The sequence below is a fragment of the Lytechinus pictus genome, chromosome 1, assembly GCF_037042905.1.
Source record: "Lytechinus pictus isolate F3 Inbred chromosome 1, Lp3.0, whole genome shotgun sequence".
NCBI lineage: Eukaryota > Metazoa > Echinodermata > Echinoidea > Temnopleuroida > Toxopneustidae > Lytechinus > Lytechinus pictus.
The window spans coordinates 476,156-548,244 of NC_087245.1; the positions used below are offsets into that span (position 1 = coordinate 476,156).

General features: G+C 35.7%; 1 protein-coding gene across 1 annotated transcript; it reads right to left on the bottom strand.

The window, feature by feature from the left end:
- Window positions 1-6,811: 6,811 nt before the first annotated feature.
- On the bottom strand, window positions 6,812-39,799 carry LOC129255423 (sodium/potassium-transporting ATPase subunit beta-1-interacting protein 2-like). The gene is made up of 6 exons (XM_064101155.1): window positions 39,662-39,799; window positions 35,988-36,071; window positions 30,061-30,261; window positions 28,936-28,996; window positions 23,885-23,978; window positions 6,812-19,186 (listed from the first exon to the last, which is right to left on the bottom strand). The coding sequence occupies exons 1-6, from the start codon at window positions 39,755-39,757 to the stop codon at window positions 19,168-19,170; spliced, it is 555 nt and encodes a 184-aa protein (XP_063957225.1). The 5' UTR covers window positions 39,758-39,799; the 3' UTR covers window positions 6,812-19,167.
- Window positions 39,800-72,089: the final 32,290 nt, after the last annotated feature.

The window sequence follows — 72,089 nt, forward strand, 5'->3', positions numbered from 1 at the left end:
AGGGATAAAAACATATAAAGTTACAATAATATCATGATGCAAAATACATATAAATATTTAAATTTAGCTACTAAAAATATGATAAAAAATACTGTAAATAATTATGTTAAGACATTGAAACAATAAGATTACATAGCAACTGAAATATGATAAAAAATACTGTAAATAATTATATTATGACATTAAAAAATGGAATTCTGTTCGAACTAGTTAAGTAATCACGGCAAGATAATCTGATAACATGACCCAACCTTTCACAAAGATGCTTCATATGATAAGTATTGGAGAAGAATGAAACCCTTAGAACAAAAATAGCCCGTGTGAAAAATCAAAGAAACAGACCAACGAAAGCCCGAGAAAAATCGGACAAACAATGAGAAGGCCACGAGCGCCCGAACAATGCGATCACCAACGCTAAGGAGACCCCCACACCGGCGACGCAACAAAGATGTGCGATGCCACCTGCGAACAACTCTCCCCTGGGCCGGCATCTCACAGTCCATGGAAAGCTGCTAACATGTGACACCACACACCCTCGCCGCACCGCCAATGGGAGGATCCCCACAGCATCAGCGATCGCAATATTCAAACGCCCACAACCCTCCCACCGCCCGCCCGACCCCTCCCAAACCCTCGCCGACCTGCTTCCTCGACCCCTCCGACACCAGCCTACCCATTCCAAAGATTTCACTCCCCTTTAACATTGGAAGAGCTTTTTATACATTCTCTTAAAGGAGTTAAATGAAGGAAGATTTTGAAGAAAATGTGGTAAATTATTCCAGATTTTTGATCCTGAAAATAAAAAAGACCTCTTAAAACATTCCAAATTCGGTTTGGGTGGTATAACATTGAGTGTATCACAATTTCTAGTTCTTATGTCGTGCCTATCAACTACTAACTCAATATTATTACATAATCTGATAGGAGCCATTCCATGTATACACTTAAACATAATATTAGCTAAAAAATAATCACGTCTTTGCTCAATAGTAGGCCATTTGAGTTCCTTCATGAGATCTTCACCACAGCTGTTAACATAATCAAAATTACCTGTAACGTAGCGTGCTGCTCTTTTTTGCAATCGTGTTAAGTGATCGAGTTCCCTTTTACCAATATAATTTCCCCAAACAGAGATGGCATAATCTAAAGTTGGCAAAACATTTGTCATATAAAGAGTGTTAAGGAGGGATTTATTCAAAAATTGTCTCAGTTTACCGAGTGAAAATATCTTGTAGGCTAATGTTTTGGATATATGATTAACGTGCGAACTCCAATTCAAATTTTCATCAATTTCAACACCGAGGTATCTAATAGATTTCACTTGTTCCACCAAATTATTATCAATAAAAATATTAATCTTATCGCATGAATAAGACCTATTTCTCAACAGCATTACCTTTGTCTTACTGACATTTATACTTAAGTGGTTTTTATCATACCATTTTTTAACATTGTCGATATTCTTTTGCATTTTTAAAGTAACTTCATTAACATCGGAACCATAATCATAAATTACCACGTCATCAGCAAAAATATTACATTCACCACTGTTGAGACAAGTAGAGATATCATTAATTATTAAGAGAAAAAGAGCCGGGCCAAGCCCACTCCCTTGCGGAATTCCGATATCTATATCTTTATATGATGACATTTCACCATGGCAACAGACCATTTGCTTTCTGTTACTTAAATAACATTCAAACCATTTCAATGAAGTACGAGTAATGCCGTATTTTTCTAATTTGAAAAGTAATAGCTTGTGATCGATTGAATCGAAGCATTTAGAAATGTCAAGGAAGCATGCCCCGACAACTTCACGTTCATTGAATGCCCCATACCAATCGTCAATAACTCTATGTAAGGAGGTTACAGTTGAGTGGTTAGGAATGAAAGCAAACTGATCAATGTTGATAAGATCGTACTTTTGTAAATAAGCGAGAAGTTGTTTTTGAACAGTTTTTTCAATTAATTTGGAAATATGACAAACGACTGAAATTGGTCTATAGTTTGACTTATCTGATTTTGATCCTTTACCCTTATATATAGGTGTTGTTCTTGACTTTTTCCAGTCGTCCGGGATTATACCTGACAATAAACTTAAATTGAAAATTTGACTTAGTGAATTATAAATAAGAGGTGCAGCTAAACGTAGAAGTTTAGAGTCAAAATTCATAACATCTAGGTTACTTGTGGATGACAGACTCAAGAGCAGTTTTAATACTTCATCAGGTTTAGCATGCTCAAAATCAAATTCATATATACACTGTGGTTGGTTCCAGTTAATATCCTTTTCTTTGTTATTAAATTTTTTGCCTACATTAATAAAATAATCATTCATTGTGTTACAGTCTAATTCAGCTGGAACATCATTTTTGTTTTTTGTATTTCCAGTCATCAAAGTAAGTTCATTCCATAATTTCTTTGGATCATGTTTATATTTAGTGGAAATCTCGGAAAAGTATTGACGTTTAGATTTTCTTATTAATTTAGTAATTTGATTTCTTACAATACGATATTCTTTAACATGATGAAGATTATCTGCCGCTTTGGATTTACAATATTTTCTTTTTAAGAAATCACGTCGGTACATAAGATCAATAATTTCACCAGTTATCCACGGAGAGTAACGTTCTTTAACTCTGATAACTTTAAGGGGAGCATGTTTATGACATATATCAAGGAAAATATTTTTCCAACTCTTCCATACGGTATTTATGTCATCGTTGCACGAAAAATTATCATTGCATATTGAACTTTTGGATAAATCATCAAGAAATGACTTTTGGTCAAATTTTTTATAATTCCTAAAACGCACTGTTTTATGGCTAGTAGACTCATTTTTAAAATTAAGACATGTATAAGTCAAGTAGTGGTCGCTGAGAGAAATCGGTGCAACATTTGTTATTAAATGATCATTAGGATTAGTTGAAAAAATATGGTCAATACATTTGGATGTTGTCAGAGTTACCCTTGTGGGTTTATTTACCAGTTGAGTTAGAAGAAAAAGGTTCTCCATGTCATCAATATTTTTTTTTCCCACTACATTTGGTATCAAAATAATCAATATTAATATCACCAAGTATACACAATTTCTTATTGTCAATTGATGCTAATTCTAAGACATTAAATAAATGATCAAAGAATTCGGACTGAGAATTTGGAGGTCTATATAAGCAGCTTATAATCAAACTTTCGTGTTTTAATTTTAATTCTATCCATAATGCTTCTAGGGAATCATGCTCTAAATCATGCCGTCGACAGAAAGATAAAGTACTACGAATATACATACATACTCCACCTCCACGTTTACTACTTCTATCTAATCTTAATAAACTGTAATTATCGATATTAATCATATCATCTTTTATTGCATTGCTCAACCACGTTTCGGATATGCATAAGATATCAAGTCCTAGTTTTTTTAATAGAAAGCTAATTTCATCAAGTTTACCAAAAATACTTCGAACATTCATATGGGCAATTTTAAGACTATTATATTTTCGAAGAATATCAGCATGAATTTCATAAGCACAATTATTTGATTGATAACTATCAGTTGAAAAACTATAATCATGATGTGAAACAGAGTCAATTTCAGTTGTTGGAGACGTATAATTACATTTGTTAATTGAAGAGTCATGCGGAGCAAGATATGGGTTACAGTGAAAAGGGTGGAATTCGGCTCTCTCATCTTGGCCGAAGACTTAATATTCTGACAAACAGGACTTTGCTTTATGTCCTAACCTAAAACAACGGCGACATTGGAGCCGAAAACTATAACGGCATCGAGAGCTGTTATGATTGTATTCACCACAGTTATAACAACCTGAGTAATCCTTGTAATAATCAGATTGATCAGGATGAATGGACTCTTTGACTGTATCAGCATAGGAACGGGTCTGTGGATCAGAAGACATGTATGCCTGTTGACGTTGAAATATAGCATCATCATTTCTAAGATCGTTTCTATGGTCATCCTTGAAGTGGTTACGCTGATCGTCTTGGTACGACTGTCGCGATGTAACTGAAGGCATGTAAGCATTATGGTAAGACCTGACATTGCTTCTGTTAGAGATTCTTTGAAGTCCTTGTTGATTTCTTGTCGACGTATAAAATGGCGGGTTAATGGATGTATTTGACCGTATAAGACGAAAACGCTCGTTTCTTAGATTGCTATCATTTCGTAGTTGATCATTGGCTGGTTTCGTCGTTAACTCGAGTGGAAATCCGTGACTTGATCCATCAAAAGGAGTATTGACCATTACTGTCATTAAATATACAGAACTGAAATATTGATAATTACCTATATAAAAACAAATGAAAGGACAAAATACAAAATGCCTTGAAATTTCAAGGCTTAAAATCCTCAAGGCTAAGGCCATCTCGAGACAAAGGCTTTGAAAAAGTAGGCCTTAAAGCACCTTAAGGCCAAGGCCGAGCATCAAGGCACTACAAAACTGAAATATAGAGAACATTTAATCACCCTTTCTTTGTAAACAGTGTCCTGATCATGTTTAAATATATTTGAATAAATTAATAAATCAATAATATAAATTGAATACTGTATTGATACTGTAGTGTAAATCCAATGATAGTAAATCAGGTGTGTGATATCATGTTATATCACACAATATACCAAAAACCTTTTAAAATTGAGTCAATTATTGTGATATATATTTAAATCTCAACATACCATTTTGAATTGTAAGGAGAGTTAGAAGCATAGAAACTGAGAAATGTTTGGAAGCTAGAAACATAACTTTCATTGTAAGAATCAATTTATTATGCAATTCCATTGATAATATAGAACAATATATACATTTGCATTGCACATTTACATTCATCTGTACAGTTTATAAAGAGATCATTAAATTAATTTAGGTCAATGAAAACATGCATACCATGCATAGATATGGTAAAGTCTACAATAAAGAACAATTTTCATTTAAATATACATGTAGTTCATTAATTTACCATATCAGGTATAAAATGAATACAAAATGCACATAGTCATAACATATAATTTAAGTAAATGAATACAAAATTAACAAATTGTATACACACAATGAAAACATCTACCTTCGGAATTGGTAATCTCTTAACCAGAGGCATATGTAGGAAAAGCAGTGCCCAGGGCAAGTATCAAATTTGAACTCCTAAGTGAAATCATGCCCTTCCAACATCAGACACAGGGATTAATGATAAAATGTGAAAATTAATGCTTCATTTATTATCTGTAAGATTGAACTGTCAGTTGTTTTTACTTAAATTTGCTGCCCTTTTTGTTGCACTTCTGTTTTTTTGCATCCCTGAAATTAATGCCCATGCAGGGTATGTGCCTCCTTGTCCTATATATAAATACACCACTGCTATTAACAAGATAAAGATAATAGGCCTATCACATAAAAAGAATACTATAAATGCAGTGGAATTTGCTATTTTTATAAAATGGATTCAGTTAATGTGTACATGAAAGTTGATAAACAAAAATTCTTAATAAGTATGCAAAGAAAATTTAATTTTGAACCCTTTTGAAGTTTGGTACCATTGCTAGTCAATGCAAGCTTTTACTTTAGAAAATACATTTGAATACTATGTTGAGAGTGAAAACAAACATTTGTAAAGACAGTTTGATTCTAAATGTATTTCAGTGCAAACATAAATATGAAAGATAAATTGCCGCATAACAAAGTTATAATGTCAATTAACATGATTAAACAAATAAGTCATCTGTCTACTAAACACTGTATGCCTGCTCTAGAGACAGAAATAGAGAGACAGAAATAGAGAGAAAGAGAAAGAGGGAGAGAGAGAAAGAAGAGGGAGAGAGAGAGGGAGAGAGAGAGAGAGGGAGAGAGAGAGAGAGGGAGAGAGAGGGAGAGAGAGGGAGAGGGGGTATTAATAGTTGCCACTCTCCTATTTGCCTTGGGTAAGCTCTGTGAACACTTAAGTGTATTTGTGAATTCTACCATGATTAGGAAAGATCAATAAAAAATACTTTGACAATGATTCAGATCTCTATAAAAAGAAAAAAAGAAAGAAAAGGGGAAATTTTTAAACTTACATGAAATTTGAAATGAATTAAAATTACGTATATAAAATTCAAACAGCCTGAAATGGAATAAACATTTAAAATCACTGGCGGATCCAGGGGGGGGGGGGGGAGGGGAAAGCTGTCCCATGCCCCCCCCCCTTTTGAGAGGCACAATTAAAATTTGTAAAGTAAAAATGCTGTTAAAACACAAGTGCCCCCCCCCCCCTTTGAACGTGAAGACTTTTTTTGCTTGTCGAAATTTTTTCATGGACGAAATATCCCTCATTTCTGTTTAAAACCCTTTTTTTGCTTGCTGTCCCATTTTTCCTTTGGAAAATGTGCCCCCCTTTTGGAAAATCCTGGATCCACCCCCGTTTCAAAATAAATGTCATATTGACAGTGATCCCAACAAAATATTAAGAAATAGTGCAAAAATAGAATAGAAACAAATACACAGTGAAGCACCATGATTGAGAATAACCAATCCATACTAGCTATACAAACATACAAAGATCATTTAATAAAATTGATACCTTCTCCTAACCACATTGGACAGTATACCACATGGGCATACCATGTTGCAATCAAATTGAATAGTATATGACTACAACATGGGTATTGTATACTAGTATCTCATTGTATACCACATTGTATTAAACACTGGTCTTGCACTCCACTAGATTATAGATGTCCTTTCAAAAGAATATCACTTTGCCACTGTTTTAAGGTGACTCCCCCCCCCCCCCCAAAAAAAAAAGGGGGGGATGTCTATGAACCAAAGATAAAGGTTGGAAATGCAACCTTCCTTCAAAAACAGGGTCCCCGCCTTACAAAGTGTTGAGATGATCCAATCAACTACAACTATGAGAAGCCAGCAACGTCAACATCTAAAATGCATGGTTATTCTAAGTATTTTCTAGATAAGATGCATATTCATACATTAATCATTTTTTTTAAATTCAGTCTGCTTCCTTATGTTCACAAAGTACATTGATTTCCATATAGTTGAGATTGATTTGGTCAATTGTAACTCCTTACAAGACGGGCCTAGGAGTGAACTAATAAAATCATACAACTCTGCAACTCTGAATGTTTGTGGTATACAGTTCTATAGAATTGTCAAAAGTCAACTTAACTCTGCAATGAATGAGTGCTAAATAATGTAATAACAGATTGGTATTAAATGATTAAAGAAAACAACAAAGTGTTGCTTCTTGGTTCTCTGCAGTGATTATCAACCTTACAATATCTGCAATAATCAATCACACTATTTTAGTGTATCACAACACAAATGTTTGGGTGTGATAATTGACGATACTTTGACATTCAAATATCATGTCATTTGATTGAATTGTAAAAGGAATGAAACAAAAGCTTTGATTAATCAATATGGACCGTCTTAAAAGGTTTTATTTAGGATTTGTTCTCCGTCATGCATTGTATCAATGCAATGTCTGGTCATATAGATCTGGGCTGTATTCTGAGGCCATTTTATCTTTAAAATATTTCATTTTACCCATAAATATTTAATTGATATTCAGAGATCACTTTTTATTACTCACATAAAATAAAAAAAATTATCTTGCATATCTAAATGGTTAGATACCCATTGTGTATCTCAGAATACCACCCCTGTATCTATGATACAGTACATAATCTTAGCTTAGTCTTCTATGAACGAATTGTACAAAAATTCTGTATTATGAATGGTATATAAGTGTATAAGTGAATAAACTCCATTCTTTTTTAATATAGATTTATTTTTAATGATAATGTATCGTTACGTATAACAGGACGTACAAACAGATTTTTATTACGAGCCCATCAATGTAAAACTTAGTATAACAAAACCTCAGGTAGGTGTAACAAATGGAATTCATCATCTGAAGAAATTTGATCTTCCCAATCATTGGTAACCTTTACACGTCTAATAAATTCTTGAAATCAATTATTATTCTAACCATAATTATAAAAATGATCATTGCTCAAGCTAATTTGTTAATACAGTATGTGATCTTAATACTAAATTTGACTTATTATATGATACAAGTAAATGGTAGGTAAGTAATTTGTGTATGTGAGTGTAAGAGGGAATAACAGTAAATACATGGTTGCATCCGTATGTGTGTGTCTAATTAATGAGAGGAAGGCAGAGAGGGTTGGGGTTTAGGCTTATCTTCTGTCTATTTTGCATGTAAATATTATATAATGTAATCAATGATTATAATTTGTATTTTAGTTGAAAGGACCCAATTGTAAACCAGCTTTATAAATTTTTGATCACTGTTTATCATATACAGCTTATTTGATTACCCTGTATAAAGATGTGAAATAAATATCTAAATAAGCTATAAACCTACAGCCTGTCATTTGGTTTGTATGCAATTTCAATATATGTATCACAGAAACCTGATATTGCCTGTCATCTGTGTGTACAGGAAATTACACATAATGGTAATGGCCCCCAGAATGAGATGACACTTTTCTTTATTCATGAAATTTATGCAAAGTTAGAAATTCAAATCGTACAGGAGTGAAGGTGATTATTTTTTTGTTTTTGTAAAACTGGTCAAATAAAAATAATAAGACCAAAAAGAAATGCCACAAATTTTGGCAGAGATTAATTCAACAGAGATACCAGTGGTAGTATGGTCAGTTCCCCCATGTCTGCGCGGTCTCCCAAGTCTGTGCACCCGCGTATCTGCGCGATTCTAGTAAAAGAAGATACGCAACGAGCATGAACTTTACACATTCATTAAAAAATCCGACTCAAAATGGTGGAAAAATAATGAATTCAGGGCATTTCATGTGACGGCCTCAAAATGCAGCCTTTGTCATCAAAATCCCCGAATCGTGTGCAAAGTGAATGAGTGCGCAGACATGGGGTACCATTTTTTTTTCAATCTGAAAATGACTGCCAAAAAGGTTTTTCAAGAAAATCTTATATTTTCTTTCATTTTTTAATGAGAAATTTGGTACACTTACTCTTAATAATATAAGGAACACTATTAACCAAAAGATTTTGTGAAATAAGAAGAAATTCATGTTAAATCTTAACTCAAATTGTTAGGTGCTCAGACTTGGGGCCCACCATCATACAGCCAATGGTATAAAAAATATCATCCAAATACCATAATTATCATACTGTCATAGGTGAGGTCAGTAGCAATGCTAAGTATTTCAATTTTTTTAATGCATTACATGTTCTCAGTGTCATCAAAGATGTTTTCCAGTGATGAGTACAAAATATATTTGAAGAAGAATTCCATGACATTTTTCAGTATTGCAGACCTTAGACTTCATATGGAATATCATACTTTTTGTTCGCTTTTTTTTACTTTAACTTGTTAACTTCTAGTATTTCACCTGCTATAAGTGTGCAGTTGAGTTTAACCCTAATTCTCCCGGGGGGGGGGGGGGGGCCATAATGGCCCCCCCCCCTCGACAATTTTTGCGATATATCCGCTGCGCAAAATTTTTTGACCTTGCCGCTCACTGACTTTTTACTTTCAAGTCTCGCGCAAATTTTGAGACCAAATTTGTGACGCCCGGGTACGCGGTTACGACATTACGCAACATTATGTAAGTGCATGTCAGACCCAAAATTGCTCATAAACATGATTTCATGTACAAATCCAATGCAAATTGTGTATTTAGCAAAAATTCATAAATGTATCATTATTTCTACTTTTACTGATAAAACTAAATTAATTTTGCCTTGTTTATGATCAGAATTAAGTCTGGAACGATTTCCATTGAAAAAACAATAAAAAACAAAAAGTAAAAAAATAGAGAAATACATAAGAAATTTAAAAAACAATAAAATACATAAGAAATCGGTCTTGGTACCAGAATTTTTTTCATTCACAATTGTTAGGAATGCTATAAAGAATATTTTCACCAAAAATTAGCATTCTAGGAATTACAAGAATCAAAATACCCCGGGAGATTTAGGGTTAAACAGACAGGGAAAAAATTGTACAAAATTATCATTTGGGCAAGGGGGCTTTGTTAATAAATGAATTATATAAAGCTTACAAATGTGAAGATTTCTTCTTTATTCCTGTTCCATTCTGAACTATATATTTCTTGTTTGTCTTTCTAAAACTTGATTCAAGAGAATCTAGAATTTAAGTGAAATCCCTGATTCCTAAAATACATAAATATGCAATATTTGGTTTGTGTTTGTTTAGTTTTATCTATGAATAGGCTTATGAGCTGATGTTCCCTAATAGTGCTGATGTTTAGTGAATAACAATACAATAATACTACTTTGAAAACAAAGCATTTCAATGCTAACAATTATCTCATGCCTAAAATATATATAGTAATGAACACAGATACTGTTTAAGATACAAACAGAACTTAATTCAAAAGTACACTTGATGGGATAACATCCGCACCTTATTACATTGAATAAAAAGAAAACAAAACCAATTTTCCATCAAAATTCAAGGTTTCACATTTCATAGCAATATACCATTAACAATTGCATTTGAGTAGCAGCCAAGTAACATGAATACAAATAAATATATTAAAAAATGAATAATCTGTAAAAACTTAGAGCCATGATACTAATAAGAAAAAGATGCGAGATGCAGTTAAATCCATGTGCATACAAAGATATACATATATATATACTTCCAACTTATATAAATAAAATTCATCTAACAATGAAAAAGAAAACTTTCCTTTTCACTGAAATTTAAAAAGTGAGGGATATCCTTTTTTGAGTAAAATTAAATTTAATAAAACTTCTCAATAAGTTCAACAAAATGGCAATATATTCCATGTAGGAGGCAAAACATTTTACTAAACCTAATTTACATAAAGAGAAGTGACAAAGCTTTGGGGGTATTATGACAAGTATGAAAAACAAAATATAAAGGACTTACTCATTTTACATGTATTGTTACAAATGTTTCAAAGTTATAACCTTTAGTGCATATTTCATCATGTCCTAGATCATTTTAAAGGAGCCTGATCCTAGGAAGTCTACTCCCTCATGTTGACAATAATTAGGTTCACAGTGTTTTTTTTTTTTTTTCATTGGAAGATTTAAACATTGATGATTAGATTGTACACATGTAGAGTAGCCCCATGTCAATACAATGAAGAGTTAGCCAACTTAAGTTTAGATTCTTATAAATGGTTTACGATCCGTCCCCAAGTTGTGGGGGTTCTCACTCGTAGTTTTGAGTCATATGAACATGATAATAACTAGAAATTGGACATGTCCAAAGGACACAGATGCCCCCGCTTAACACGATCAGAAATTAATTCAATATGATTGAACTTAGTATTGTGCAGAAACCAATATGCATATATATAATGAACAAATTTAGACCTTTGAACAAACTCACATATATAATGAGCTGTGACCTTTGACCTACGGACTCCAAATTCGAATTGAGCCTGTATTTTTATGTCATCTACCTACACACCAAAATTTTTTAAAATCTGATGAACATTTCATAAGTTAAAGCGACTTTACATTGACAAATCATGGGGAAATCAAGGCTAATCTAAAACAAGTGGAACGCCTCTGGCAGTCTCGCCTGCATTACGCAATTTAATATAGCAGCAGTGCTAACTTTGAAAACTACTATAAAATAATCATTCACAAAAACATCATTCATATAATGACATAATACCACGTTCATTGACCATAAATTACATTTGAACGGAGACTTAAGACTGTCAACTACACCTATGTCCACATTTCATTCACTCTATCCATAAACCTTCAAAGTTATGATGGCACTTCAACAATTACCCCAACATGGCCTAAGTTTATTGACCTTAACTGACCTTTGACTTGGTTTTGTGACCTGAAACTCACAGGGGATGTTCAGTGATGCTTGATTACTCTTATATCCCAAGTTTTATGAACTAGATCCATAAACTTCAGAGTTAGGATGGTAATTCAACAAATACCCCCAACACGGCCAAAGTTCATTGACCTTTAATGACCTTTGACCATGGTCATGTGACCTGAAACTCGTAAAAGGATGTTCAGTGATACTTGATTACTCTTATGTCCAAGTTTTATAAACTAGATCCATAAACTTTCAGAGTTAGGATGGTAATTTAACATATACCCCCAACACGGCCAAAGTTCATTGACCTTAAATGACCATTGACCATGGTCATGTGACCTGAAACTCGCACAGGATATTCAGTGGTACTTGATTAACCTAATGTCCAAGTTTCATTAACTAAATCCATACATTTTCAAAGTTATGATGGTAATTCAACAAATACCCCCAACTTGACCAAAGTTCATTGACCCTAAATGACCTTTGACCTTGGTCACGTGACCTGAAACTCGAGCAGGATGTTCACTTATACTTGATTAACCTTATGCCCAAGTTTCATGAACTAGGTCCATATACTTTCTAAGTTATGATGTCATTTCAAAAACTTAACCTTCGGTTAAGATTTTGAAAATAATTTTCCCAACATGGTCTAAGTTCATTGACCCTAAATGACCTTTGACCTTGGTCATGTGACCTGAAACTCAGGCAGGATGTTCAGTAATACTTGATTAACCTTATGTCCAAGTTTCATGAACTAGGTCCATATACTTTCTAAGTTATGATGTCATTTCAAAACCTTAAAGGAGAATGAAACCCTTGAAACCAGCTGAATCCATATCAAAGAGAAAAATCAAAGAAACATATTGTTGAAAGTTTGAGGAAGATTGAATGAATAATAAGAAAGTTATGAGCATTCGAATATTGAGATCACTAGTGCCATGTAGATCCTCCCAACGGCAATGCGACCAAGATCTGTGATATCACACACGTACAACTCCCTCATTACTTTAGTACTTATTTCACTTATATTCTCACTTTTATAGAGTCTATCACAAGGTGAGGTGTTCTCTTTATGAGATGACAAGTACAGAGGTTTCACAACATTATATCATTGATGAATCGTTTGTCATATGATTAGAATGAGCAAAAAGAGATGTTTTGGGGTATATTTTCAGTGTCCAAATGGGAGAGTTGTACGTGTGTGACATCACAGATCTTGGTCGCATTGCCAATGGGAGGATCTCCATAGCATTAGTGATCTCGACATTCAAATGCTCATAACTCTTTTATTGCTAGTCCTATTTTACTCAAAGTTTTGTTGATCTTATTCTTTGATTTTTCTGCTTTCACAAAAGCTAACTTGCTCCAAGAGTTTCATTCTCCTTTAACCTTAGGTTAAGATTTGATGTTGACGCCGCCGCCGCCGTCGGAAAAGCGGCGCCTATAGTCTCGCTCTGCTATGCAGGCGAGACAAAAACAGAGAAGGGATTCAAGTCTTTCACTCGGCTGCATGCCTGGGGTGTTACGTAATAGACGCCGGCGTGTCTGGGAGGTCTAATCTTAGGAGAGCAATAGTTAGTAGACTAACCAACGAAGTAAACTGCATGTTTTCACTTTGAAACATGTAACTCCACAGAGGTTATTTATTTTGCTTTAGCAATCAAGAGACCTGCTATGAGTCTAGAAATTGGGATTGTTGGAAGCTAGAACTGCGACGACCCGAAGTAAATAACCATCGGTCAAATTCGTGTGCTGTCCGAATTTTATCGCATTAGTCCGACGGGCGCTCATGACGGACGGATTATATTATGCAAGTCAATTGGCCTTTTGCAAATTTCGTATAGATTCAATTTCCCCATGATTTGTCAGTTGCCAGGCCCTTTAACATGTGGAAACCAACTTTTATATTTAATGAGCTGTGACCTTTGACCTGCGGACTCCAAATTCGAACTTAGCCTGTAATTTGGTGTCATCTACCTACACACCCAAAGATTTAAAAATCTGTTGAATATTTCATAAGTTATCATGCGGAAACCAACTCATATATTTAATGAGCTGTGACACTTGCATATTTAATGAGCTGAGACCTTTGACCTGTGGACTCCGAATTAAAACTTAGCCTGTAGTTTGGTGTCATCTACCTTGACACCAATAAATTCTAAAATCTATTAAATATATTTCGAGTTATTGCGCAGAAACCAACTCGCATATTTAATGAGCTGTGACCTGCGGACTCCGAATTAGAACTTATCCTGTATTTTCGTGTCATCTACCTACACACCAACATTTTTTTAAATCCATTAAATATTTTTCAAGTTATTGCGCGGAAACCAAGTGGTGGACGGACGGACGGGGGCAACGCTTAATGCCCCCTCTGGACTTCGTCTCTGGGGGCATAAAAAAACTCAAAAAGTTAACATGACCTCTAGTTTGACGTATTACTGGGGTCATTGAAATACTTCCAGATCAGTGATTTGATCATTGAGAGGGACTCTCACTCAAAAGATAAATCTAAAACATTAGTTATAATGATGATCGTCAAGGTTTAAGGGGTGAGCTCTTAGTATTAGTAATTATGAACACAACTTATGTATGTATCATTTTGGGGTAGATGGTAGCTTAAACTCATCAATTATATTTCATAATCTTGTGGTGAATAGTACTTATATGATATTTCAAGCTGGATATCCCACTAGTCATTATCATGTTTGCCAATGCAATTTATCAGTGTTTTGTTGATACAAAACAATATTTCCATTTCCACTCATATTGTATGAATTATATGACCTTAAACTTTGAATCCTTAATCCTATACTTGCACCGAAAAATGCCCTAATTCACGCAGGCCAGTTGGCTGCCTCTGCTGTTATCATATAGTATAATTATTGCAGCAGAGGTGATTGGTTTGCATGAGGTACATGAATTATATGAAAGATGGCATGACATATACATCCCAAAGCAACCGTATTGAATTATATTATAAAATCTTCATTTAGTAAATGAATTTGTTAAATCCTATTACCAATATTCATTGAATCTAGATCAGAGTTTAGTTATTTATGTCTTATTTCAATAACTTATTTTGATCAACTATTGTATGTGTATTGTATGTATCAATCATTTTTGTAAATTGTACGCAATTCAGTCGTAAGTGGAACGCCTCTGGCAGTCTCGCCTGCGTTACACGATTTGATATACCAGCAGTGCTGACTTTGAAATAGCCTATTAAATAATTATTCATAAAAGAAAACATTCATATGATAATAAAATACTATGTCCATTTACCCAACATGACCTTTGACCATGATCAAGTGACCTCAGACATGTGCAAAATAACTCGATTACCCTTATGTCTATTTCATGAACTACATGTGTAAATCCTTAAACTTTTTAAGTTATGATACCAATTCCACAAATACCCCCAACATTATCAAAGTTCGTTGACCCTAAATGACCTTTGATTTCGGTCATGTGACCTGAAACACACACAAAATATTCAGGGATACATGGTTACTCTTATGTCCCAAGATCGCTAAACTGTTAAAGTAATGATGACAATTCCACAAATACCCCCAACGTTATCAAAGTTCATTGACCCTAAATGACCTTTGACCTTGGTCATGTGACCTGAAAATCGCAGAGGATGTTCAGGGATACATAATTGCTCTTTATGTCTAAGTTTCATCAACTAGATCCAGAAAATTTCAAAGTTATGATGGCGATTCCACAACTACCCCCACCATGGTCAAAGTTCGTTGACCCTAAGTGACCTTTGAATTTGGTCATGTGACCTGAAACTTAGGCAGGATCTTCAATGATACACTATCACCCTTACGTCCAGGTTTCATGAACTATGTCCATACACTTTCGAAGTTATGACAACAATTCAAAAAATTAACCTTGGTTAAGATTTCGATATTGATTCCCCCAACATGGTCTAAGTTCATTGACCCTAAATGACCTTTGAACTTGGTCATGTGACCTAAAACTCAGGCAGGATGTTCAGTAATACTTGATTACCCTCATGTCCAAGTCCATATACATTCTAAGTTATAATGACATTTCAAAAACTTAACCTTGGTGAAGATTTCAATGTTGACGACGCCGCCGTAGGAAAAGCGGCGCCTATAGTCTCGCTCTGCTATGCAGGCGAGACAAAAATTCAGATTTTCAAATACATGTATGCATTACAGAGACATTTTTGTCTTTGCTTTCTGTGACTCACAAATTAAAAGATTCATAAATGTAACACTCCAGTTTTAAACTATCAGAAATATACAAGGAATCATGAGAGTACTGTATAATGCTTTTTTCAGAAGGGAGGGGGGAGGGGTGATTCTCAAAGCTTTCATAGGATAATACAGGCCTGGATAATAGCACGAGGTAGTAACACCTTCATATTATCCTGTAGGAACCTGAGTAAATGCAATTATCTGTATTGAATGTAAATGTAAATGAATTTATCTCTTGAACGTTCATACTATACAATGGCAATATATCTCAAACACATTGAAAGAATTACTATTGAGAAAGCATGTTTGCCACATCAAAATGTATATAACTCTTTACACAGAGTACCCCTCTTTAAACATAATTTAGAAAGTGTCAACTGTAGAAAAATGATGCAATGTACAAAAACTTGAGTTTTAACAATCTTTGACATACCTGTAGTAGTTTTCTGACAATGTATATTTGCTTTTGATTGAGAAAGGTCACACCAATATTGTAGAAAAATATGTTCATACAACACAAAATGTTGAAGGAATAGATTACTTTAACATTCATTTTAATAATCTAAGGCACATACATGTAGTGCTCAAGGAACCTTTCTGAAATTGCTCTAACCCCGAAAGGATCAACATTTCTTTAGTAAATAATAAATTTATAATAAATTAATAAATTTCATTCAATTCTATTTTTAATAAAAACCATTTCAGTATATTAATAAGCACTGTGACCTTTAAACAAGCATAGTGTAACATCCATAGGGTTTATATATTATTATTTGATCAGGAGCCAGTAGCATAAAGCAATTGATCATAAGGCTGATTTATATGACTGATCATACACGATAATCAATGTAATCAATTATTGAATTCAGCCCAACAATCAATCGCTAAATCTTTATGTTACCTGGCATGCTCACGATTATGCATTTTCTTTATTCCCTGCAGAGTGTCATATGAAAATCCAGAATTACATGTGGGTTTTAAAGTTTGTTTGCCAATGTTTGTATTTTCTTTGGATTTCTTTTATTGGGAGCCTTAATAGGGAGGCTGTAAAGATGAGGAAAGAAAATAAACTCTCTTGAGCCAAAATCTAATTTCTAGCTGGCCATGGTCATTTTTCTTTTGACAGGAAGCATCCAACAAGAGTTCCAAGCAGGGGCGGAGATCCGGGGGGGGGGGGGGGGGGGCACAGTTTTTGAAGCACTGTAAAAGTGCCCTTTTTTACGGTTTAAAAATATCAAAATTATTGCTCCAGCTTCTCATAAATTTTACGAGATACAACATATCTAGCCCCCTCAAAATTTTTGGCTCATTACACCACTGTAGATAGGTCACTTGTTTTAAGTTAGTGCCCTTTTCGAAAGAAAAGGTGCCCTTTTCCCCTGTGCCCTCCCCCCCCCCCCACTTTCCACTTCGCCCCACCGCCCCTGGTTCCAAGACTGAGTTGCTAGGCATACTACATTACGCTTTTACATCCTACCGGGAACCACCTGGGTGCCAAAAGACGCTAGGCCCAGTGCGATTCGAACACACGACCCTTTGATTGCACGGCAAGAGTCAGAACCACTACACCACAACGCATCTATGACTGGGTTAGGGGAGCTCGGAGAGTGACTCTTGCTTGAGAATCAAAAGGTGCATCGTGTTTAACGTTTAAAACTTTCAGTGTTTTCATTAGAACCAACACACTTTAATTGCATGTAGAGCGAATGAAGCTCTAATTTTCATACTCATTGATTTCCTTAGAACAGATGCTCTGTTCTCACTCCAAACAGATATCAAAATATAGTTTTATACAATTTACCATCATTTTTTTTGTATTGAACACTTACCAAAATTGAAACCAGAAGAAATACAAGGACAGAAAAAAGATAAAATAAAGGATGCCTCAAGATCAAGGTATATGTGTACTATGATGTCACTCCTTCAGATTACTAGTAGCCTGTAATATCTGATTGCAACAATTCCATGTCTTCCATAACATCAAGATTGGTGATAAATCGCTATACAGCAACTATCAATCAGGATCAATGTTATACTTAATACTTAAAACACTGACCAAGATACAATCAGAAGTGTTCTTTCATATTTGCTATTTATAGCAAACATTTCTGTTACGGAGCCCTGATAAATCTACCCAGGTGAAGAATGACCTCCGAGTCAGTTCATAATCTCAGAAATTATTTCAATGTACTCCCTGAAACACAAATACCCTTTTTACACACGCTAAAATTTCCTTAACCCCGTACTATAGGTGGGGCTAAATTGCCATTTAGCCCCACCTATAGTACGGGGTTAAGCTTAGCCCACTTTCTTTTTACACAGCATTTTTGCAAAGTGGGCTAACCCCACCTTTAGTACGGGATTATTTGGCCCTGCAAAAAAGCAGGGTTATCCCAGCAATTGCGGTGCTAAGAGCGATAGTACGGGGTTAAGATCGCTAGTGTAAAACGAAAGTGGGCTAAGCTTAACCCCGTACTATAGGTGGGGCTAAATGGCAATTTAGCCCCACCTATAGTACGGGGTTAAGGAAATTTTAGCGTGTGTAAAAAGGTACGAGTTAATGAGCTACCACTAGTCCGGGGTTAGCGAGTTTCGTGTGTGAAAAGCAAGCATTCCTTATCCGGGGTTAGCAATAACAATTTGGCATGTGTGAAAAGGAAAAAAAATAGTACGGGGTTAAGGATAGTACGGGGTTAGCGATAGTCCGGGGCTAAGAAAATCCTGTGTAAAAAGGGTATTAATAGGTTGGACATTATACCAGATGTACAAGAAGGGCGTAACTAGGGCTGCTGAATGATATCAGGAGTGTTCACATTTACACTATGGCATGTTCACACTTCAGGGGCTTGGGAAACTTCAAATGTTGTCGTATCAAAACCAATCATTTATGATTGTCATCAACATCACATCCATGAATTACACATCAATGCAGAAAAGTCTGTCGTGGCATCCGGAAGATTCATCTTTGAATTTATGTCGTTGACAAGGTCTTGGATATGGCAAGCAGGTTGACATCATGTGATATTCTTTATCTGTCCTTTCTCTCTAGATACCATACTTCAAGCCTCACTTTTTCTTGATGTCAACGAAGCCCCCTATGCCTGTTAAACAAAGAGTAGGAATGAAAGAGATAACACATATTATCGGTTTAATACTGGATATTCAAAATACAATTTTTTTTAAAGGCAGCGCAGAACTTTATCTGGCAACATATGTGTGAACTTCCATGAGTGGTGATGATAAAGTATCGACTTAAATATAATCTTTTGTCAAGGTGAACATTAATTTCAAATTCAAATTCTTGAATAATGTACATCATGTATGGTCACATGTAGTATGATGTATTATACAGATTGTATAAGTACATGTGTAGATTGTAATCAAACATTCAATAGCATTTCACCTAGTCAACACATTTTTTTTAAATATCCAGCAGATCTATCATATTACCTGCCTAATTCACCTCTTTCTTTTCTTAAAACCAAGTACAATTATTGGCCAATCATTAATTAGTTACCTACATTGTAATCCACTATCAGACATCAGGCATCTTTCAAAAGATCATAGTCCAGTAAAAACTATAAAACCTGATCGTCCAATACCCCTTTCATTGTAGCTATGAATCTAATATAGGCCTACCACTCTTTTATCTTTATTTTTGTCAGAAATGGTAAAACATGATTCCAAAGTATGAGTTTCACAACTTAGATCTTCCTTGTCACAATTATTAACATCAATTCCACATGTATTTTCTTCTGGATTATTCACCTCCCACCCCCCAAAAAAATAAGTTGATTTGAACAGACTATTAGAAGTTTATGTTACTTCAAAGTCCTGCTTATTTTTCACAATAGTTACACACAAATACAGGGATATAACAATCCTCGTAATAAATCAAATGGCAATTCCAATTCTTCAATGAAAAGTCAAACAATATCGGGATAAGAAATGAAACACTCCAGTCAATTTTTAATGGAAAAAAATTGCTGATTTTTTTTGGTCTAGTTTCTTATAATCTTTTTTGGGTTGGGCTGGGCTGGGAAGGTTTGTCCTTCTTATGGTCATTAAATTTTGCTGTGTTTTTCTCCCCCCCCCCCCCCACTTTACATCTAACTTCACTGATTTTTCACAACCCTGAATATATCTTTGTAGATGAATTGTACTAGTTATTTTAATCCTTCAAATTCATCTTACAAAATGAATGATATTGAAAATCCTCTTCACCCTACTTACTGTATTCCATCAATATCAAAACCACCACAATCACTACTTCTAGTAACTACTACTACTACTACTGCTGCTGCTGCTGCTGCTGCTGCTACTACTACTACTACTACTACTACTACTACTGCTACTGCTACTGCTACTACTACTACTTCTAAAATTTCTACTAACTTAGTAATACTTTATCTCAATACTTCTGCAAGATTCCAATGATAAGATGGGCAATTTTTTTCAACAACAACAAATTTACTGCGTATAGGTGTATTTCCTACAGTATGTTTATTGTGTCATCCTCAACAGTTATCCTTTTTTTATAAGAAAACACAAGCAATGGAGGAGAGTAACACCAGAGACACATTAAAACTAGAAGTTTTTTTCAGTCTAAATACTTACCTTGCATCTCTGTGGAGATATATTGAGAAAGATCACATCAGCAAGGCAGCAGATAGAGACATGCAGTCATCATGCATACATGTAGAAACACAGCAAATATATGTATAGATACAAAATAAGGATAGAGAAAGAGGGATGCCAATGGGGAGAAAGAGATAAGAGAAAGGTAGAAAGGTAAAGACAAAGAGACAAGGAAGATTTGGGAGAGACAGAGGATTGAATACAAAAGAGGGAATAGTCAGGCCAAGAGGTAAAATAGAATGAAAGGATAATTCAGATGAAAATGTGGAGGAAAAGAAGAAGGTGAAGGGGGTCAAAAGAATAAAGTCAAGTAACCATGCAATAATCCATGCTAGCATTCCATAGTTGTAATGACATCAGTAAAATCTGATAATAATCTATGCTAGCATTCCATAGTTGTAATGACATCAGTAAAATTTGATGTTAATGCATAAACAAAAAGCACTACTAAAAGTTGAATATAAAAGGCCCTGAATGCTCCCCAAAAGGATTAATACAAAATATAATAAATTTACTATGCAACTGAATAACATGAATACTGGGGAAAATGAACAGGAAGAAAAATAAAAAGAACTTCGAGGATTTAAAAAGAGTGGATGCGACTAATATCAAAGCTAAAACAAAGGTCAACTCTTTGCTTATTCATTAGAGATTGAATAAATTTCATTTCTATTTCTTGTGCTACTCTTGTTATTCACATGAAAAATCATTTTTTTTACACTAAAATCATAAAATTCTGCATCAGTACTAGGAAATAATTGATGCATTGATAATAGTAATAATAATAATAGTAATAATAATAATAATAAAAAGAAAAAAATTCCCCATATACTTCCAGAAAGAGGCTAAATAAATTTGTTTTCCTTGTTAGCACATTATTTACTTACACAAGCATACATATAAAGACCACAAAAAGCAACCAATACAAATGTACATGTACATGTATGTACATGTACAGTGTCCATTATATAAAAGGAAACTGGTTTCACATTTAACACAAACACATTTATGAACACGCATGAGTAGTACATACATGTAGTTTTATCAAATGAAAATGAAAATTAGTGTAAGTTAGAATATGAAATATAAAGTTATTCAACATTAATCAAAATATGAAGCAGAAGTTAACACTTAAGGACGTTCCACAGTTATGTTTGTGCGCACTATGATCTGTGCATATTTAACACTCCGCGCGCTGACGTCACAATGGATGAACAGGTGATTAATTAGCTGTGGGTATGAGCTGATTTTTCTCATCATCTGCATCCTAACTGCAGATCCGATGCGTTATTTTATGAAGCTAAAAGAATGGAATTATTCCATGGACCATTAAAAAAAATATCTCTAAAATTTCAAAATACTTTACTCTGCAGTACTGCCAAGAATCACGAATATGATCCCCGAGTTTGAATAAATGGTAGAGTGGTTTTGATTTTTCTTCACATAGATACAAAGCATTTGGCGCATTTTTGGTGTTTTAAAAAGCACGTTTGCTCTAATAAAAATGCTGATAGTTTGAAAACAAGCACATGAACCCCTATTTTTTAATGCTTGTACCTCTTAAGTATAGCTTCCTCTACAACTTTGCAAATTTTGGTGAAAATGACATGGATTTTTAATAAAGTGCAGCATTTATTGTACTTTTGTAGTCTGTTATTGAAATTTCACATTTTTGAGATTGAGTTTTTGTTATCTTTTACGCCATTTTTAAGAACTGACTGTGTTGTTAGACTTAAAGTTGCAAACAAATAGCACAATAATTAGATTCTCTATTCTAACGATACAATTATTAACTCTCTTGCGAAATTTGAAGACTTTTTCATGTATTTTGACTGAGTAATAGAGGTTTAAACTCATTGTAGTATTCTTGCGAGGTCTAAAAATGCCAAATTCTTTTGAATGCGCAATTCTTAAGAACATCAATTTGGGTGAACTTTGAAGCTCTATAGCAAAAAATCAAGCACATGGACCTATGTTAATACTTGCATATTTCGAATATTAAGGTTCTAAAGTATCTATGTGCAAAGTTTGGTGAAAATGACATGGATTTCACTTTAACTGTGGAACGTCCTTAAAGTAAGTTAGTACAGTGTACATGTATAATAATTGATGGATATAGAATAATATGGGGGAATATGTTGTTAAATATATAATTCCTATTTGGACTCATGCACTAATTAGAGCTTTTAAATCTAAACCTATTTCATGATAAGTTCTATAATTTGTCTAATAATCACTTTACTGTGATTATTACAATGTGACCTATACAAGAAAACTCAATTTTGCAGACAGTATTCTACACCCTACTGGTTTGCCCAATTCATATCATACCTATAATTCTAGCTAACACTTCTTAGTCTACAAAAATATACACCTTTCTAATACATTGTATATAAACAACCAAAAAGGGGAGAGGGGATCATACAATATTGTTGGTACAGTGGCAGATACAAGAGTTCATGTATGTGACATTGCTATAATGCATAAAAATGCATATTGATCAATATGTTTATTTGTCGATAGTTATCAATATCGGTAAGATATTTTAGCGATATATCGACAGAGAATTTTCTTAACGATAACAGCACCAGTTTCTTTATAAGCCATAGCGGTATTATGTAGATCATCTGGCTGGCTACCTGGGGCTCTTTACAATTTACATATGACTGAAGAATGGTGACCATTTCTTGTACTATATGATATCCCATTGATGTACAGTAACTGACTTGCTCTTAAAAACATGTTATATTAATAGTGCATAAGGTCACATGTAACTTTCAAATGAGCAGGTTTATTATAAAACAACCATTCTTGTACATAGTATTATATAAAGGAAACCTTTAATAATTCATTAATGTACTTGAAATAAAGTACTTTCAGTATACTTTCAAAAACTCCTAAGAATTTTGGCTGATTACAAAAGAGAGACAAAAAGGGATAATATGCAAGAAACACATAAAAAAAAAAATAAAAAAAAAAAATGGGGCATGGGGCCATACATAAAACAAACAAAATATAACTGAAAAATGCAAACTAAACAAACCAAACAAAAAATTCAATGTATCTTTTGTCCGAGTGAACCCTCACAATTTTAAAACACAGAAATACAAAGAAAGACACAACTCTGTTCACACTGACATTCTAAAACCCTTACTACTTACACATAGATTGGTTCCAATTGCATTGTTGCAGGTGGCTTTTGTGCATGTGAGTTGTAGGCAGTGTATGAAGAATCAAAACCACCGATAAAATCAACTACAAAACAAGAAAACAAAAAATGAAAAGAAAGGAACAAAAATAAAAATAGGCAAAGAAGAATGCTATAAAATGTATAATAACAAATGATGAAAATCATAAAACATAATTTGAAGATAAAAGAAATAATAAAAATCATATTTATAATGGAGGATATATGAAAGTGAGAAAATGAAATGGTCCAGAAAGAAAAGTGATGATAAATTACAAACTATCTGAGTAATCTAGGGTCTGTGTGTAAAATGACTCACAATAAACTTACAAATTGATTTAAATTAAGAAAGTTACAAAGATGTACAGTATCAGAGAAGACAACAGACAATGCCCAAAGTACATGTATTCCATGTATAGAATAACATCTTTTTTTAATCTACACCCCCCCCCCTCATTCACAGCACATACATGTACATCTATGAACACATACATACATGTACAGTATCTATCCAAACACAGTTTTACTATCAAAAGCTTGTAATGTCAAATTGGAAATGTGAAAAATTAACATGGTTTTATTTTAGGAGCTCTTGGTTGCTACAATAATGTAATGCCTGTATCTACAGTATTGTACATCTACTGTAGAATGCTAACATACATGTAGGGTGTGTTCAATGTTGATTTTCCAATTTAAACAACGCATGAATAAACACAAAATGCAATTACAAACACAGAACACAAAAACAATCAATGGTGCACCATTCACATTCAAATATTTAAAGGTGATGATATGTACATGTACGTTAATCATCTGTTCCCTCTCAAAAACTACACATACTGTAACATCAGTGGAGCTTAGTGTGAAGTTTGATCCATCAAAAGAAAAGTCAACTCTAGCGCGAGCTTTTTGAAGTCATGTAAAAACTTCCACTGTGAGAGCACATTTTAAGAAGAGTGAAAAGAGAACAGGCAAAATTTTTTAACTTTGTGGTCAACATCGTAGGCAGCGCACGGTGCTAGTATACTGTAGTGTGACCGTGATGCTTCAAAAATGAAAACCTTATGGTAAGATCTGCACAAAAAAGTCTAAATTTCACAAAGAAATATGCAGGCGAATTTCTCTCCCATCTCCTGGACCCAATTAAACAGCATACCTGGTTGAGCCGAGTCGGCCAGCACTGAATAATCGCATGCATGCAAGCACTTTGTACTAGCACGCTCAACAGATGTCAACTTTTTCCCATGAAGCATTGCAAATTTTGGCCTGTCCACTGCAACCGATAGATGGCGCACCGTATTGTGAATCCACCAAATTGAAGCTGATAGTCATGCAAAACGTACCCATTTAGGCATTTAAATTGTCCTCCAAATCGACATCTAAAAAAAACGTTACATTTTACTTAAACGACTGAGCATGGGGAACAATGAACACACACTGTTCTTTTTATATCTGCATTCTGTAATTGCACTGTGTATCATGATTCATGTTGCTGTTTAAATTCAAAAATCGACATTGAACACACCCTGGTAAACTACATATCCTACGTATCTACTACCAGCCCCAATGGAAGTCAGTCTTTAATGAACCTTAAGGATGGTTGAATATGGCGTGCATGTGCATTTAATTTATGACGGTCTATTCATATCTTTCTCTACTCTTGAAGTGGTACATGAGCAACACAACTCATCATAACCCAAGTTGTCAAGTGGAAATTTTTTATTAGCACAGGCAGAGTTCCTCCATTCAGAATATGCGTAGTATGTCAGATAAGGCTCATGAGTTTAGCAATGTGTATTTGATAACATTTCAACCAACGAACGTAGAGGGCAGCAACACACTTCAGTGTTGCTTTTAGGAAGGTCCACTCCGCTCAGATTTTGTGACCACTTACATGTAAGCTCCGCCCCTCACTCAATGCACTTTTTTGGTAGATTGTAGAGTTGATTTTTTCGGTTGTTCAATTTACTATATTTTATGGATACTGAAAACTCCACGAAATATTTTTTGAAAAAAGTAAGACAAAACGTAATCATGATTCTTGTAGTTTGCACATAAATAAAGATACATAGTCTGATGACATTATATTACTGTTTTTCTGCTTAATTTTGCTGCCCATACCAAGCTACACCAACACCAGAGCCAATACCTTGATCTTCTGGCCTGGCCGCGCCGAAACTTCCCAGGACACATCGGTGCGCGTACTGCGCAAAGCCAGACATGGACCTGAACGATATGGACTTGATCTGTCATTGATGTGGCACTAACTGCCAGTTGCAATGATAAATGTTCAAGGTTAGAATCCTAATTTTCTCTTACAGTGTAGATCGGAGTCTGAAAATATAAAATAATTATGTGATATCCACAAATCCGACCCAACTTTTTTACAACCCATCAGGCAGATATCGAATACAGCCACCAGTCAAGTCCTAGTCCAAAGTTAGACCTAATTAACAGACCAAAATTATCTGGTCCAGTATCGAGCCATGTATGTTTTGATGGGCCTTGACTTGTGAACTATCAAGTGGCAAAGGTATGTGTCACAGCTACTTTTTTCATTCTATAATTTCATCCAAATTTGTGTTAGCATGCACAAATACCAGCCAACCGTATCCTACCTCCGCACCTACCGGCCGGCTGGGGCGCCGGCGCGGTTGGTCAGCTATGACGCTGACACTCAAGCGATATGGCACTGCCGCTGGATTGTGTAGGCGCATTAATGTGGTGCAGCGAAATTTAGATGAATGTTCAACCTCACGTATATTTGTTATCATATTGATATGCGAAAGACATAAAATTGTTATCACCACCACGTAATATTTCAGGAAAATACAGGAATGAATATTGAATATTTTTAAGCGTAAGATTTGCTGTAAAAATCTTTCAAGTACAAATGTTGAAAATGAGGAAATTAAAAAAAATCAATTCTACAATCTACTAAAAAAGTGCGCTGAGTGAGGGGCTGAGCTTAAAAGCGGTCACAAAATGAGCTTGACTAAATCGGAGTGAAATTAGCAGATTGGATCATTTGATGGCAGAATTCAATCCTGTTTACCGAAGAATTAAAAAAATATAAGTCAATAATCTAGTAATATTTTGAATTTCAAAATGTGGTACATGTACATTTGTTTTGATATTTTTGAATTTCTATTATTGGAATTTAGTCTTGTCATATTCTGTTAGTTTACCTCTTTTTTTTTTATTAATCTCTGAATGTATTGCGTCGGTTCATGGTTTCATTGGCATGCCTACCAAATTGTGTGCGCACTTTAATTGCATGCACGTATCAAGTGGACCTTCCTAATAGCAACACTGCCGTGTGTTGCTGCCCTCTACGTTCGTTGATTTCAACTATTCCATGAACATAAACATTATAAGGGTCCTGAATGAGAAAGATAAAATCAAATGAAAGTTTACCCAGGTATGTGTTTCATAAAGCTGTTGTTAGTTAGAAGCTACTTTAACATCAATGAAAATTTTGTTTATTTCCACAAGAAAGGATCACCAGTCATTCGTTAAGTCACTTGTAACTTACAAACAGCTTTTATGAAACACCTTCAGGTGCTAAATTGGGAACGTAGCCGGTAGGATGTGAAAGCCAGTCACTGTAACTTGTCAAGCATTGTGAGCACCTCACATAGCAACAGGCTGGAATACTCCTCATTGAGTGAAGGATGTACATATGTTGTGTCCCGGAATGACTGATTAAATCTGGTAACCGGAGTAATGATAATCTATAAAGCGATCATTCCTAATGACCCAATATCAACTTTCTTCTGTGCTTTTAGTTTGAGGCATTAACAAACAGGTCATCATAAGCAGTAGTGCTTGGAATATTGTAGACCCCCAAACTCCTCAGAATAATTTGTTGGTACCGGGTAAATTATTTCTTTTGATTTATTGGCAGACTAATCACAAGTATATTATGTAAGGAATTTAAGAAAAAGGAAGGAGATAAAGAAAGGTTACCGGTATCTTTACCTGCACACAATACGAGTTGGCCTCCAATAATGTCAAACTTTATACTATGGTATACCATCCTCCTAAACCTATAGTTAAATGCTGCACTATAATGTCCTTGGTTTATCACTGTACAGTGATCTATTAATATAATTATAATAACTCACATGGATTAGGGTTGATTAATAAAGTAGACAAGAACAAATAAGCATGGCATATTACCCAGTCATGTAAACAATTTGTAGGCTTGCAATCTACCGAAAAATTGGGATCTATCATCTTTGCTTATAATCAAGTTCATTAAATTTGTAACCCCCTGAGTTGCCCTAATTTTAATGAGGGCAACTCAAGGGGGTTACAAATTTGCCGCAAATTTCGAAGGAATAATCTTATACATGTAGCCCCCGAACTTCCTTAAATATTAAACCCTTAAAGATCTTCTAGAGACTTTTCATGATAGAAACTCTATAGTATAATACATGTATTGACCTGTCCTAGTTCATAACAGATACACCATCTTAAGAATAGATGTACAAACACATACAGGTACGCTCTCTGAAGTAATCAATAGAGGATTCCCCATACGAGATGTACGAACACATACAGGTACGCTCTCTGAAGTAATCAATAGAGGATTCCCCATACGAGATGTATGAACACATACAGGTACGCTCTCTGAAGTAATCAATAGAGGATTCCCCATACGAGATGTACAAACACATACAGGTACGCTCTCTGAAGTAATCAATAGAGGATTCCCCATACCATGAGTTTATTCAGGAGAATATTTGGCCCTAAAAAAGACCACCAAAACTCAATATTTCAACAGTCTTGTTGTCATCAGGAGAATGAACTACAGAGTATATCTGGCCATTTTCATTGGAAAAGAACAGCTCCTGCCTCTATTATTCTACAACGAAAGCTAATATCTATGAGAAGAAAAGGAGCAAACAGGCACCCGCATTACATGAATTAATGCATAACGGTATCACACGCAAAGTTCATGCAGCTTATAAAAGCTATGCATAGCCAAAAGTGAATATAACAAATTAACAATATACTTACAGCTGTCTTCTTCTTCGTTGAATTTTTTTAACATAACCATTGCCCAAATGATACCCAGGACCTACATGTAGATAAACAAGGCAGATGAGAAGTGAGGACAAGAAAAGAGAAAGAAGAGAAAATACATGTTATGTACATGTAAGTTGTCATGGAAACTGGCTCAGGTACAGTCCAGGTGAAGGAGAATACTGTCATAAAAATGTCAAAATTGAAACAGAATGTGAGAACGACCTATAGGCCTATTGTAGATGGGTCTACAAAGAAATAGATGCTATGCGCCATGTACATGTATATCTGGAATATTAGGAGGAAACTTTAATGAGATTATGAATGATGGACAATAAATTACAATACCAATACTGGACAAGGAAACATCAGCTTTAATTTTATCAACTTTGTTACAATTTAAACAATGAGTTTCATATCTGACAATGACTGAAATCCATGTTGCATATAAAGGCAGGAAATTTTGCTGTAAGGAAACTATGCTATCAAAATTCCATGGAAGTTTTGAAACCGGGATTTTGATTGGTTATTCAGCAATGTTGTCATAGTAATAATACAATCAATGACAGGGATATGATAATTTGTATAAAATGTTTCTCAGGAAGAGGGGTTTATTACAGCTTCTTATTCATTAGATACATTATTTTGTATTTTTCGTTTGATGATTCCATTTATATTTATCTTAGTCCATAATCCAAAGATTTATCTGAATGTTTGTTATTATGAAAATGAAATTAGGTTTGCTATTTGGTAGGTACATGTATGACAGTCTGAAAATGAGGTTTGTATAGCTTTGTACTTTAATACCCTATTTCATTTTGGGACTATCAAACTTTCAGAATAACACTCTTTTCATTTTAAGACAATCAGATCTTTGGAACAGAAAACCTTATTTTAGGGTTGGATTAAAACCTTCCGAAAAACATACCATATTTTCTTTTCAGACCAATGGACATTCAGAATAATGACTGAAATGTCCAAATAAACAAAAACTTGGTCAAATCATCCTAGTATGATTCTATTACCATACAGTTCATACAAATGTGTAATGGACTTTGGAATTGTGGGGGGGGGGAGCTGAGGGAACACATCGCCATTACACTGTACATTAATACTTACACATAAAAAGCATTGAAGAGCAGCATGAATAACCTCTACATATCTGTAGTCTAAGAGGCAACCAGTAACACCTATCCTCTCTGATGTACTCATACCATTAGGCAATGTGGTGATGTTATATGTCACTGAACAATTAAAACCTTGCTCAATCCACCAACTTTCACTGCTGCTAGTGTTAAATGTAAGAATATAATGATGTTGCTGCAAAAAAAAATAAAAGACAGAGAGAAAAAAAATCACTGATAGTCTAAAATCAATTCCTGTTTTAAATTTAATTGCCTGCCTTGAATAATTGTAATGAAGAGCTACATACATGTACGTACGGTACTACACATACATGAAATACAGAATACTGAATTACAGACAACTTTAATAATTCATTACTTCTTTAAGAGCCCGGTTTCATGGACTACAAGTACAGTATTATTGACAAAACATGTACATGTTTGAACTTTGATCTACATGTATAGGCTTTTATTACTCTTTAAAAACAGTTACACATCAACTACAATATAATTTTTTTAAACTGAGATTCACACACAAAAACACAGTACCTGTACATCTCTTACTTACATGTATGTCATAAAAAACATTCTGAGATTCAGGAATCAGAATTGATATTTCCACGGTATGAGCACTCTGGAAAATGACAAGCCATGTGAACTTGTCAAGTTCCAATCATACAAAGTACAGTGTGACTTATCCGCACTTTCAAAATCTTATACAGATTTATGCCCAGTTTCTTGAACACCGTCATTTATCATTGATGTTTGCATTGATATTAGAATGAGTCGAGTGTTGTTTTGAGAGATGGTTTTCGTATTTCTTCCTGTACCATCATATGCATGTATAGAGAGTATGTACATGTATGTTATGAACTTTTTTAGATGCTTTATGATAACTTGGCAAGCATCCCTGCAAATGTTATATGAGGTATTCCAAGCAGCTGACATTAATGGATTTGACAGCTAGAAAGCTTGTCTGGATACCAGGCTTGCTATGATGAGGAATATATCCAATTCCTCTTTCACGATATTTCTGTCTGGTTTTTATAATGTCAATGTGCATGAAAATTCAAATTTATGTTGGACATTCCTTCATTGTAGCTCTCAATCTCATACATGTACAGGTATCCTCCCTGTTCTTTCATTTCCAAATTTCATCTACCCAATTTCATAGAGGAATCTCGCTCGGCCTTCCACGCTCAACATACATGTCCACATCTGTTTTTAAGATAGTGTATAAATCTACTGTACGTCTGGCAGGGAATGGCAATAAAGGCCATCCTGTACTAAAACCAGCTCAGAATGCCCTGAACATTATTACACTTGCCCTGTCTATAATTTTAATAAACCAACTCTGTCCCATCATGGAAATCCAGGGTTACTTAACCCTATAGCACCAACAGATTCCTATGCATAATGGCAATTACTCACTGGAGGAAACGATAAAACTGGTAATAAGTAGGCATTGTTCCAAACAAATTGAAATAGTTTTTTATAAATTTACTTTTGTTCATTACAAGTTATATTTATTTTGTAGCATAGGACTTGTTGAATAGAATGGTACATGGCAAAGTTCAATCAGATGTACGAATATTGACCTTTGACAATCGTTTGCAGAGCGAGAAGAAAAAAAACAAAAGTTCGGGTTTCAGCCGCCCCAGTCCCACGCCTTCAAAAAAATGTAAAGTATCACTGACAGAATACTAAAGTTTTCGCCAAATCTTGGATCAAATATGTCAAAAAATTAATTCCAACTCACATCTAGATGTCACTCTGTGTGATATCCAACGTTTTGATGAACATATAGCAACGCCCGAGCTTCTTCGGCGAAGTAAGTGGTTTTCCGAGACATGGACGCAGCCATCTTTGCTGAGATCGACTGCGCAACAGTCTGGAACTTGCTACACACCGATGCATGTCAATCGGTTTTTCTCTATTATACTCAATAGGAGCATACACTTTTCTATGCAGATCTATGTAGCAGCCAACCTATGCGGTATGCACACGCAATATTACCACGGTAAATCATAGACAAGAGATACTATAGCGCAAAGAAAACGTACGGGCGGTTAAAGGCGGTTCAGTGTGAAATAGGAAGGGCGGTCTCGGGCGGTTCAGGTGCTAAAGGGTTAAAATGTAGGCCTATATCTGTGATTTTCATTAATTTTCTGTTTTCTCCCTGTGCAAGTATGTAGCCTAGACTATCAGTATAGAATATGACATTACTGTGTAAAATAATATTATTATTGAACAACAGTACATGTACATGTATGAAGAGCAACTTTAATGTGGTATATTTTTTGTACGTATAAATCTTTGGGGATGCATATACATACATGTACATGTTGTCTACATCATAGTAAATACTACAACATGACTGCAGAGAAACTATACTGATAGGAATAGCTTTGAGATTGTATACATGTAAAGCCTACATTTGTAGATTGTTATTGAAGAATAAGTCAGGGAAAATGCGGGCAATTTTCTCTTGATTTTGAAATATTTCCAAAAGCAGTAAAGGGCGATTCCATGCTAGAAAAATCAGCCATTTTCACAACATTTTTCAACCTGCTGTCCAAAAGAACTTTAATTTGCTTTGTGGTAATATTAAAGTACTACTGGGTAAACATGCAAAAAACTGACAGCCAATATGTTGTCCATACATGTAGGTGAATTAGAGCTAAAAATGTTGAGTGTTGTACGGGACATTTCTGCGTCCCGTACGACACACAACATTATTACTATAATTACCCATAATCAATTTTTTTTGTGTTGGTTATTAGTTTTTCACATAACTACCCACTATACAATGTAGCTTTATCATTGACAAAAAAGGATATTTTATTGCTCAAGCATTCGGCTGTCAAAATGTCCCGTACAACACCTATGGAATCACCCTATAAAGCCTGATGCTGTGTACGTCTCTGGCAGTCTCGCCTGCATTACGCAATTCGATATAGCAGCAGTGCTGCCTTTGAAAACAGCTAATGAACAATTATCCACAGAAGAAAACAATAAAATATTATGTCCATTGACCCCAAATGACCTTTGATCATGATCATGTGACCTAAGACATGTGCAAATCAATCATTAATACTTGATTACCTTTATGTCGATGATTCATGAGCTGGATAAATAAACTTTCTAAGAAAGAAAAAACTTTATGATGCCAATTCAACACGTACATGTACTCCCAACACAACCAGAGTTCTTTGACCTTTATGCGCACAGGGTATTCAAGGATACATTGCTGCTCTTATGTCCAAGTTTCATAAAACTAGATCCATAAACTTAAAAGTTACATACTGTATGTAAGTTGACAATTCCACAAATACCCCCAACATTACCAAAGATTGTTGACTCTATAGTCTAAATGACCTTTGCTTTGACCTTAGTCATGTGACCTGAAACTCGCACATGATATTCAGGGATACATGGTAGCACTTATGTCTGGACAAGTTTCATGAACTACATGTAGATCCATAAACTTCTAAAGTTATGATGACAATTCCTCAAATAACCCCAACATGGCCAAAGTTTGTTGAACGTAAGTGACCTTTGACCTTAATCATATGACCTGAAACTCAGGCAGGATCTTCAGTGATACCCTTATGTCCAAGTTTCATTAACTACATGTAGGACTACCTGTACATGTACTGTACATGTAGGTCCATATGATTTATATTAAAGATATAACATTTCAAAAACTTAACCTTGATTAAGAATTCAATGTTGACAACAACGCCGCCACCATCAGAAAAGCAACGCCAATAATCTCGCTCTGCTACATGTATGCAGGCAAGACAAAAAACTAACATCGTCAATCAACACATCCTCCTACCCACCCAGTAAAGACATCCCTATGGAATGTACTGTACAGTAGCAGCCTGCTCGCAGGTAAACCTATACCATCTATCAAATGACCTACCCTGCTTCATATGACCTTTCTGTGCTGAAATTTCAGAAAGAGTACCAAGGAGGTCTGAAATGCATACATGTTCATGAACAAATAATGTAGGCCTACACTGTAATATTGGAAACACAATAGTCTGCAAGCATAGGCTCACTATAATCCAGGCTATAATAGTAAAGATGTATTTGTCAGATAAAATCATGCAGTATTCTGCATCTTTTTCTCCTCACTGCTATACTGTATACTCTGCATAAATTTCATTGCTAATTTTATTATCAGTACATGTATGTGGGCCTACAATCATGTACACACTGTAGGCCCACATACATGGTTAACTGACAAGAGCTATTGATATCAAATCATGTCAAGTCCAACCCAATAAACAGTTGATTTGAATAAATAGAAGAAAAAAAAAGAGATTAAAAAAAAACAAGCATACATGTACATGTAGCACCGAAAATTTCATCAAAATCACATGTAAATCAAGAAGGTATGACATTTTTTTACTGTACATGTATGCACTAATAACAAAGTGATATAAAAATAACAGAATCGATAATCCCACTAATCACTATTTCTTTTACATGTATTGCCTACAAGGATTGCAGATCTGACAAGGAGACTCTCTATTCAATCACATGTAAACCAACAGTTGCACATGTTCAGGGACGAATCAAACATTATTATGAGGAAATTTTATATCTCATATAATAAAACTTCAAAAGAACTACATGCACTTTAGTGGGTGACGTCACTGGTTCCCTTATTTGCATTAAGGGGCATACCAACTAGGATGCGTACTTCACCAGGTTTTTTTTATGAAGCAAAACTAATTAAAACTTTCTTAATTTGTATCAGATTTAATGAAATTTTAATTTTCATATAGTTACTCTCTTTTTTTAATTAACTATTTGTGTGGGCCCGTGGGGGACACCATCTACATGTAGATCTACAGATGTAATTATTGTTAATACTGTAGAAACAATCATGTAAATGTATCTATTAAAGTAAAGCAAGTCAGACAGGCCTAAAGACAAACAAGTGGAGCGCCTCTGGCAGTCTCACAGGTCTGCTTCACGCGAGCGGCGATTCAATATAGCAGCAGTGCTGACTTTGAAAACTACTATAAAATAATTATTCACAAAAACCACCATTCATATAATGATACAATACATGTACTACATGTACGTTCATTGACAATAAATGACATTTGACCTTGATCATGCAACCTAAGACTTGTCATTGATACTTGATTAATACCCCTATACATGTATATCCACATTTTATAAACTAATCTATAAACTTTGAAAGTTATGACAGCAAAGTTATGATGGTACTGTAATTCAACAAATACCCCCAACTTGGCCAAAGTTCGTTGAACTTAATAAATGACCATTGATCTTGATCATGTGACCTGAAACTCGCACAGAATGTGTAGTGATACTTGATTGTCCAAGTTTCATGAATCAGATCCATAAACTTTTAAAGTTATGATGGTAATTCAACAAATACCCCCAATTTGGTCAAAGTTATGACATTTCAAAAACTTAACCTTAGGTTAAGATTTTGATGTTAATTCCCCCAACATGGTAAGTTCATTGACCCTAAATGACCTTGGTCATGTGACTCAAAACTCAGGCAGGATGTTCAGTAATACTTGATTAACCTTATGGACAAGTTTCATGAACTAGGTCCTTTTTAAGTTATGCTGTCATTTCAAAAACTTAACCTTTGGTTAAGATTTGGTGTTGACGCCGCCGCCGCCGTTAGAAAAGAGGCACCTATAGTCTCACTCTGCTTCGCAGGTGAGACAAAAAGGGTCCAACGGTGCATGTATGTATAATTATGGTAAAAAATTAAAATATTAACATTTTAACAATAAAAGTAATAATTAATAATAATAATAACAATAATAATGATAACAATGATAATAATAATAATAATGATAATAATAATAATTTCACTGAATACAGAATAAACCAAAGAAATATTGGATAGTGATTTCTTACCTCAAGTGAAAGAATTCCTGCTTCTAAATACAAACATATGACAAAGATATTCCAGCCAAGCCACAGCAATTGCCATAATGAATACTGTGAAAAAAGAGAAGATCAAAAATATGATTTCCCTATGTCTACACCCATGGGATGCAAGCTTTACAAAGTATGTTATATACATGTACAACAGTAAATATGGCAGGTTAATGGGATTACATTGTACACATTGTACAAATGTCATACTATATCTGAGTCTTCTACAACTGCATATATGTACTATGTACTGTTAATATGTAGTATGTATTTAACTTCCTGTTATCCTTTCAGTCATTCACCTTCACTTGTTTACAAACTCCCCCAATGTCATCTAAGAATCCCAAAACCCCCAATAGCATTTAACTCCTAAACCTTGACCATAAAAGACCAACCCTCAGTGACGTCAGCTATAAACTTCAAGGAAGAAGTATGACTCACACTTCCAGCCCCAGTCACTTGCACAGAGCATCACCACACCCCTTATACCAGAGAAAGTTTGATAGACAGTTACCTGTAGACCAATCAGATCAAGTTTAGATCACTCCCACCTTAAATTGTTACACCCCCAAAACTAATGATATACATAAGACTTCTTGATTATTAGAGGATAGAATACAGAAGAATACTTGACCCACACTTAATCAGATAGACTGACTGACTTCAAGACTTAGACGTCCATCGAATATTAATTTAACTTCACAATCTCAATCTTATTCTTCAAATTTATTATATTAATCGTCTCCTGTTTTACCTAAATCTTTGTTGATATCTTCATGTACTTCGAATTGTAAACTTAGTTTTAACTGATGATTAAATACCCAGTGATTTGAACTGTATAACTTTCTCCAAAGTTTCTTCATTACGCTTCCCTTCTTATAATTACCGATCCCAACACGACAGTACATTAGACATGAATAAAGCCTAACTGTATAGTACATATACAATGTATGTACATGTCCATTCAGTATACATAAATAAGTAAAATAACGCACTTTCCAATATTCCCTGGGGGGGGGGGGCACTTCCATTGACGAGTGGATACCATGCGCGACCATGGGCTCTCGAAAAGCACCCTCAACAAGTATTTTCCATATTCTGAAAATGCACCCCTTAACAAGTATTGGCGTGTGAAACCCTACCCTTAACAAGCATTGGAAACAAAACGATACCCTTGGCAGGTATTCCTTGAATTGAACCCCTAAACAAGTACAGCAATATTTTTGTTATGTCACGGACATCAGTTGTTGGTTTTACCTTATTACCTACATCATTGGGTTCAGGACGGCCCCACCTCACGCAAATCGGACTCTAAACACGTAGTGTTGACTGCCGGGGCAAAAAGTAGGGCAGTTCCACGGTTACGGAGTGACATTCAGAAAAAAGTTTTTAGCATTCAAACAAAGATATCACACATATTTAAATAGTTATTTGCAAAGAAATGGTACCTGACAGTAGTTGCTGAAACCCACTTTTCAAAATAATAACATTTGTTATTTTGATCCACTGAATTAATGAGATATGAATATTCATAAACATGGTTACGGAGCGACGTAAAATGGACATGCATATTTGAGGAGAAAACATATTGCTCAAACTCTGTGAACTTTAAATGGCTATCACAATGTTGAGTTATTGATTGGATTCTATGTTGTTCTAGCTTTAATATGCTGCATTGCATTAAAAAATTGGTGTATTTGTTTCATTAATTACAACTTTAAACATAAACCCATACCCGGTTACGGAGTGACGGTTACGGAGTGACATCTGAAATATTCACACACAGGCAACGTAAAATGAACTTATATTCTAAAATTTTCTTTTGATACGATGTAAAATGATGACATTCAGATTATCCAAAAGAAAATTTTACAAAACAAGCAATAATTTTCTGTTAAATTGAAATTAAGTAAAAAACAATATATATGTAGTCCCATGTATAGAATTTTTTGTATGGTTTGGATTCTCCTATAAGATGCGTAAGTAAAAAAAATTGTGGCTAATTATGTTCCCCTTTTGTATTATGAACTCCCATATAAGTTTTGATAGAAAAAATTTATCCAGATTTGAAATAGAGCCAATATAAATTTTTGGAAAATGTCCACTTTTGCTTGGAATTGCCCAGTACAGTATCCTTTATAAAATATTTTAGTCTTTTTTTATACCCTCGCAAATTTGACCCTAAACACATAGCTTTCCTAGCCAAATACACATGTAGATACCCTTTTTTTCATTATTTTAGTGTTTTTGACACCCTCATTACGTTACGTATGTAACGTAATGAGAAAGACATCCTTTTTACATGTTTTTTTTATCGCGCATGGTATCCACTCGTCAATGTAAGTGCCCTAGCCCCCCACCCCCCCCCCCCCCCCCCGGCAATATTCACACACTGGAAAAGATATTATTTTGTAAAGTACATGTCATTAAAAATTATATAATTCTGTCTTCAAGTGTACTGCAGTTACTATGGAACTGTTTTCATCAACAGCCTATTCATCTATAGTGTACATGTACTATATATATAATAAAGCTGAATCACTCTGTGAGTGTGAAAGCTGAAGTACATAGTTTGTGCTATCCTGATGACAGATCCAACCATGCATGTCATTCCAATTCATCTAATGAGTTGGTATGACTGTATCGGTCATGTTAATACCCCCCCCCCCCCAAAAAAATGTGCATAGACCATAGATTACAAATTACTTTGGTTTTTCTCCCCATCTACATGTACACATAGGCTACATGTAAAGTTCATTTTCAAATCTGATGTAAAGCTGGGCCCATATCAAGACTGCCGTACATGTAGTCATGTCCGACAGAATTCTATAGAAACAACTGTTGTCATTATTGTTCCAGAGATAGAGGGCTATTCTATTTTGCATGTACAGAATAAGATATTTAAAAAAAACCTGTAATGATAATTGGGACCCTGCTTACAAGCACTGTGCTTATCAAGGGTATCCCTCCATTTTTAAACAATATGTATTTGTATTTCATGTCAGATTTTTATGTACACTTATTTTTAAGGATGGTAAATAAATTGTATTGAATTGAAATTGAATTAAATTGAATTGATATACTGTATTATAGTGTTCTAATCGTCTCCTCTAATTTGTCTAAGGCAGCAAAAACTGACCATGTCAGTAATAATCAATAGAAATGGAGTCCCCTGACTAAGTTTGAAGTCATATTCCATCAAAAGTTTCAGAAGTGAAAGGAAAATGATGCCCAAAATCTAATAGGCTACAGTACCACATACATGTATATCATGTAATATCACTGATAAATGCAGGATAATCAAAATGAATCCAATAATACTGGGCAAACATATTTTCTGTCTGACATGAAAATTGGCATGTCAGACAGAAGATATGTTAGCCCAATTTTTTTCTACTATGACATCATCATTCATGATAAGACTACATACTGTATGGTGCTACATGTTTGTGCCTATCTGTGTTGGTGATTTTCAGTGTGATCATTAAGTTCATGATTCCACAGCATACATGTAGTAATGTAGGTTCATAAATGCACATGAATCAGATCATGATCAATGATGATGATTGAATTAACTTTGATTTCAAAAACTTTCTCATGAAACCATTATTTGCTACAACAAAATGCATGTAGCTTTAAAATTTAATACTTACTACAATCATAAATTTTGGTCTGTATTGATAAGAGCCAAATAGGCCAAAAAGGACGAAGATGATATTGAGGAATCCTCCCAGCATAGGAACCCACATAAAACCAAGGAAGTCAAAGACAAGTCGCTCTGTTGTAGCAATCTGTATGAAGAGAAGTCAAATTAGATTGTAAACAAGATACATGTACATGTACGGCAGTGCAGTATCTGCACATACATGTATGTTAATACTGTATGTATGTAGATCTAAATAATTTCACAAACAAAATTTACACATTTCCTGCAGGTTGAAGTGAATTTTAAGTTGCTTGCACATGAGTTGAATATACAATGTACAGTACTGTATTTTTGCCAGTACAATGTATAGGCTACATCTGTAGCATGGAGCTACATGTATAAAATACAGTGTGTTTTATACATGATGAGAGCCTACATACGTACAAAGATTTGAAACTGTATTAAAAAAATGATTGAAACCTGACCCTATGAGTAGCATATACATGTAGGGGTTGCATACAAAAGAATTGGTCATTGAGGTGAGTCAGATGTGAAAGAATTCAATGAATTAAACCTTTCGCTATCCTCAGTTCCTTTGTGGGTCCAACCATTGGCCTTTTGTTAAACTGATCTTCCACACAAAAGCTACCTTTACAATAGCAGGTGAGGAATAACAACTTTAAATGTAAGATTCACACGCTCTTCTTGAGAAAAGTTATTCCAAAATGGTGAAAAGGGGAAGTCCACCTTAAAATATGGACACCGTTCTCACTACCTTCCTAAAACTAGTTTAGTGGAAACTAGTTTAACGTGTAGTGAGAACAGTCGAAGTGATCTTCCAAACCGGTTCAGAAAACCACCTCGCGATGTAGTTTTCAAAATCGCTTTGCCTCGTTAAACTGGTTTTAGTGTAAGTGAGGACACAACCGTTCATTGGGAAGCGATCTTCGCACATTTTGAGCACGCTACTCCACACGATAGGTGTAGAATGCCTACGCTGCGGTATCGAATTTCGCGCGAAATGTGTCACCCCACTGAGAGCGTTTCCATAGCAACAAGATCGCTTTACACTGTACGCGAAGTGATTTTGAAAACCACTTTCGTGTGATCAAGTGGGAACACTAGCAAAGCGATCTTCCAAACTGGTTTCCTAAATCGGTTTCCAGTAAACTAATTTTAGAAAGCGTAATGAGAAGTTCGGCCTCTAAGTTTGTTTGAATTAGGAGTGAGTCTTGAAAGTTTTAAACACATTTAAATGTTCAGCAGAGAAATTGTTTACCATTTTAAAGTGTACATGTACATGTAAAACCATTTGAGGGGAAAAGGGCAAGGCCATGTAGTAAAATCACTTTTAAAGCCAGTCTGACAACTTTTGCATGCCTGAAATCTGAACAAGCCACTTCACCCAAGAGTATTGATAACAGAGTTGGCGATTTTGTTTAAAAAATATTAGAAAAACTGATTAATTTGATTTTAAATCAGATTGTTTTTATTTAAATTTGATTTTTTTTTCAAACAATATTTTCTAAAACTAACTGGAAACACCAAAAATAACACCCTTACACTGAAATCATTTTCAAAATCATACATTTCACAAGTATAATTATTATTAACTTCTATTCTATTTCATAATTAAATCCAGTCAAAATAAACCTTATATCAAAATAAAAAAGTATAAATTCATGATGAATATGCTGTTTCTGCATCCTATCATGTAGGGTATACATGTAGCTCCTACTGACTGGTTTGGTCTCCAAGTTGAGGAACTGCTTCATAGGTACAGCTAATACTGCAAAGTTACCTAGTGTTCCTATTCAAACATGAAATGATGATCAGTTTCTTTGGAAGAATTCCATGACTCAGAGACTAACATTCTCGAAAGAGAAACATTCTTTAATAATTTTCAAGCCAAGGACTGAAAATCATGTGTTTAATAAAGAAAACTACATTTATTTTGCTTTGTTTAAACCTCCTTTGGTATTTGAGCCATGGTTGGAGCTTTTTTATTGTTTAAAGCATGATTTGCAAAGCTGTGACTTATTGGGGAAAAGTTGCAAACTTGTTTACCGGGCATTTGAATTATTTCTTTTTGTACAATAAACATGGAGTTGTACATTGTACATGTTTCGATGGAAGTGATTTAAATCAATGATTCTTTTTTTTAATTATAAAGAAAGCGGAGTACATGTAGGGGGCTAGTGTAAACCATTAATGAAGGATTTATTCATGTTTTGATGATATTAAGTTAATAAAATCTTTCGATTTATAGTAAAAAAAAAAAGAAGTGGAGCGCCTCTGGCAGTCTCACCTGCATCGTGCGATTCAATATAGAAGCAGTGCTGACTTTAAAAACTAATATTAAATAATTATTTTAAAAAAACACCATTCATATAATGATACAATACATGTACTACATGTACGTTCATTGACAATAAATGACATTTGACCTTGATCATGCGACCTAAGTCTTGTCTGTGATACTCGATTACCCCTATATCCACATTTTATAAACTAGATCTACATGTATAAACTTTGAAAGTAATGACAGTAATCTAATAATTACCTCCAAAGTGGCCAAATTTCAATGACCTTAAATGACCTTTGACTTTGGTCATGTGACCTGAAACTCGCATGAGATGTTCAGTGATACTTGATTACTCTTCTGTCCAAGTTTTATGAACTACATCCATACACTTTCAGAGTTATGATGGTTATTCAACGAATACCCCCAACATGGCGAAAGTCCATTGACCTTGGTCATGTGACCTGACTCTCGCACAGGATGTTCAGTGATACTTGATTACTCTTATGTCTAAGTTTCATGAATCAGATCCATAAACTTTCAAAGTTATGATGGTAATTCTACAAATACCCCCAACTACATGTAGGCCAAAGTTCGTTGACCTTAAATGACCTTGATCATGTGACCTGAAACTCGCACAGGCTGTTCAGTGATACTTGATTACTCTTATATCTAAATTTTATGAACTAGACCAATAAACATTCAAACTTATGATGGTAATTCAACAAATACCCCCAACTTTGCCAAAGTTCATTGACCTTACATGACCTTTGACCTTGATCATGTGACCTAAAACTCGCACAGGATGTTCAGTGATACTTGATTACTCTTATGTCCAAGTTTCATGAATAAGATCCATAAACTTTCAAAGTTATGATGGTAATTCAACAGATACCCCCAACTTGGCCAAAGTTTAATATTTGACCCTAAATGACCTTTGACCTTGGTCATGTAACTTGAAACTCAGGCAGGATGTTCAGTAATACTTGATTAACCTTGTGTCCAAGTTTCATGAACTAGGTCCATATATTTTTTAAGCTATGATGACATTTCAAAAACTTAACCTTAGGTTTAAGATTTGATGTTTATTCCCCCAACATGGTCTAAGTTCATTGACCCTAAATGACCTATGACCTTGGTCATGTGACCTGAAACTCACGTAGGATCTTCAGTAATACTTGATTAACCTTATAGCCAAGTTTTATGAACTACATGTACGTGTAGGTCCATATACTTTCTAAGTTATGCTGTCATTTTAAAGACTTAACCTTTGATTAAGATTTGGTGTTGACGCCGCCGCCGTCAGAAAAGCGGCGCCTTTAGTCTCACTCTGCTTCGCAAGTGAGACAAAAATGAAAGATGAATAAGACGTAATTATAAACAAAGAAATACATAAGAAAATTAATTAAGAAGATGAAAGAATGAAACAAAGAAATACATGAGAAATTATAGAAAAAGAAAATGGAAGAAGGAGAAAAGAAATAAAAAAGATTCCGTACAAAAAAAGATAAGAGTTTAACATCAGAATACACAGAACTGACAGAAGAAAAATTAAAAAAAAGATCAAAACAAAGAAATACATAAGATTTGAAAGAAAAGAGAATGAAAAGAATTAAAACACATAGAAATACAAGAAAACAGAAGGATAGAACAAAATACATACAAGAACTGATAGAAGATGAAAGAATTAAAACAAGAAAATACCTAAGAATTGATAGAAGAAAAGATGATGATAAAAATAAAACAGGGAAATACATATAAAGAATTGATAGAAGAAAAGATGAAAGAAAAATTAAAACAAAAAAATACACAATAATTGATATAACAACAGATGAAAGAAGAGTTACATGTAAACATAGAAATATCTAAAGACTTGATAGAGAAGAAAAGATGCAAGAAAATTAAAACATAGAAATACATAAGAATTTATAGAAGAAAATATGAAATAAAAATTAAAACAAAGAAATACACAGAACCAACAGGAGAAAAAAATAAAAACAAAGAAATACATAAGATTTAATAGAAAAGAGAGTGAAAGAAGAACTATAACATATTACAGAAATACACATGTGGGCATTTTCACCACAGCTGGACACAGAGGCAAAAAAATCAAGTTGATATTCATGTCAAATGCTTTATGTTTTTTAATAAAACAAGACCTGAAGTTTCTGAGACAAAAATTTTCCCACTCTGGCAGACATTTTTCATTTCAAAATGGCTGCCAAAGTATGGATACAAATTAGTGTTGAAAATAGTATATTGATACATATTTTGTTTTGACAGATTTTTAAAGAACAGGTTTGATCATGTTGTTTTCGCCTGTGATTTAGCTTGTTATTATAACACTTTTTAAAATCCCACAGAAAGAAACACCAGTAATTCATTCATCTGATAAAAAAACATTGATGAAGTACATGTATGTGATATGGTATGTAATGTCAGTTACTGAAAACATGAACTTTTTTTTCTCATTTCCTGGAAAAGAGGATATATTATATGAAACTTGGTAGATTTCCTCTCTAGGTAGCACCACCCCCCCCCCCCCCTTCTACACCAAAATTAAAGATTACCAATTAACAATGAAGCCATAGGGTACCATTAAATATATGTACATGTAATGTCAGTTACCAAATGGAAAATGTAATGTCAGTTACCGAGATGTAATGTCAGTTACCATGATAAAATGTTGGTTACCAATATTGAAATGCAAATATGTGGTCAATTTTATGGTGAAGAAATATTGTATACTTGTTATTAAAGTTGAATTAAGAAGACGATTCCAAATATTGAGATATTTACATTAATAGCAACCTTACAACCCCCCAAACACTAATAGGTGATTCGACCCCCATTTTCTTTTTTCAAAATAGTGAATTTGAACGATTTATCCCTACCCATTTCCCTGAGTTCGCTCCTGCAATGCCTACCGAGACGGGTGTTCTTTGAGCGTGACGTCACCGGGGGGTATTCGGTCCCGGTGTAGTAATCAAGGCAGTGCCGTTTTGTGTACTATGCACGTACTCCTTCATATGGAATAACTGCAGTTGAAGTTGTATCTGCGAGCCATAGAACTTGCAAAGAGGAAATGATTAAAATATTTGTGGCCGTACTATTATTACAAATATGTGAATTCCCTCAGAATGATACCATAGACCCTAAAGGAATAATTTCAAGGTGAATAATATGAAATTTGATCGAGATCTTCTCACCAGTCGATAACGTAGCAGACGTGTTATTATGACATATTTATCCGCGTGTGACGCGGCTCTTGCAAAAAAACACAGTTGGTTGCGGAATTGCTTTGTGCCGACCGGCCGCCCGCTCCGGCGCAGCTAGCTGTCGAGCTACCGTACCGTTCTTGTTGTCTTCAACCATAGAGATGTATACTAATTACTATATATCTTACTGTCTTCATCTCACTTCCGAATTGCGTTTGTATGTGTGACGGTGACCCCTAGCGTAATTAAATATAGAAAACAACTCAGAAGGCCGAGAAAGAATACTACGTTTGGTTCAAGATTGTTCTGTGGAATGAGCTATGAGTGGAAATGATCCAGAGGATATAAAAGTGGAGTCAAAGACAAAAGAAAAGAAGAAAAAACGCCAGGGGATCGCTGCACGGCCATGAACTAAGTCGACATACCAGACCATAACAGTACACTCAATGCCTGGGTGTTGTGTGTACTAGTATTATGCGTTCAGCGCGCGCTGAGCTAGCCGCCGGAATTACTTTCCAGCTACTCACTTGATTGAACATCGTGATAAAATAAATGAGAAATAGTGAAAATATCATTCAATAACTCACTGTTTGCTATCTTACATCATGATTGAAGAGTTCATGGTTGTTATTCATACTGTTTTTTATACAGGGAAAGTAAAGATTTGTACATATCAGTCCTATTTATTTGATTTGAGTTGCTTTGAAAAAAAATTGTAAAATATCTTTCTCTCTCTGCATAGCATTTCTGTATGACATTCAGGCACCTCTTATACTAAATTCCCCCCGGTGACGTCACACTCCGAGTGACTTTTCTGTACACTCGTCTCTCGGGCTCTGACAGGTGGCTAATTTCATAGACTTTCAAAGCAAAATATCGAGAAGGCAGAGGATTATTGTGACATGCTATGTGTTTGAACAACTTATATATACTATATATTGTATGTAGAACCTATATTTATGGAAACTCACCCCCTTCTTAATTCAACTTTAATAAAGTCTTTCACTTTAAAAGTCACACCAGAAGGAGCTTGCTGTTAACTTTTAAAAGGTATACAGTAGTTCACAAGGAATACTATATGAAATTATGAAGGAAGTTGCATTCCCATCGTGCAAAAAAAAATTACTATGAAATTGTTTTGTACATGCACTTACCAATTACCTAATTGTTTGTATTTCGGGGGGGGGGGGTAGGGGGTACTTTTCCCAACCTATTGCCTAAATCTGCAACATTTTTTAAGCTTAACATTGTGATGAAGGAGATTTCCAGGGTCCCTTTTTTAGTTTCTAGGATTCTTTTGAGCATTGCCTCGCTAAAAGTAAATTCCTGGTTTTTATACACGGTCTGTTAGTAGTGCGGATGTGTGATACAATTTTGTTTTTGGTTTACAAGTATAGATGAAAAGTGAAATTTGACAGTTCTGATCAATGTTGCATGGATCTACTAAAACTGTTTTTTTTTTCTTATTTACAAATAGTTCAGTTTCAGTTTGGAAGCTGGAGTTTATTTTTTGTTGACAGCTTAAAAAAGAAATTAGCAAAGAAAATGATTAAACAAATTATGAAGAGAATTGAAATCCGACAGATATGAACAAGCATTGCTTGCACTGAGCAGAATAGAAATCAATAAAACTACATGGCTGCATGAGATTCGGGGGAGGGGTACGTGTAGCCTAGGTAGACCCTTATTCATTTTGCCTTTTTTGAGGGGAGGTTGGAGAAGGAAAAGGTTTAAAAAGTCAATATAAAACTGATGAATATATTATGGGTGTATAGTCAGAAAAATCCATGTGTACAGTCAATGCAATATTAAATTACTATAGGAAAACATGAAGCTGCTATGACGCCACCCCCCCCCCCCCCCCCCGAGTAAGTAAAACATACATTTCTTATCTTTTGATAATTAAAAATGTGAAGTATTATGGAACTTTTATGATTTTAAAAAGCCTTACATATACATGTAAGTACCAAGAAAAATTATGCCTTTGAAAATCATATAGCACTGGTAAATGTTAATGTGTATTGTCAGTTACCGACAAGTAATGATAAAAATGTTCAAATCAAAGAAAGGAAGTAAGAAAAAGAAAAAGTTTTTTCATTGAAATGTTCCTAGAAACTCGGGTATACTTCCACATCAAGCTCACTTTCATGTGAAGCCCTGCACAGAAGATCCCGGAGGGGCCACTTCCATTGACCAGTGGAAACCATGCGCGACCACGGGGTCTTGAAAAGCACCCTAAACACGTATTTTCCATATTCTGAAACTATACCCTTAACAAGTATTGGCATGTGAAACTATACCCTTAACAAGTATTGGAAACAAATACTATTGGCAAGTATTCCCAGAATTGAGCCCCTAAACAAGTACAGCGATGTATTTTCCATATTCTGAAACGAAATGATACTCTTGGCAAGTATTCCCTGAAATGAACCCCTAAACAAGTACAGCGATGTTTTATTGTTGTCACGGGTCCGTCGGTCGTCGGTTTTACCTTTACACACCATTATTATGGTTTAGTACGGCCCCACCATCCACACCACGCGCAAATCGGACTCTAAACACGTAGCGTTGGGGCAAAAAGGACATCCTTTATAAAACATTTTGATATTGTTTCATCATCCCCACATATTTGACCCTAAACACGTATATTTTTCCGAGCGAAATAGATACCCTTTTTTCAATATTTTTGTGTTTTTGACACCCTTATCATGTTACGTACGTAACATGCCCTATCTTAAAAAAGACATCCTTTTTACGTGTTTTTTTGGTCGCGCATGGTATCCACTCGTCAATGTAAGTGGCCCCCCGGGCAGAAGATACAATGCAATGATTCCACACATTTGACTTCCATGTGTTATAAATCTCTATGGCAAATTAAGTGTAATGTCAGTTACCGTAATGTCAGTTACCGTAATGTCAGTTACCAGCATGGTTGTGGAAAAACTATCATAGCCCCCAAAAGACAACAAGTGGAACGCCTCTGGCAGTCTCGCCTGCATTACGCGATTTAATATAGCAGCAGTGCTAACTTTGAAAACTACAATAAAATAATCATTCACAAAAACACCATTCATATAATGACATAATACCACGTTCATTGACCATAAATGACATTTGAACGGTGACTTAAGACTTGTCAACTACACCCATGTCCACATTTCATTCACTCTATCCATAAACTTTCAAAGTTATGATGGCAATTCAACAAATACCCCCAACACGGCCAAAGTTCATTGACCTTAAATGACCATTGACCATGGTCATGTGACCTGAAACTCGCACAGGATATTCAGTGGTACTTGATTAACCTAATGTCCAAGTTTCATGAACTAGATCCATAAATTTTCAAAGTTATGATGGTAATTCAACAAATACCCCCAACTTGGCCAAAGTTCATTGACCCTAAATGACCTTTGACATTGATCATGTGACCTGAAACTCAGGCAGGATGTTCACTCATACTTGATTAACCTTATGTCCAAGTTTCATGAACTAGATCCATAAATTTTCAAAGTTATGATAGTAATTCAACAAATACCCCCAACTTGACCAAAGTTCATTGACCCTAAATGACCTTTGACCTTGGTCACGTGACTTGAAACTCGAGCAGGATGTTCACTAATACTTGATTGACCTTATGCCCAAGTTTCATGAACTAGGTCCATATACTTTCTAAGTTATGATGTCATTTCAAAAACTTAAAGGAGAATGAAACCCTTGAAACCAGCTGAATCCATATCAAAGAGAAAAATCAAAGAAACATATTGTTGAAAGTTTGAGGAAGATTAAATGAATAATAAGAAAGTTATGAGCATTTGAATATTGAGATCACTAGTGCCATGTAGATCCTCCCATCGGCAATGTGACCAAGATCCGTGATATCACACACGTACAACTCCCTCATTACTTTAGTACTTATTTCACTTATATTCTCACTTTTATAGAGTCTATCACAAGGTGAGGTGTTCTCTGTATGAGATGACAAGTACAGAGGTTTCACAACATTATATCATTGATGAATCGTTTGTCATATGATTAGAATGAGCAAAAAGAGATGTTTTGGGGTATATTTTCAGTGTCTAAATGGGAGAGTTGTACGTGTGTGACATCACAGATCTTGGTCGCATTGCCAATGGGAGGATCTCCATAGCATTAGTGATCTCGACATTCAAATGCTCATAACTCTTTTATTGGCAATTGCTAGTCCTATTTTACTCAAAGTTTTGTTGATCTTATTCTTTGATTTTTCTGCTTTCACAAAAGCTAACTTGCTCCAAGAGTTTCATTCTCCTTTAACCTCCGGTTAAGATTTTGAAAATAATTCTCCCAACATGGTCTCAGTTCATTGACCCTAAATGACCTTTGACCTTGGTCATGTGACCTGAAACTCAGGTAGGATGTTCAGTAATACTTGATTATCCTTATGGCCAAGTTTCATGAACTAGGTCCATATAATCGCTGATGTGGTTTACGGTACACCATGTGAAGTGTTGTAGAAACAGTGGATAGGAGAAGTGAAGAAATGGATAGGCGAGAAAGTGGAGATTTGAGAGTGGAGTATTCTTTCTTGAAAGTAGTCCTGAAAAGGACTGTAAACCAGGAAAGATTGATGAGTTAAGAACAGCTTGAGTAGTAGAGCTAGTGAGGAGATGCTGGCTTGAGTCGGCGAGTAGAGATGATGAGTAGTAGAGTCTCTCTACTACTCATCATCTCTACTCGCCGACTCAAGCCTCATCATCTCTACTCGCCGACTCAAGCCAGCATCTCCTCACTAGCTCTACTACTCAAGCTGTTCTTAACTCATCAATCTTTCCTGGTTTACAGTCCTTTTCAGGACTACTTTCAAGAAAGAATACTCCACTCTCAAATCTCCACTTTCTCGCCTATCCATTTCTTCACTTCTCCTATCCACTGTTTCTACAACACTTCACATGGTGTACCGTAAACCACATCAGCGATTGTACATACCACCATGCAAACCTTCAAACAACATCTTAGGTCCATATACTTTTTAAGTTATGATGTCATTTCAAAAACTTAACCTTAGGTTAAGATTTGATGTTGACGCCGCCGCCGCCGCCGTCGGAAAAGCGGAGCCTATAGTCTCGCTCTGCTATGCAGGCGAGACAAAAACGAATTGTTTAATATTTTGACACATCTTTACCTAGTAACGGAGGTATATTTACATATTCAAATTATTACTCTATCTACTCAGGGACATGAGACATTTCAATTTTAATGAACACCCTGAAATTGCATGTCCTTTTGCGTAATGTCAGTTACCGACACATTTTTGCTTGCTGATGCGTAAAAAAATGTGGTTACATAGGAAAACTAGTTAGTATCAGAGTATACAGCAAGGTTCACTTTATTAACTCTATCAAAAGCAAACTCCCATCATTTGTTGTTTTAGAGATACATGTACACACGATGAAAGGTGTGAAAACATTGTGCCGTGTAATGTCAGTTACTGTGAAAATGCCCATGTACATTGTAAGAAATCATAAAGAAGAAAACGGAAGGAGAGAGCAAAATATAATGTACATTAAGAGAAGAATTAAAAGGAGATGAAATTATCAAAAGGAGATACATAAAAATTCATAGAAAAAAAGAAGATAAATATAAAACCAGAAAAATACATAGACCTGAATATTGGAAAAGATAAAGAAAAAAATTTAAGGTATGTTTCAGAATTGATTGAGCATGTTTTCCCCTCACTGGAATAGGTACATGTACGATCACAGCACATCTCACGATTACCGCAGACATTTGTTCTTATCTTAACGGCCTCGCATATGTACCTCGTCTTTTGATAAGAAATTTCATGCCATGTTCGCTCCAAACGATTGTCTAGTGCAACGCCAGAGAGACAGACCTAAACAGGGTATTACATGTAGATGATTTAATTACTGTGATTTTTTTTAATAAAATGCAGTAAAGGGAGACATTATTACATGTAGATAAATTCAATTATAATATTAACAATAATCTTGTTCTTGTCCGAAAATACACACAAAAAACATTTCACTTAATTCATATCACATTAAATTTAGATTAGGGCAAACTCAAGAAAAGGTCACCATAGAGGACAAAGTTTCAATTCTATTTAAGAAAGTTATCTTTGGTGGAATAACAGAGCTAAACTGTTGAATTTTAAAATTATAATTATTAATTGTATTATAATAATTATTTATAATCAGGTTTTAAATTTTATTATTTCTTGAAAAATAATTTTTCTATAAATTGATCTTCAAAACGGCATTTTATAACATCGCTTATCGAAGCTACGTAATACTTGTAACTAAGCGGTTCAAGGGTCAAGCCTATTATATTGCGTTGTTTACGAATGGATTGAGGGATCTACACAAGATCAGTCTGGTAAAAAAACCTCTCACTTTTCATATTTATACTAATAGTTTTTTTGCACCTTCATACGCATTAGGGCTTTTTACTTTTAGGCGTATGAAGGTGTAGAGTCCATAGTCTATAGATAAATAAAATGCAACAAATTTATGTGATTTGTAGGTTTAAAGATGAATTTCCTATCCATCCGTGTTTTGATGTCTCGCTTAGCCTGTATGGGGGAGGGTTTCAAGGCTTCATGATGAATAAGTATATATGTCAAAATATAAAAAAAAAACATTATCACAAAGTCCTCAAGGACAAGGCTAACTAAGTCACTCATTCAATGAACAAGGTTATGATATAACCTTGTTCTCAATTACATATCCATGTGTTGCAAAATAAGGGTAGCAATGTTCGGCTTATTTTCTATTTTTCTTTGGGACAAATGCTTGATTTTTTTACACTGTCTGTTTCCATTACAGCTATTCATCTTATAACCTGGCTCTTAAGTAAATTTGATTCTTTAAATTATTTTTTCTTAATTAAAAATAGAGATTGAAAAATGAAAATTTTCTTACCATATTACTTTCCACCAATATAGGGCGTACACAAAAATATGCCCAAAATTTAAGTTTTTGAGCGCTCTGGTGAATACAAAAATTATTCCCTGGTTACTAATGACAAATAAATTGCAACTGTATGGAAATAAGTAATTTTGGTCACAAAAGTGACATTTTAATCATTTTTTAAAGTGTGTGCTGTGTACAGCATTGGCATACCATAGTCCTACCTGTAGATTCCCCACAGGCAGGATGGTTGCAGTGAACAAGTGAACTAGGTCTAGCCTTGAGGACTCCATGATGAAGGTTTCAAAAATTGGTTAATAAAAAGGTTAAAAATTGAAGGTTTCTTACCAGACCGATCTCGTGTAGATCCCTCGATCCGTTTTTCAACAAAGCAAATACAATAGGTCTGACCCTTGAACCGCTTCGTTATGATGTACCTTAGCGATTAGCGATGTTACAAATGCCGTTTTGAAGAACAATTTATAGATAAAAATTATTATTTAACAAATACTAAAATTTAATATGTGATAAATATTAATTATTTATAATCACGTATTAAATTTTAGTATTTGTTAAATATAATTTTTATCTATAAATTGTTCTTCAAAACAGCATTTTGTAACATCGCTAATGGAAGCTTGGAAGGTACATGTACGTCATAACGAAGCGTTTCATGGGTCAGACCTATTGTATTTGCTTTGTTGACAAACGGATCGAGGGATCTACATGTAGCTACATGAATCTTCTTGAATCTTGAAGAAGTACTCTCCCAAAAGCGTACACGCTGTCCTGGAGAGGGTTGTGCTGTGTCAGGTGCTGCCAGTGCTTCATGTGATGTGGTGATCCTGTGGTGGTATTCTTGGTGCACTATATACAGTGTGCTAGGTGCAGTGTGCGGGTGGTGCGTGTGTGTCCCTCTTACAGCATCTTAAGGGGAGGGGGAGGCAACATTTGCTGAATGATAGGCAATGTTGCTCCCCGGAAGCCAGCTATAGAGGTCGAAGTTACAGCAGCGTTTGGGAGAGTATTCCAAATACGGATGGTTCTTGGGAACATACTGTACATGTAGCAGTTCACTCTACAAAAAGGCTGGGTGTACTTGAGCTGATGTCCAGTGTGTTGTGAACGTTGTGGACGAGAACTGCTGCTTAACTTAATCTGAAGTGGCATGTTGATGTAAACATAATTGTGATGAATTTTGTAGAACATCTCACATTGGCTAAGAAGGCGTCTGTGTTGGAGAGTATCCCAGTGAAGAGTTGACAACATCGATGTTACACTGGATTCTCTGCTATAGTCATGAAGGACAAACCGAGCACCCTGACGTTGAATGTTCTCAATAATGTTTACATCTTTCTGTATGTGAGGATTCCATGCACATGAAGCATACTCAAGTTGAGGTCTGACAAGTTGCTTGTACGCAATGTCTCTCACTTTCAGGTTACATTTACCCAATGCTCGATGTATGATTCCAAGAGTACGAGCAGCTTTGGAGGATATCTTCTGTGCATGGGAGTTCCAACTCAGGTTGTCTGTGATGGTCACACCGAGGTATTTACAGGAGGTTGCCGTTGGAACAGGTTGGTCACTGATGGTAAAGTTGCAAGCCAAGGGTTGTCGTTTCAATGAGATACACATGTGGGCACACTTCTTGACATTGAAGGACATATCCCACAGTTTTGCCCAATCTGATAATGTTGAAAGATCTCGCTGGAGAATTACGTGGTCAGCTCTTGTCTTGACCTTGCGATACAGCACACAGTCATCAGCAAAGAGTCTGATTGGTGATGAGATGCATTCACAGATGTCATTGATGTACAGCGGGAATAACACAGGCCCGAGTACTGAGCCTTGCGGCACGCCTGAGAGTACACTGGCTCGTGGTGAGGATGTTCCATCAACATGAACTGACTGAGATCTGCCTGATAGAAAAGCTTTGATCCATCCATGCATTTGACCAGTAATGCCATAATACTCCAATTTGTAGAGCAGCTTCCTGTGTGATACCTTATCAAAGGCCTTACTAAAGTCGAGAAAGAAGGCGTCTGTCTGACATTGCTGGTCGATGTTGTATGCCCAGTCATTGATGGCCTCAACAAGTTGCGTTTCGCATGACAGTCCCTTCCTAAATCCATGTTGGTTTGGGTTGATGATGTTATTCTTTTCCAAGTATTTTGACATGTGGCTCAATACAATGTGCTCTAGGATCTTGCAGCAGATGCATGTGAGTGACACCGGTCTATAATTGGCTGGGTTACTCTTGTCGCCAGACTTGTAGATGCTGGCCACTTGAGCTCTTAGCCAATCACTTGGAAGAATTCCCTCATCATAGGATTGTTGGAAGAGATGAGTAAGGACTGGGCTAATCTCATCTGCATAGTCTCTTCACATTCTAGCAGGTATTTCATCTGGACCACTGGCTTTGTTGGTGTTAAGTTCTTTCAGTTGTTTATTCACTCCTCGTAAGCTGATGAAGAGATCTTCAATTGGTGTGTACGGTGAGGGACCCTTGTCTGGAATGAGATTGGTCTGGTAAGAAATCTTCAATTCTTAACCTTTTTATTAACCAATTTTTGAAACCTTCATACTTCATACGCATTAGGCGTATGAAGGTGTAAAAAAACAAAAAATAAAGAAAATCACAAATATTTTACATGATTTTTATCTTAAAAGATGGATTTCCTAGGGAAATCCATCTTTGTTTTGATGAGTCTCTTATACATATATGGCAGGCGGTTCAAGGCTCCATGATGAAGAAGTACCGGTATATGTCAAAATATCACCATGGAGTCCTCAAGGAAAAACTAGGTCCATATTAAGACCAACTGCAGCTGAACATGCAGTGCAGTGACAGGCGAGTGCCTGCTAGCGCATCGCTACGAGTTCGAGTACGGGGCAGGTGCGGCACCATGACGCACTGAGTTACGCTTACCTTACGCCGCGCAGTTGCTTCATACTTACCAACTGTAAAATGCATAATGTTATCATTGTGCACTGCCTTGTACAACAACCCATTTTCATGACATACTTCTCCTCTTGTTCTTAAAAAAACACTCTCATTAACTTAAGGAAAGAATGTATAAATCCATGTAAATCTCCAGTTAACGTCTCACAAGAGTCAAGACTCGTTCCGTTTTACAAGGCTCATTCCGTCTAACATCGCGCTAATGGTGGACATGTCGACCTCATCACACAATTTTTAAGTATAACTTCCGCTTTTGACGTAGTTCCTTGTCTTTTTCTTACAATTTTTTTCCAAAAAATCTGAACAAATTTTATATGATTACAAGGTGTGAAATTTATACGAGTTTGGCCGTACACTCTAAGCTATATGCAGGATTTCCGGTATTAGAAAAAAATGTAGGCCTACTTGGAGTGATATCCCTTATTCTGGGCTGTATTCACATCGCGGATGAATTTCTAACATAGTTAATGTGCTTTGTTGTAAAACCAGCTGAGTAGTGTTATTGTTTACAATATTGTGTTAATACTGTCGTAGATCATTGACACTCATTTAATAATATATATTTCTAGTAGACATCAGTCTTTTAAGACGAATTAGGGGAAAGTGGGGGTAAAACGGACCCTAATTGGGTAAGACGAACCCTAGTCTGCACGCCAGTGGCGTAAAGCTACGGGGGGGGGGGGGCAAGGGGGGCACGTGCCCCCCCCCCCCCAATCGGCTGCCCCCCTCCCCCTTAAAAAAAAACGGGAAAAGGAGAAAAGAGGGAGAATTATTGTTCATTTATTATATTATGTTATATTACATAAGAAACATTTTTTTCATAACGTTATGAAACATATATGCTCAGAGCCTATGTCTCCATTGTTCCTGGTGGTGCTCGATTGCCCGTTTAACGATATATATATAGGTTTTCCAGGTCAAATGTCCGCAGATTGGAACCAATCGTCCTTATAGGTATTTCAAATGTCCGTGTACATGAACAAATGTCCGCATAAGAATATGGATGTCCGATTAGGGATTTCAAATGTCCACGTAGGTTCAAAGTGTCCATATAGCTATATCAAATATCCGATTAGGGAAACCAAAAGTCACATAGGGAACTAAATGTCCAATTAGAGAGTGTAATATCCCACTTGGGAAAACAAATGTCGTATAGGGATCTCAATTGTCCACGGTTTGAAATAATGATTACTCGAACATGATAACTTCATTTTTCATCTTTCATCTTTTTCATTTTCTGTCACTCGGCTTTCCCTTTCCCTTCCTGCTCGATCTATCCATTTGTCAGGCAAGGGATCCCCCCCCCCCCCGCCGCCTCATTTCACAAATTTGCCGACCTCCTAGATATTTATCCTTATTTTTATCTATTGATTTATTCATTTTTTGTCAATCCTTTTTTTCGGGAGGGGGGCGGGGTCTTGGCCCTGTATGTTTCTATTCGTCTTCTTTATTTATTTTTGTACACATTCATATATTTCTTCCCTTTTCATTCTACCCCGCCCCTGTTTTGGAGCCGTTTAGTGGAGATGGAGCGCCTTTTTGTATCAGGCTCTTTTCTCTTCCTTCCATTCAGCTCCACCTTTTCAACTTTTCCTTCTCTACTAATTTGTTATAGGCAAACAAACGAATGTCATATAGTGATTTCAATAGTCTCTATGGGTGTAAAATGCTATGTTTCTTACATATTATGTTGTTTATTTACCAAATTATTATATTCCTTCCACTACATATCGAACGTCACACAACATGATCTACGGACAAACTACGGATATTATTTACAATATTTTTTTTTACTCAAACCCAGAATATATATATATATCTTAACATGGCATTTAAATTCATATGAAAAACTCATTATTTGTTAAAATGTTTGTTCCTTACAGTTATGAAACTTATTTAAGTCATAAAAATAATTATTGTTTAATTCTTCTTAAATATCAGTTTATTACAAATAATGAGTTTTTCATATGAATTATGAAATTAAATGCCATGTTTATATATTTCATATTTCATTCTTTCAGTTTTTGAGAGGCGAGTCCCTTGGAACCTACAAACTTGAGGGTGTTGTGATGAATTAATGGTCATTAATTATCAATTTAAATTTCATGAATTATCAAATTAAAATTCCATGCATGAGTGAGCGTGAATTGCAATCTTTAGTGCAGCATTTTAACTTTACAATGTGGGTCTTGGCAGTGTGTTCATTGGAGGCAGGAGAATAGGGGTAAGATAGAACTTCAGTGGGTGAAGAAAGCTGATGGGAAAGGGGTCAATTTGATAATAAATTCTGAAAATTAGGTCATCAACGTTTTCATTTGTAATGAAAAATTGAAAGTACATGTTAATTCATAACGGTTACATTTTATACACTCATTTGCATTTCCTGAGGCATAACGTGCAATGCTGTCAGAAATCCACTTAATTATATTTTAATTCAGATAAACGTCTAAGACGATATAATTTTCAATGCTGGGATTGATTTTAATTACTTTAAGTCAATTTAATTTAGACGGGGTGGGTAGGGTGTATCTAGCTGGATAAGATGTAATCATTTTGATAGGCTCTTTCAGGCAGGGTAAACATATTTCGAATTCTTGTACTTAAAAATACATCATTATGCAACTAACCTTGATTTATTAAAAGTACTTCTTATTTCTTTTTTAATTCAAACAATAGTAATGTAATTTTTATTAACAATTATTCATTTTTTCATATCTTTTGATAATTTGTAATTACCTTGTTTTGGACCCTATATGGAAGACTAGCAGAGTGATGCCTATATTGTCAATGTTCGATGAGAACAAATATTTAAACATAACAATAAATTTCAACGCATTTTACTTTAAATAAATATGTTATTAATGTTACACTCTCGGTATGAAGCATGTTTGTTTCTGTTAAGCTTTCAATAAATGTTCAAGTATTTTTTACACTTTTTATTTCAATAAAACAAATTAATTGGTTTTACCCTATTGTTTAAATAATATTTACTACTGAACAGAATTTTGATACTTAATGTGTACATTCGTCATACATTATAAGAAAATTTCAGGTTATTTTCAGCATCATTACCAAATGGACATTTGAATTACCTAAACGACATTTGATTTACCTATGTACGACTTGATGCCTTAATTCATGCATGATTATGTAACAATTGCTATTGAACGGATATTTGAATTCCCTATTGACATCTTGATTAGCAAGATGGACATTTGATTTACCTATTTAAAATAAATTCTATTGTGCGGACATTTGACTTCTCTAAAGACATTTTATTCATCTATTGGGATACAATTCTGGCTAATGGGACATTTGAATTCCCTATTGACATTTGAATTACCTAATCGGACACTTGCTCTGACACGGCGGATATTTGACCTGGAAAACCTATATAATCCTGTTGTACTAAACCTCCCGTCTTCAAGTCAATATACACCAGATATATCTCCTCGGACTTCGAGTTATTATTGTTTTATGTAGTGATATATGCTCTATTTTAAGGTCTTAATATAAAACATTTCCTGCCCGTGCTTGTAAACGTTCGCATTAGTAGATTGGTGAGATATGTCTACTTTTCATGAATTCCTAAAATCAGTCTTAATGTCCCCTTTTCTGATCTGAATATAAAATGTTCAGCTCGCGCTTCGCGCTCGCATAAGTAAAATACGTATATGGTCTTCATGAATTCCTAAAGGAAAGCCTTAAATAGCCCTCTTCAGGTGTGAATTTCCTAATTTTTAGCTCGCGCTTCGCGCTCGCAATATTTGATTAGAAAGATGCATATATGTTAATCATTATTACAATGAATGCAAGTGCTTAATGTGTTCAGGTGTAATTTTAACAAAATCAGCAAGCGCATGGCACCCGCATTAGGTGACTATATAATGAGATATGCATACTCTTAATGAATTCCTAAAATATAGTCCTTAAAATGTCCGTTTGGGGTCAATATATACAAAAATTTCAGCTCGCGCTTCGCGCTCGCATTGTTTGTTTAGCGAAACAGGTACGTATCATGATTACAAAAAACTGCTTATAATTTCAATTTTTTGGTCTGAATATAAAACATTTTCAGCTCGCGCTCGCATTATTTGATCAGTGAGATACATATCCGTTTAATGGCACCGTCCTTAAAATGTCTCTATTCGGTCAGTATACCTGGCAACTGAGCGCGTTTCGCACGTTCACTAAGTGACTCAAAATTATTGCTGGTGCCCCCCCATGCCGTGACCCACGATACGCCACTGCTGCAGGCACAGACCCTGATTGAAACATTGATCAACAAGTGTGTCTCCACGCAAAGACTAGCACATACAAAACTTGCTGTTTCAATTCTGAGCGAGAGCTAGGGCCTTCAGTACACAAGGCATGAGTAGGCTGCACATTCAGACCACAGAGATCAATGATTCAGACCCGTAACTCAAGTGAAGGGTTTGCCCAGCAGACAAAATCCATCCCGTATCTCCGTGAATCGCCTGCACTGTGCCTATAAATGACATTATATTGCGTAATTCGTCTTTAAAAAATATGGACCTGACAAATTTTCATTCTCAGGAGAGAACATAATGTCGTTTGTACAGTGGTGAACACAAAATGCCTGATGTAGTTTTAGGGTTTATAGACCTTAAGGGGTTATTTTGTGAAGAATTTGCCATTTCCATTTTTGTTATTTTTAGTGGGTGATCTTGTTTAAAAGCATGAATGTCCGGATGAATGTATAGAGTGGTGTATGAATTGGCATATGTTTCGGTATGGTTCACTGGCGCGTGTTGTGTCCCCCGGGGGGGGGGGGGGCCACTTCCATTGACGAGTGGATACCATGCGCGACCATGGGGTCTCGAAAAGCACCCTAAACACGTATTTTCTATATTCTGAAAATGCACCCCTTAACAAGTATTGGCGTGTGAAACCTCACCCTTAACAAGTATTATACCCTTTTTACACAGGATTTTCTTAGCCCCGGACTATCGCTAACCCCGTACTATCCTTAACCCCGTACTATTTTTTTTCCTTTTTACACATGCCAAATTGTTATTGCTAATAGTAGGCGGCAAGTAGTAAAAATTCCAAAAATTTTCTGTAGAATCTGATTTTTTGTGCTTATCCCCCTATTTTTAGGGTGCTGATTACGAATCTGCTTGTTGCCAAATTTATAAATGCCGTCTTCGACCGTTGCCATGGCAACGGATTAATTTCTCAAAAATTGTATGTATTCCCCTGTAAATGGTAGATAAACATGATATAAATTAGCCAATAGATTGATTTCAGGGTTCCAATTAAATACAAATGAAATTAAAAAATATTTAAGATTATCAAATTGGTTCCAATTGGCCCGTTGCCATGGTAACGGCTTATTTTTTCCTCCAGAAAAGTAAAAATTTTGATTTAAAGTTGTAGAATCTGTTTTTTGTTTCATTTTCCCTGCCTGTAGGGTGTTAAACATAGGAGTGGTTTTTGCTTAATGTATAAATACACTCTCATTCCATTGCCATGGCAACCAAATAATACCTAATTTGGTGAAAAAAAAAGAAATAACATGGTAAAAAAAGACAATGGCGAGAAATACAATAAAAGCGACCTACATGTACATGTAATCTACATGCGTTGGGTTTTTCCCACTCATTTAGAATAAAAACTACATAAGTGTTATGCATGAGTTTATTGGAATGATGGGAATTGATGTTGCCTTGATAATGCTTGAATTTAAAGATAGATATCAATATTGCAAATGGCCCGTTGCCATGGTAACATCTTATTTTTCTCAGAAAAGAACAAATTTTGATAAAAACATATAGAGTCACATTTTTTTCGTTCATTTCCGCTAAGTTTAGGTTGCTAAAAATAAATATGCTTGTTTGGTAAATATGTAAGTACCATCTCAGACCATGGCCATGGCAACCAAATACCAACTTATTTGGTAAAAAACATGTTGAAAAAGGTAATGGTGGGATGTACAGTAATAACAAGTGGAATGCCTCTGGCCGTCTCACCTGCATCACGCGATTCAATATAGCAGCAGTGCTGATTTTGAAAACTACTATAACTCGCACAAGATGTTCAGTGATACTTGGTTACTCGTATTTTCACGTTTTATGAACTAGACCAATACACTTATAGAGATATGATGGCAATTCAACAAATACCCCCAACGTGGCCAAAGTTCTTTGACCTTACATGACATTTGACCTTGATCATGTGACCTGAAACTTGCACAGGATGTTCAGTAATACTTGATTACTATTAGGTCCAAGTTTCATGAATCAGATCCATAAACTTTCAAAGTTATGATGGTAATTCAACAGATACCCCCAATTCGGCCAAAGTTCATTGACCCTAAATGACCTTTGACCTTGGTCATGTGACGTGAAACTCATGCAGGATGATCAGTGATACTTGATTAACCTTATGTATAAGTTTCATGAACTAGGTCCATATATTTTCTAAGTTATGATGACATTTCAAAAACTTAACCTTAGGTTAAGATTTTGATGTTGATTCCCCCAACATGGTCTAAGTTCATTGACCCTAAATGACCTTTGACCTTGGTCATGTGACATGAAACTCAAGCAGGATGTTCAGTAATACTTGATTAACCTTATGGCCAAGTTTCATGAACTAGGTCCATATACTTTCTAAGTTAGGCTGTCATTTCAAAAACTTAACCTCAGGTTAAGATTTGGTGTTGACGCCGCCGCCGCCGTCGGAAAAGCGGCGCCTATAGTCTCACTCTGCTATGCAGGTGAGACAAAAAACGAACTAATCTACATGACCAAAACCAAAAACAAAACCAAAATTACGTAATTATTATGCATGAATTCATTACCATGATAATGGGCACGCTTGAGTTTATTAATAAATATCAATGTTGCAAATTGCCTGTTGTCATGGTAACGGCTCATTTTACACCAGAAAAGTTTTAATAAAAATATGTAGAGTCTGATTTTTCTTTCATTTCCGCCAAAGTATACACGTAGGTTGCTAAACATTGATATTCTGGTTGCTGCTGCTTTGGTAGTGGTTAAATAATTTAATATTATATGATAAATATCAATGTTGCAAATGGCCTGATGCCGTGGTAAACATCACTCCTCGCAAAGTTCCCTTCTGCAGACTTTCAACCTGAAGAAAGTAAACTGAGCAGTTTGCCATAGATCTGGATACATATCTTCAGAACCTCCCTGCACTCCCTACTCATTACGACACATTTTTAGAGCTGCTGAAGAAATCATCAAGGAAGAATATTCCACAAGAATGCCGTACAAGCTATACTCAGGGCCGGCAGAAACACCATGCAGATTCGGATCCTTGGGAAAGACTCTACAAAGTCCCAATCTAGGTCCCATGTTACCGTCGGCCAAGTGGTCAACCAGCGCCAAGGGTTAATAAAGTAAGACTTAAGTAAATAAACTAGACAACTTTGAGGTTACGTGTGAATGTCTTTAATGACCATGGCCAAGAGACCAACACAAGGTGGCGCGCTTACACTAAGCGCATTTAACATCGAATCATTATAACACTAAAACAACATACTGGCGTGACTGCCTTTTACCTTTCTCTTTTCACAATATAACAACTGTATAAGAACATCATGATGATTCGTAGTACAATCACTACTAAGTAAAAGGGTTAGACCAGCACTGGTATAAAACTAATAAATCCGCATGTAGGCAACGATATAAACTGACATAGCACAATATAGGTCACAATTTGAATAACTAATAAATCCGCATGTAGGCAACGATAAACTGACATAGCACAATATATAGGTCACAATTTGAATAACATCAAATGGCATCACCACTTCCCATCTCTATCATCTACAAGTACAAAAAAACAATGATGAGCTAAAAAAAAACCCCACCTCTATCCAAGCAGGGAACTCTGTAGCAAAATAGTCTGCCCAATTTAATCCAAAACACATAGGGTAAAAATAAAGCCATAAACACGGTCCAAGGCAATACACTAGCTGTTTACACATGTAGCCTAAAATAAAAAACCTATCGAACCAAGAGGGTGGAAACAAATTGCATGCATGTAAATACACCAGTTCAAACAATGAAATAACAATCTGAAGTGGCCTCAGCTAATCATCCTTCAAAACAAACGAAACCCACAAGTTGTCACTCCAATCGACTACATACGTGCCTGTATCCTAAAAGATAGAAATGTTAAGACAGCATATTGTTACCATTAACAACACACCAATTCCAAAGTTTAGCCACATACAATCTTAGATAACGGAATCAAGAAGTAAAAAAAATACCTGTAAATACCAGTAAAAAGTAACTGGAACATAAAAAATAGTAGCATGGGGCATACATGTTACAAAAAACACACACATAAATATGCAGTGTCAAAAAGGGCACCTAAATCATCACAAATATCAATAAGAAATCAACTGACACTAACATATAGCAAAAGTCATTCACCCACTCATCACTGTAGGCACAAAGTGTTAGTGATCAACAGTAAAACACCCCAAAACCATCCTAGTAGTCAAAACAATACAACTACAAACAATTCAAAATCACCCATTCATAAAACATCAAAATCATAAACAAAAATCAAACACCATGGCACTATCGTAAGCACTCAACATTACATATCAGACTGTATAAAAAAAAATCATTTAATACAAAAATATATGCAAAGGAACATAATAAAATATCCTGACATAAAATTACACGTCACAAATTATACATGGCACCCCAACCTTCCTGATTGAACAAAAATATACCTACACATAAACATAACTAATGTCATACAGAATCAATGGTGTTAATAATCAAATATCAGTTAACATAGGAAATCGAATAAGTCCTGCATTGCATTCCTAAAAGTCCGCTAACAATCACATGGTAGAATTGGCAGTCCAATCACGGTAAAAACATAATTTTCACATCTGAATAGTCACTGTCCAACACATAGATGCCTCTGTTGCTATAATCCTTGGGAAAGCTAGCCGAGCAGAAATGGAATTAAGTGAAAAATGTCTGCGTACCACTGATAGGCAGGTGATGGTGGCTTAATTCGCGAAGCTCTTCCACTGAGAGAGGCAGACCAGCAGGACCATGCCCTGGGTTAGCATGGGGCCGGTCTGGCGGACGAGAGCAACGACAACCTCCAGAGACCAGGGCAGATAGACCAGCAGGACCATGCCCTGGACTAGCATGGGGCTGGTCTGGCGGACGAGCATGACATCCTTCAGGGACAGACAGATCAGGAGGACCATGCCCTTGACTAGCATGGGGCCGATCCGGCGGACGAGCATGACATCCTTCAGGAGTGGACAGTTCAGCAGGGCCAAGCTCTAGGTTAGCACGAGGCTGATCTGGAGGGCGAGTATGGCACGCAACATCAATCCAGATGGAATGAACATGGGTATTAGCGATTGAGATGCTAGCCGAGTATGGACATTCAGTTGGAGGAGACGCGTGCAGGGTGAACGACCGAGAGTTCTGCGAGATCAACCCATCAACGACACATGGTACCCGGGCTGGATGGATATCTTGCACAGTAGGGCTACTGCTGCTGACATTAGCCGGGCAAGGAGGCATAGCGGTTACTGCGGTGCTTGCTCTGGGGCAGTTACTCGCGTCGAAGGGCAATACCGAATCGGCCGATGGTGTAACGGTAACGGACATGCTATTGACACTTCCGGGAGTGTCAAACCTCTGATCAAGAAGCAGCACGGTACCTCCACGGTCAACGACACGGTTGCTACCAATGCAGCGATCCAGTAGCATATCAGGCGACATGTTAGGCAATACCGTCACGTCAGGCAAAGTTGTCACATCGGGCAAAGTCAAGGTAGGCATAACTGTCACATCAGACAAAGTCATGATAGGGGAAACTGTCAAATCAGACAATGTCAAGGTAGGCGAAACTGTCACATCCGGCAAAGTCAAGTTAGACAAAAATGTCACATCAGACGAAGAGTGAGAAACATAGTTCCGACTAAGATCCAAATCAAGGGAATCTGTGAAACTGTAGATCACGTTGGATTGGCAACAATCCCAAAGTAACAAAGACTGGAAATCATCGGCAGACAGTGGAGAACAACTCAATCCACTCGGAGTAGGAGAGGCAACATTGCCATGCCAACAATCAATGCAATGAAGTGAAGAGGTTCTTAAATCACTCAAACATGAAACTGGAGAACACGAACTGCTTTCATGAGTGTCTTTAACTGTACACTCTCGGAACAATGAGGGCACACTGGCATTGGTATCCAGACCAATTACATTACTAACATTAGACCCTACATTATCTTTCCTTGTTTCTTTTACGTCTCTCATGTGACCAATAATCACATCATCTACATTAGCTTTATTTACCACACCAACATTAGCATCATGTCTATTTTCCTCATTCCATTGTTTCACATCACACTGGTCACTTTCATAAACCCGACAATCACTAGTTGCATACTCAACCTCTTTATTCCATCCTTTCATGTCAGCACTGTTTGTTATATACACCTCACCATCACTAGTCGTGTATCCATAATCTGCATTACATTGTTTCACATCAACTATGTTAGAGTCATGACCTCCACCATCACTACTCTCATAACCATCATCTACATTGCATGGTTTCATTTCACCTTTGTTAGTTTCATGCACCTCACCATCACTAGTCTCATCTCTTCGGTCTTCATTCCGAGATTTACAACTATTACTTTTAGATTCATTCATCTCCCTATCACTTGTCTCGTATCCAACATCTTCTTTGTGTATGTTAGTGTTTACTGGTGTGACCGTGGTCCCTAATGTAACATGATTATTAATTCCATGACTATCATTCATTTTACTCTCATTCTTCACACGTTCCCGATCAATGAGAGTGTGCGTTGTAATTGAATGTATGCCAGCGAGATCAACATCACAAAAACATGGCGGAGCTGCTTGAGATGACGAAGCATAGCAAAAAGTAGCACTGTCTCCAAACATGATCAACTGCTTGGAGGGGCGAACCGAAATATCGTTCTGCTCCATAAATGGAGCCCCAGCGACAATTCTGCGAGAACCACGCAAGTAGTCATCATGGACTACCACACCATCAAACCAAAGTTCACAACCATCATAGAATAATGTGAACTGAGTCACACCCACAATGTGGGTCTGATCGACGAGACGAACAATCGACACATCATCAACAAAGTAATCACCAAAACCAAAATCATCAACAAAAATCTGGACACCAATATCATCTGCTACAGATTCAGTGATTAAATTGAGCTGTGATCCGCTCTTCAATTCAACATTAATCCGCGAATTATCAATTGTGCGGGCACAAAAACAAGGTTTATTTAATATCTGCCTGCTAGCAGAAAACTGGCACAACCCTGATGGTTGCGACGACCTGCTAGCCGCATCGTGAACGGCTGCCGCGGCGGTCAACGCGGCCCTGGCCATGGTACGGTATATGTGGGACTACACAAATTTATCTTCCGACTTCGGGAAGTAACCCAACCTCTCGTCTACCACCGATAATATAAAACACGGCGTGCCTAGCCCCAATTTACAGGGTGAAATTAACTTAGGATGGCTTATTTATTTTCGATGGGTGGATAGAATCCAGCTGCCACCACGCCAAGGGTTAATAAAGTAAGACTTAAGTAAATAAACTAGACAACTTTGAGGTTACGTGTGAATGTCTTTAATGACCATGGCCAAGAGACCAACACAAGGTGGCGCGCTTACACTAAGCGCATTTAACATCGAATCATTATAACACTAAAACAACATACTGGCGCAGCTTCTAGTGAACAGCCAAGGTAACCCTAATAATCACCCGCGAAGATCCAACCTAAAAGTGTGCAGACAGCCTGCCAAGAGTCATCTGAGTTCACAAGACCTTTTAGCATGAACGACTTGTGCAATGCTATCAAAGCAATGAAGATCAGCAAGGCAGCTGGATTGGATGATGTCCTCGATCTGTGAGCAGATGAAACATCTTGGACCTGTTGCACTCCAACGGCTGCTTGACATGCTAAACTACTGTCTGAGTGAAAGCACAATGCCAAACTTATGGAGGAAATCAAGGGTAGTTGCCTTACTCAAGCCAGGCAAAAAACCAGCCAATACAAAGAGCTACCGGCCCATATCTCTGTCACACATACAAGATCTTTGAAAGGCTCCTACTCAACCACATTGCTCCCTTGGTGAATGAGCTCCTCATTCCAGAACAGGCAGGATTTAGGCCAGGAAAGTCCTGTACTAGTCAACTGCTGAATCTGGCACAGTACATTGAAGATGGTGGCTTCGAGAAGGGGTTGATAACTGGAGCAGCCTTTGTTGACCTCATTGCAGCTTATGACACAATCATCGAATACTCACAAGGTCTTTGAGATGACAAAGGAAGGCTTAAGCTAACACAGATGATTCAGAGCATGCTCTCAAATCAGCAGTTTTTGTGCATCTCAATGGTTTCAGTAGCAGATGGCTGACACACAAAAGGTCTCCCACAAGGAAGAATCATCGTCCCACTCTTTAGCATCTACACAAATGACCAACCAATCCACCAAATAATGAGAGCTACCTGTACGCTGATGACATTTGCATTGCTTCACAGAAACAGTCCTCTGAAGAGATGAAAAAGCACTCAGCAATGCTCTGGTAGGCCTGACTCATTACTACGCTGCAAATCATCCCTGGGCAAATCCAGAAAAAACCCAACTCAGTGCTTTTCACCTTAAAAACAGAGATGCAGACCAGTAACTAAGGTTCAGATGGTATAGAAAATGGTTCCCTAACCTACAAAGACCATGTTCCCAAGACAAAGGCTAAAGTTGGAGCAAGGAACATCATCAAATGGGAACAGATGCCAAAACCATCCGTGCGACAGCTCTTGCTCTATGCTACTGGACTGCTGAGTATGCAGTCCCCATCCGTTTTGGGTCATCACATGCTGCGCAGATTGATACAGCCCTGAATGCTGCTTGCAGAGCAATTACTGGCTGCGACAAAACAAGAGCAGATGATCTCTACCTACTGTGTGGTATTGTCCATTCACACATTAGAAGATAGTTGCCAGCAAAGGTGGAAAAAACAAGCAAGAAGATCACCCTCTTCATCCACCCTTTAACTATGAACCTGCCAAAAAGAGATTCAAAACAAGATGGAGATTCCTTCACTTGACTGAATCCCTTAATGGCTCTGCTCACAATCAAAGGGTCACCCACTGGTCCAACCATCTACAGTCTGTGACGCACAAGCTCTCCTTTTGACCTAGCGAATCACTTCCTAGGTTCAAGTGAGGAATGTGGAGTGTAAAGATCTTTTTTTGACCATTTGTGCTCTCAATACATTTTATAAAAAAATAGCCAGTATGCCAATATTTCTAAGGGTTTGTGAAATTAGGGAGAATTCAGCTAGAGACCATTTTGAGAATATTTTGGGCCATGTGGCCTAGTAATCTGACAGAAATATTGATTAAGGGGTAAAGTTTTCAAGAGATTGACATGTGACATCTATTTGCTGAATTGAAGTACCCCAACTTCAAACTCCAAGGTGGCTGCCAATTTAAGGGTCACAAATGTCTCTATTTTAAAGCTAAACGTTAATGGAATAAAATAAATTTGCCAATCACATTCATGTATAATGTGTTTCTGGACAATTAATTGTATGAAGAAAAATTGACCATGAAATTTGTATTAAAGCTTTGAAATGGCTGCCGAAAACCATTTTAAAAAGAAATTGTGGGTGGATTTTGCTATAAAGCTGATAAAAATATTATAAAGAATGAGTTTTATAGGGAAAAGGAAATCAAAATCTTAAGTCTATTTGATGAGTTGAAGTGATCTTGACCTCCTGAACAGAGATTGACTATGGTATAATTAAAATATCCAGAGTGGCTGCTGGTGGCCAGTTTGAAAAAAAAGGAATTTGGGTTGATTTGTGCTATAAATGAGGTTTTTAAAATAGCAACATGGGTATTTTTGAGGTTAGGAAATTAAAATCTTAAGTCCACACAGTCGACTGACCTAAACTTGACCGCCTAATCAGAGATTACCGCCATAAAAAAATCAAACTGACAGCTGCCTGTCATTTTGAAAAATGACAACTTTAGGGGGTGATTCCATTTTGATAGAGAGTTGTTCAAAATATTTATTTGGGGGTTTTAGAGTCAAGAAATCAAAATTTGAACTACCTTTGACATACTGACCTTGCCTTTAAAACGAAACGCGGTTGGTAGCCATTAAGAAAAAAAAGGGTCATGGGTTGCAATATGGCGTTCCTCAGGGTTTTGTACTGGGATCTTTAATTTTTACTTCGTATTTATAACCACTTGGGGACACTTTGAACTGGTGTTCAGCCGCCTAGATAATAGTCACTACAACACATTCAGAATCGAGCAGTCGGTACCATTTCAACGGCCAGAAAGTATGATCATGTGTTTCCTTTGTTCAAAGAGATTCACTTGCTACTGGTCAAAAACAGAATTATAGAAAAAATTGCTTTGTTTACTTGTCCATTGATAACCTGACACCACAATACATTTCATGTTGGGTTTTTGTTTACAGACCCTTTTCTATCCCCCAACTTAGGTCAACAGTGCATAAGTTTCACTGGTCCCAATATTCAAAATCCGTTCATGTCCTTCTGTACAATTGTTTTTTTAAGCTTACAAACCTATGAATTTTATTTGTAACACCCACTTTGTATTGAAAGCACTTGAAAAGTAGAATTATTCATTTTTATAATAATAAATAAAATAATATAGGATTTGTATAGTGCTCCTATATTACCCCGGCTAAGCTAGACTACCGCATCCGGTGCTCACAGCTTTTTAAGGACTTACATCCTGCAGGTACCCATTTACCTCACCTGGCTTGAGTGCAGCACAATATGGATACATTTCTTACTGAAGGAAAACACACCCTGGCTGGGAATCGAACCAATATCCCTCAGATTGAAAGAAAGTCTTAACCACAAGACCACGACGCCCCCCCCCCACAATATTGGAAAGTGCTTTGAGCATGTTTACATGAAGAAGTGCTATAAATGTTAAAATGTATGTATTCATTTTAATCGAAAGCTGTTCAAGATAATTTAACTCCTAAGTTTATTTGGCAAATTGACATAATCATGGCCTCCTATTAGATATAACTGACCTTTTGAGGAAACAAAAGTAAAATTTTTCCATTTTTAATGTAGACTCAATGTGGGACTTTCATGAAAAACCCATTCATTTAATAATAGAATCCTAAGGGTTTTTTTAACCTCAAAAGACCCTTGACCTTCACCTAGTGACATGATATCTAATTATCTTGAAAATTAATAAACCTAAGTAAAGTTTTTGATGTTGATACCACAGTACAGTCAAAGTTCATTGACCATAACTTTAACCTGAAACTCATGCACAATGATGTGATAGTTGAATACCTTTATGTCCAACTTTCTTGAAATAGATTTATATACGCACTCTCAAAGGTTTGTTTTTTCAGAAACTTTATGAGATTCAATGATGATAATACAACATGGCCAAATTTTGGTGATTGTAAAATACCTCTGACCTTGATCATATGGCATGAAACTTGTGCAATATGATTAATTATATTTAATGGTTACCCAATGTTTAGTTGAAATATCATAATATAGATCCATATATTTCCAAAATTATGAAAATATTTATAAGTTTACTTTTTCAAAATGGACACCACCTGCCAATTTGGTTATGGCAATAATCTCAGATTAGGAGGTCAAGACCACATCGCCTCCTGACAGATTTAAAATTTTCATTCATCAAATGTATGCTCCCCCCTTATTATTATATTTAACACTTTTAAGCACAAATCACCCAAAATCACTATACTCAAAATGACTATCTGCGGTCATTTTGGAGTAACAATACTGGATTTCATGCAGAATAAGTACCATTTTTCTTCAAAAATTGTCCAGCATAAAAATGAGTGTAATTGGATAATTTATTTGAGTACATGTTATGTGGATTGGATTTAATTCTAAATTGAAAATAGCCCGAGAGAGTATTTTTACATTAACAAGCATATGTACAGTTGAGGACAGAAGTTTACATACACACAGGAATTTTTTTTTAATTGCCAAACATCGTTAAACTTACTGTATCTAATAAAATATTTTTTGCTATCATGACAAATTTGATATCTAACAAATGAGTATGTCATGCCCCTTCATCACATTGCTTTGTCATCTGGAGCTGAAAAATATTTAGGTGTCATTTTTCCAAAAAAAATCTTCATATTGTAGACGATTTAAAAATAAAAACTTGACAAAAACATTTCATATTTGTGCTAGTTACTTGTCAACACAAACATTTCAGATCACACTTTTTGTTCAGTGGTGACATATCATGATAGAAAAAGTAATATAAATCATAGATTTGACATTTATATATTTCTATGAAACGACGTTTGAAAATATAATAACAAACAATAGAATAAATTTTATACGAATATTACTATTTATCTTTAAAAAAAAATTTCACCTGAAATTAACTTTAATCCCATCGGCATCCTTATCATGTGAAAGAGCTTAATATGCTCTTTCATTTGACACCAAATTCGTCATGGTAGTATTTATATTTCTGAAGATATAGTAAATTTTAGGATGTTTGGCAAACAAACAAATTTCACTGAATTACATGGGTGTATGTAAACTTTCGGCCTCAACTGTATGTTGAGCGCCCTAAAATTAGGGGAAATGAAAGGAAAATTTGAAGTTTTTTTCAACTTTGTAATTTTCTGAGAAAAATAAGATGTTACCATGGCAATGGGAGGTTTGCAACATTCATATTTATATTTATATTAAATGCAAGTGTTACCAAGGCAACAGCAATTCTTCTCTTTCTAATGAACTCATGCAGACCACTTACTGTATTTTTTGTTCAATATTTAATGGTTCAAACCTTACGCATGTAGATTGTGATTTTCATGGTATTTTCCACCATTATCTCCCCCATGTTATTTGGTTGCCATGGCAATGGCCTAAGATTGTATTTATACATTTAGCAACAAGCACATATAGATCTAGCATCATATAATTAGGGGAAAT

Bases quoted from the DNA above. Each gene is read 5' to 3' on its own strand.
- LOC129255423 (XM_064101155.1), bottom strand. From the start codon at position 39,757: ATGTGGGTTCCTATGCTGGGAGGATTCCTCAATATCATCTTCGTCCTT. The intron at 36,072-39,661 runs GTAAGTATTAAA...CTTTTTTCACAG, and splicing joins GACCAAAATTTATGATTGTA to TATTCATTATGGCAATTGCT. The intron at 30,262-35,987 runs GTAAGAAATCAC...TTTTTTTTGCAG, and splicing joins CAGGAATTCTTTCACTTGAG to CAACATCATTATATTCTTAC.